The following is a 63,889-nucleotide window of genomic DNA, read 5'->3' on the forward strand; positions in this document are numbered from 1 at the left end:
CAGAGGAATACCTTGCTGATAAGTATACCCATTACTTACTTCATCAAGGAATTTTCAGTGGACTTTAATTTTAAAATGGCGACAACATCTAAATCAAGTACTTTTAACTTTGCTCCATATTCCCTGTGCATAGTCTTCAGTCTTTTTTTCAAACTACAGACTGTACTTTCTTGTCTTTTGTAGGCCCACCTCTACAGAAGCCATAGTCTGTTTTATTACTGTAATTCAAGGCAAATCCCAAATTGTTGTTATTCAGATTTATAAAAACAACATATATGTAGAATATTCTCAGAAAATTATTTGAATGATTTGAATTCACTTGTCCTTTGTTAAATTTTAAATTGAGATTGCCTTTAAAATTTCATTTAATTTTAGCCTTTCTGCAGTAATTCAGCATTAATATAATTGAATACAGCAGTTTAATGCCAACAGTGGTGAAATTTTTTTCATTTTGCAGATGATTTTCCATCCACCATCAGCTGTTGTTTTTCTTGGTAATTGTGCTAATTGAGCAGGTAGCAGCAGAAACCTGACAGTAACTCAACTGCAAAGAGCAGTATTTCTGAGAGTGAAGATCAGTGGTTTGCAGCCCTACTCTTGAGGGGTGATACGGTAGAGCTGGGCACTGAAGCGAAGGTCTGGGGGTTCTGGGACAGTTTGCTGGCTGCCCTATAGGGTCCACACAAAAGGTAGCTTAATCTGTCCTTCATCTAGTCGAGTTGTGAGCAGAATCTCTCATCTCTGCAACAGTTTTGCACCTGTTTTTCATTTGTTGCTGTTCTATTTTCCCGTCTCCTGTCCTATTGTCAGGGAACTGGACTGGTCAGTTTAATTTATTGTGTCTTTTGAATTTTCTTTCTGGTGGCAGGGGATCTTTTTTGCAAAAGCAAACTGGACATGGTGACCTCATTCATTTTTGGCAAACATGCTGCAACATATGCAATATACAGTAGATAAATGTGTCTATTTTCTATACTCTGCTCTGCTAAACCACAAACGACAAGAACAACACCAACAACAATCAGCTGCCACCATGCCTTCCAAGCCAGCTGTTACCAGAAAGTGCCACTGCTTTAAAACCCAACTCCTCTCATGTCGGCTGCTGTGGAGTGCGTTTGTTCTTGCGTGTATGCAGCTCTGTGTCAGTGTGTGTCAGAAGAGGCCTGCAAGAGCCCTGCCCGAGCATACAGCAAGCTCGTACTATGCACACCCAAGTTGTAGGGACGGATAGCAAGAAGGGGCACAGCACACGTCGCAACACCCACAGCCCAGCCGACACTCTGGTGCCATTTCGTCAGACCCCCTCCTGAACACTCGACCACCTCAGCAGCAGCTCATCGTACAGCTTCACCTCCTAGTGGACTGAGTCTGGAAACTAAGCTCCAGCAACTCAAACTGTCTGTAGTTGGAAAGACGTCGCCGCAAAAGCTCATGGCGGCTTTCAAAAAGAGACACAAAGACTTGTAAGCATTCTTGATGTCGCCCTATAAATGTAAACTCTTGGATTTCAGATTTTTGCTCTTTCATCTGTTTGCGCCGTTGACAGCACAGCAGCGCAAGTCAACCATTCAAGCATTCTCTTCTCTGTAGGATAATCAACAAAAAACAGTGAGGTACATTCATTTAAGTATAGCAAATGGATATTTACTAAGCCATAGGTTTTTCCAGGTTTTTTTTTGTTGTTGTTGCAAGGTCTTTTTCTACTAGAATGTACATTTACGAAAAACAAAAGAAAAAATTATGCGTAAAATGAACAATTTTGTCATTTCAGCTTAGCAAGCCTTAAGGGACCAACACATAAGAGTCAGGATCTGCTCTTATTTTGTTTTCTTTATTTTTGTTTTTTTCTGAAAAAAGGATAAATATATATATATATATATATATAAAATTGATTACTATGATAAAGTTAGTCATTCTATGTAAACGACAAAAAATATATATGTAGCACCTGATTTAATGGTTTGTTTCAGTCAAGTGTTTGTCCTGCCAAAATTGCCATACATCTAAACCCATTACATTTTATTTGCTTGTGTCTATCAAAAGCACTTGTCTTTTAATGCATAAGTCAAAAACAAGTTGAGAATTGGATAAATACTACATACTTACTGACAAACAGTGAATGAAGGCATCAGGTGAATTACATTTGCCAGACAGTGATTTGCACAAAGAAGTCAGAGTCTCTCGATTGTTCAGCAATAAGTGCACTTCTGTACCATTGCAGAGTTTACCTGTATGGCAATTTGGATGTTAATGACTGTCTGTCTCCATTGTTTTTCTGTATGGATACATAATGTATTGATGTGCTGCTAGTTGTCCACCTCACTTTCTGAGTGGAGGTGAGAGCTGCCGTTGGATGTAAATATCCTCAGATTGCCTGAATCTGATCGTTCTGTGCCATGATATTCTGACTCACATCCACTTCAAAATCATTTGGTAAGCAGTCCTCTCCAAGATTTGCTGAAGCATATATGAGTTGTTGTCAGCCACCATCCTTAGAAGCACAGCAGTCCACTCCAGTAGCTTGTTCCACTGATGTGTGCTCATCAGTTCAGTCAGCTGCTGTAGTGTTCTCTTTCAATGGAAGGCTGCAGCCTCTGGGCAGTGGTTGAAAACCAATGTGCCAATCTGTTGATGAGCATCATAGTTTATACCCTGTACTTTGATGTTCACATATAAAAAACACAGTTGGAAATGCAGTGACAGACATTTTCCTCAACTAGAGTCCCAAGTGTGGAGAATGAAAAGAGAGGTGCTGATTTGTTGAGTGGAAACTTTTCTTCTCCCTTGAAAATTGTCTGCAGAAGCCCTTGTAGCAACCAATAATGTAATGACAGTTAATGTCAGAATTTTCAAATGATATAAGCTGCACCTCTAGCAACATTTTTAAGTGTCCGATTCCCAGGTGATGTACCAACAGTATCAGTGCACTTCTACTGAGCAAATGACTGCCTGTCAGAGGAAGCCTGTTTCCCATAGTTTCAGACAGTACTTATGATCACAGTGCATGGTTTCTGGCAGTTCATCTTCAGTCGGTTTTTGCCTCAGTGGACTGAATTTTTAAACCAACCAAACATAAAACCTCATTAGAGTTCAGACTCACAAACAGCCACAAAATGCACTCAAACCTCCACATTCGGTCTGCTTACTCGTTTTTCCAAAGCTTTTGACCAAATCACACAATGTTCATCGGCAGTTGTAGCTCAATCAGCCGTCTCTTTTGGAATAGTTCATTATTTGAATATAGATTATTGTTACATCCCACCTCTGCGAGGATACAGGGAAGCAACATGAAGACAGTTGTTTTGAGTTTAGCAAAGTTATTTATTGCTTAGTAGCATAATTAACAAAGGATACAAAACTTTGTGAAAGAACGGGGCCAGTGGGTGTTGCTAAATCAATGAATGAAATAAAAGATGGCAGAGTGTTCTAACTTGCCATAGAAACCGTGAAAGAAAACGTAATGTCCTGCCCAAACTAAAAACATGGGCAGCAGCACCCCTGCTCAAAGTGTGTCAAGTAAAGAAATAATCAGAACAACAGATCGAAGACTGCACAAAAGCTACGAGTAACCACAAGTAAGAACACAAAGCTGAGTATGAGTAGCCACCGGCAGAAGATTACAGAACATACAAAGACAGAATAACCACTAGGAAGTAGGAATACAGAAGGGAGGTACAGAGGCCACCACCCAAACTGTCAGGTTAGGTGCACTTTTAAACTCACGTGTAGTGATTGCAGCAATCCAATCAGTAACAAGAGTGAGCCGAGATGACCAACAGGATGTGGAGAAAGTACAGGAGCCCACATCGATCAATTTACACGCATGAAACAGGGTCAGGAAAACTTCACCTTCACAGCGTTTATATTTAGCGTTTAGTCTCAAAGTAATACCAAGCTCAGCACGGCAGAGATGGGAGAGAAGACTTCCTTTTATGTAGTAGATTACATGCTCAGAATTGTCTAGCAGCAACAGGAACATTAATCTGATGTTAAAGACTATGTGCTCCACCCAAAAGCCAAAATTCAAATGAGTAAATGGACCTTCGGATTGTTAGGTGTGAGGACATTCTCACCATTCATTTTGGTCTTTTGACATATAAATACTGTTACATGTCTGAAAACCAAGACAGAATTGATGTATTTAGTTGACTGGACTAAAATAGCATTTCACCAGCAAAATCTCAGAAGCTTCTAATCTTCACAAGTCATTTTGAATGTGGCATATTTATTTTTCTTCAAAATTCCATAATCAGTTGCTACAGGCTTTTTACAGACTTTCTTGTTGTGCTTAAGGAAAGTGGAGAAAAAAGGGCAAACAAATGATGCACCTACCCATTGAGTACCACTGTTCTAAGTCATTCTTTTGAATATCGTATTCTCAGTTATGTAGAAAACAAACAGTGGCACAAGGGACATATTAAGCTGTGTATATATCTTGTGTAGTAAACAGAAGGAGGAAGCTATTCTGATATTTGAAGAAAGCAAAGTGGATTTTGCTGCTATATTAAATACAAAAACGGTGACACACTATGCTGAATTAAATGTTAATTGTGTACAAAAGCGGTAAAACTAGTAGGGCCAACTGGGGCTTGCTAGGGAAGACCAGGGCCAAGGATTCATCTTTCTAAGCCATGTGGGGGTCAGGGTTGGGGAATTGGTGGTGGTGGGGGGGTGTAGTACAGTCTAAATTTCCAGATTTTACAGTAGCCCTTTAAGTGAGCCCCGGCTTGCCCTGCTGGGCCTTTAGGTGGGACTGAGACTGTACAGTATGTGTTTTCCATTAGCAGCGTCATTCTCTGGGACATTAACAACAACAAAAGCTCAACTCAACTGCAACTCTGGTCTGCCTCTACTAGGACAACCTTCATTCTGTCTTAAAGTCACCAGCAGCCTTGTACTTTTTCTTTTCAAAACCCAAGATGACTTAACTGTAAAAAGACATGTTTGCACCCACTGTTTTTCTCTTGTGGTCTTTATACAGAAATGTTTCTGTCTTGATTCTTTGTTGCCTTTCTATCTTGTCATTCCATGTTCTCGAATTGACTTAACATCTCCTAGCTACAAGAGCCACACTTCACTGCAGCCAGTACCCGCTTTGCAGCTCCATAGCAAGTGAAGCAACTTACATCCATCCTCGCCTTTTCTTAGTGTGATCCCTGTGTACGCTCCCATTTTCATCCTGGGACGTGCTTCAAAAAGAGTTAGTGTGACTCGGTGAAATGTATGAATAGGGATAACAGTACATGACGACAGACCGTCTTGAAGGCATTCTGGGTGTTACACAGGAGAGAAATGATGCAAGTTGTTCAGTGGAGAATACTAAAAGAGTTCAAGAGAAAAGTTCAGAGTTCTACTCACGTAGAATTAAACTGAATAATCATGTCTCTGCAAGCCATTGTGAGAAAATATTGCAATTCAGGTAGTCTGAGAGCAAACTTGATTTTTGCTCGTCCTCCTGGCCCTGTTTTCAGACTGTAGAAAAATCTAACCAGTGATGATACACTTCAGCCAGTCACAGGGCTTCTCACCTTGGCTTAACCAGGATTTTTACTCAAAGCAGGATTTAAATCCTAGGTTTAGCTGGACTATCTTTGCAAGTTTGAAAACATGCTCATCTGGTGGGAGGGGCTTAGAAGAGAGAGGGAGGAGGGAGAAAGGCTAAATATACTCAGTCTTTTTTTGGTTTTCTTCAGATTTCTGCTTGATGCAGCTTTTAGATGTTGAAATTCCACATTTAACGGTGCGTTGATCTGGCATTTTTGTTAATTTCTACCAACAGTCAGTAAGTCCAATACCATGAATGTCCTCAAGGTGAGTCTGTGTGAAAATGTGCTCAGTTATTCACATTCTTAAAGTACTGCCAGGTTAAATCGCTCTTTATGTGACAGCAGTGTTTTCACCCTGTGTCTGACCATGGATGTGTCATACCGCTCTCCTTTGCCTTCACATGTCATGCTACTTTGTATGGAGCACCACTGCTATTATACAAAGGATCCCCTTTGAGTTTGCAGAGCATTGGATGTGAACCTGTAAATCCTGGTGTCACTCCTTAATTTGTGTGTTATTTGAGTTTGTGTTTGGGTATTTAAATCAGTATCAGAACCCACTGTATCTCTCTTTGAGAATCCTACCTTGCCTCTTCTCCTTGTATCTCAGATTGATGGAAGGTGGCGATACATTGTTGATATGCAGCCACTGTGCAATTTCAAACTTGAGTCCAGTGGTCAAGACAGTTGATGGTTTCTGAATGGCAGTAGCAATGTGACTCAAACCCAGTAAAGTAGATGCACTCTGTGCGGTCTAGTTGAATATGCAGCCAAGAAAGGTACACAAGAAGCATTTTTTTGTGCTGTGTGTGCAGTGATGGAGGGCCAAAACCGGGGAGCTATCAGGAACTATGCCAGCAGCTCTACAGCTTCAAACCACGCACTGACAAATTCCTACAGCTGTGAATGTATCGGCTCTCAATATCAACAGCCAACCTGCGTATTTCAGCCCAAAGGTCGTGGAGCAAGTTTGTGAGCATGCAAATACCCACCGCACGGGTCTGTCTCTTTCTCTTGTTATGCAAAGTCTGGGTCAACGTGTCTGTCCACTCAGTCCCACTGGATCACAATGGTTGAATGACCTATCTATGCTAGCAGGATCCACACACTGTGACGTTAGGGTCAAAGATTATCACGATCTCCCGTCATGATTGCCCTCCATCATCTCAGAGACCTACAGTCTGATGCTGTTGACTAAAGCATCTACAGGGAATGTGTGGAGGCTGCTGCAGCAGGTGTGGGTCACGGAAGGCCTCAGGCTTTGCTCAGCTAAGAAATCGTTCTTGTCTCGGGTCTGCAGTGAGGCCTTTATGGCAACAAGGGTAGCAGAAAGCTTTATCATATTTTATTTGGTGCCTAAGTTTGACAAGACTTCTTTTACTTTTCACCTCAAATGACAAAACTGCATGTGATTGTGTGTCTGCATTAATGTCTGCATTACCTGCTTTATAGATGTCATCCAAAAGCTGAGAATTATCTTAAAAAACATACAGTAATTAACGTATTGAAAAGGTCACTTAATCAAAAAGAAAATACCTCCTTTTAAAGACCAATGTGTTTTACCTCACTGTATATATATATTCTTGATTTGTTTACTCCAAGTTTGCAATTTATCTTTCTCTTTTGTTTCTATGAAATACTTAACGTTGAAGACGATAATTTGTTTCTTTTCCGTGGTACTTTTTGTCAGATGGCATTGTATTGTGTTTGTGTTGTGCCTGAGCAGTATACTATTCCTCTTTTACCATGCTCTGTATATGACCTGTTGGTTGTGTTCTGCGTGAGCTGTACAGTCAAAGCGCTTTACAAATGTCCAAGCCCCTTCTGAGCTCTGGTTACAAAGGCCTTGTTCAATATGTTCTTTTGTTTAACGAAAAAAAGAGTCAAAGTGAAGGTAGAGGAGGCTGGAAGTGAGGGGAGGGACTGTAAAGCAAAAACCCCTTAACAACTTTCCAGCCATCCTCACCTCACAACCCTCTTGGATTTCTAAACATATTCTAATCTTGACTTTTTTATATAGTGTGTACAGACGAATGGGAGATCAACATAGGAACTAGAGGATTGACACTTATGTTAACTTCTAACATAGCTGGAGTAGAAAATGGTGTGAATAAAGAAACAAAATTTCAGTACAATGTCTGTGTTTGTCCGTTTCATTTGGTAGCTGCATACTGGAAGTCAATAAACCTCTTAATATGTTCCAACAAAAGAATAACTAAACCCTTACAAGAGCAGTTTCTGCTTTCGAAGAAAGCTCTTCAAGCTCAGACTCCTATGACCTTAAAAAAATACAGCAAATCAAACACTTTGCTGGTACTAAATTCTAATACTGCACTAGGTAGAAATGTGAAATCTGTCCAGTATCTCTAGCTGTGACAGCTTTGTTAGAGTACGACAGTAAATAAAACTTTTGTTTTGAATGTCTTGACAAATTTAGTGTATGAAATTCTTCTGATCATATGAGAAACTTATGTCTTAATTCCATATGTTGGCAAGGTAGTTTCTTCAGACTATAACTCCATTCTTGACTTGAGGTCTCTATTATGGACCTATTTATCTAACAGACACATCACATTATTGACAGTAGTGGTCAGCTTTAACCTGTAATACATAAACCTTCTGTTTTCTGAAAATGAGTGAACCTAAAGGTAAATGAGGAACATATAACATTTTATTCGCTTACAACTGAGTTTTAAACTTAATACAATTAAATTTTACAAAAAGAAACTTCTGGCAGAACCAGCCTCTGGGAGGGCAGCGTTCCACCTCAAATAGTTGGGGTGACAGTGAAGGGGAGGGACAACTGTAGCGCAAATACCAAAGAAACAAACAATACATACCACTGACTCACTTTTTGAACTTGAACTAACCTCGAGCGGATATTTGAGGTTCTGCATAAGCTGTATATGGCACCGTTGGATGTCACTGTTTGAATAAGAAAATAAGCTGCTCAGTCTTCCTTGGTAGGGAAAGGGGTTGATGGTGGTAGAGGGTGGGTGGACAGTAGGAAGGATGGAGAGATGAGATTTGAAGACATAAAGGAGGGGTGGGTAAGGGTGGGGATGACGGAGCAGGTAGAGAGATGAGGGTGAAGGAGAAAGGATGAAGAATATGAGTTGAGGGAAATTTCACAAATTGACTCTTGACAAGGCACACTTGTTAATTCAAAACCATTCCAGGTGATTACCTCATGAAGCTGATGGAGAGAATGCCAAGAGTGTACAAAGCAGTTATCAAAGCAAAATGGGGCTACTTTAAATAGACAGTTTGCTAACAGCATGTCAGGTTGGGAGTTTTATTCTGCCCTCTAGTGGTAGCATGATTACCTCGAAGCTATATTCAAGAAAATGTATCCACAAGTATAAAAAGTATTGTGGTTCTCAAGTACAAAACACTTCCACACGCTACAATCATTATATTTGAAACATATTAGTGCGTGTTTATGTTCCTGATCAGTGTGATCCTGTGTACTAAATGAAGTCTGTTAGACACCTTGTTTTACTGAGAACAGGTAAATGCAATATTCTTCATGTCTATGTCCTGTGTCTTGTCATTCCCTGAAAACAGTTAAAAGGCAGTTTATCGATGTCAGTGCGCTGCTTCAGTAAGCTTACAGAGCAGCAGATGGGATCATTGTAAGTCCCCTAAACTTCACAAAGTTAACAGAGCAAGTGAAGGACCTGGATCTGTCATGTAAATCCTGATATGCTGTATTGTAGTCAGCTGCTTTGATGCCATATGACTGCATCTGAATAAGTAACTGAAGAGGGACTTTATAAAGCTGCATAATGATGAATTAGCAGCAATGATCTCAGAGACCCAAGTACTCCTCAAAAGGCTGCTGTCACTCATTGGAACAAGAGAGTTGTAAGGAGGGATGAAGGCTGGGTACCCTCCTCATCACTACGACAACAGCCATTTCACTCTGCCCTTGATCTTTAATTTCCAGCACGGTCGGACAGTTTAACCTCAGAACTAGTCCTGAGAGACCATAACCCAGGCTTAGTTTAGAGGTAAGATTAGGATCAGGTTTAGGCATTTAGCTGCAGTAGTTAAGAAGTTAGGTTTGGGGCAACACAAGAAAACACAACCGTACACTAAAATGTGCTACAAATAGTGGAAGCACAGCTCCTTTGTTTCTTTGTACGTGTCATCATCAGTGCTGTGAGCTCTCTGGGCCTCACTAACACATGGGGATGTTGGCATACCTGCAACACAATGGGAGACGGTCAGTTGAGGCTGTAACAGAGGATTATTACAGGGGTCAGAGGAACCGTATTGTGACCAAAAGTCTTGCATAATCAGAGAACAAAGCATTGATGTGAAACTTAATTCCACCATTGATTTCTTTGACTCTGACTAAACTAAGTCCTAATGCTGACTGAGCCTGTGGTGTAGTATTGAGGCTTATTCTGATGCAGAGGCTCCACTGATTTCAGTGACATAGTTCAACTCATTCTGATTTACAAAGTACCAAATTGGAAGTGACAGTGGAAATGGGTATTAGTCTACTGCTACTCTGACAGCACACACACACACACACAAACACACACACACACGCACACACGCACGCACACACACACACACCTCTTTCATCTTTGATGAAAGGATGAACTAAGAACCATATTTTCAGTTTTAAACAATGCCTTCTTCTTCATTTGTTATATTTTTACTTGTGTTTGCATTTTTACCTTCCTGATGCTATTTCTGTACATCTATTGCTCAGATTTTGTCACTTTTTTCCCAGTTTCTGACAAAAAACATCTTTATTTAACCTGCTTGTGAAGTACCTGAAAACAAACTCAGTTGTAGGTTGAAAGGTGATCATTTACTTTATATATGTTAATTATCTATTCATAATCACTTCTATGCTTAGAAAGATGCTTCTGCATTTTGGCTTAAAGCTAACCACTGCTTTCAGTGTGTTACATAAGTAGCGTACAAAATAGAGGGCTCAGGGGTTTAAGAAGAATGAGGAAGCTAATCTACCAACATATAGAATGTAGCCTTAGTTTCTGATATGGTTGGAAAGTATTCCATAGGTTACACTTGAAGAAACAAACCAATGGAAAATTGGGTTTTTGCATTCACTGCCGTGCTGTAAATATGCTGCCACTCCTTTACTTCTGCTAGACTAAGACAGTAATACTCATCAACCGATGGCTTCATGATCAAAGGAAATAAGCCCAAAGATGGCTTGATGGCATTGATAACCAATCTTGTTTCTTAGCAAAGACCACTGGACAACTTAAAACAAAAATATCCAACAATTCCATTCAAGGAAAGTGTGGGAAAATGAACAAGCTTTTTAAAGCGTCCAGAATACAATAGGAAGGACTGCACCCCTATACAATATCACTTAATTGTTAAATAATTTAAAACTTTATCACTTGACATTACTTGTATTACTAATAAGTAGAACTGTAGGATATTTGCTCTTTTCTAAAATTAGGTTTAGAATTATTTTATTTAAAACACAGATCCACCACTATGAATTCACCACAACAAAAGTCAGAACACTTTTCACTACTGAGAGTCAAATCATTTATTTTTACCAATACTTCAGATGTCCACCTTTATTGTTGATGACAGACTCAGTCCTAATCAGCAGGAAGAATATCAGTGTTGCGCACATTTCTGGACAGACGTTCTGCTGTTCTTCAGAGACTATTTTTTTCAGCTGCTCTTTGCTGGGAGGGTTGTGTTGCTCTATCTTTCTCTATACATACATACATGTCTCTTCTGCTAAGCCACTGCTGACTGAGTCCTGTATCCACTTTTGTGGCATTGAGTTTCTACTTCGGAATTAGGCCTGCATTTTCAATGTAGTCTGAAAAAATTATTTGTTGATAATTGTAAGAGAAAATATACCAGCTGCCAACTTAGAAAAAAATGCAGTTATTGAGAGGTGATGGAATATTGGATCATTTCACATTTAAGTCATTTTGCATGTGTGGTTTACTCCCTTCTGTTCATGTAGCTTCTGCAGAGACTCTGTGCTTATAAAGTGGAAGCTACTTAATGGAATACTTTATCGTCATTATACACACATCCATTATCTATGCACCGCTTAATCTTCATTAGGGTCACGGGGGGCTGGAGTCTATCCCAGCTGACTCAGGTGAAGGCAGGGGACACCTGGACAGGTCACCAGTCTGTCGCAGGGCCACATATACAAACAATCACACTCACACACACACCTACAGATAATTTAGAATATTCAATTAACCTCAGCATATTCTTGGACTGTGGGAGGAAGCTGGAGAACCTGGAGAAAACCCACGAATGCACAGGGAGAACATGCAAACTCCATGCAGAAAGATCCCGGGAAGGCTGGTGAAGGTGTTAACCACTACACCACTGTGCAGCCCTTATTATACACACATGTACAATGAAATTAAAAGACAACTCTTGTGGTGCAAAATACAAATAAGACAATAGATTTTTTTTTAAAGTATAAATATATATATTATATAGGAGCCAATAAGACAGTGAGAAGAACGTGACAACAAACGACAGAGATAAATATATTGCACTGAAACTATAATGTATTCAGTTCCCATATTGCACTTGGGTAAAACGTGGTGGTGAATCTGGAGGTGTGGGTCTGGATGGATCTATATCTCCTTCCTGAGGGCACCAGTGAGAACAGGCTGTGTCCTGGGTGTGAACTGTCAGAGATGATGCTTCTGGCCCTGTGCAGACATCTGGAGTTCTAGGACAGCTGTTCTCCTGTGAAGCTCTGTGCTGACTTCCTGACTCTTTCCAGAGTCTTCTTGTCAGACTAAGAGCTGCTCCTGTAGCCCACTGAGATGTTGTTGGTGAGGATGCTTTCTATAGAACATCTGTAGAAGGACAACAGCAGTTCCTGGGACAGGTTGACCTTATAAAATAGGATTACTTTTATACCATCAACTCAATAAGGGAAGAATGGTCTTTTACCTTGCTGACATGTTTCGACTGCATCTGCAGTCATCTTCAGAGCGTCATCCGACGTGCGATGGTGTGATGTCATGTCCTGCTCGCCTATGTGGGATCATGTGTTCGTTATTTGAGACAGAAGACAAACTACTTCTCTCTAATTAAGCTGTTTATTTTCTAATATCAGTGTCTCAAAAATTCTTGTACAAGGATCTCTTCTGTTTGGAACAGCTTTCCAGAAAAGGATGAAGTTTGAATGTGAACACATTTTATTCCACATGGTGCAGTGTGATTGGCTATAGGACATACACATATAATTCAAATGATGAAATATGAATGGCTAGGAGGTGGGGATGAACCATGGTTTAGACTCAGGTCTCCCTATGGTTTGTCCACAGATATGTCCGTGTCTCTTGGGACATGATTCATCCAATCCACAAGAGCCGCACCCTGTGGAAAGAACCCTCCTTTCTAACACTTCCTGCGCTCTACCTGTCATTTCTGCTCCTTTGTTAGCTGTGATGTGATGCAGCTACTGGTGGTGTCCCACAGGAAGGATTTTTATGGTTTCCCACCTGAAATAAACAGTTTCAGTGCAGCTTGCTGTTACCTTATGAGGGAATAAGAGTATACTGTGAGGCATAGCAAAACCTCTGTGTGTCTTTGGAATGTGTATGTGTAGAACCATTCCATGTTGTGTTGTGTGTATGTGTGTGTGTGAACAGCTAGGGTTAATACCTGAATCCATATCTCTGCCTTGAAAGACCAAGCACAACCCATGCATTAATTACACAATGAATGGTTATTAATATCAATATTCTAATACCCATATGTGATATCAATTTCAGTGCTAGGCTAGCAGTGCCTTTAAAAAATAACAAATCCTAACACCCACAGTTCCACAAACCGGGACGAGGGGGCCTACACCCTCTCATCTGCCTGGGATTCCATCCTCCAGAGACCACCTGGCGACGGGGGGCAGATCTGTCAGAATCTGTCAGATCGGCCACGTGATAAAAAGGACACGTCATCAGACATGGGATGACGCTCTGAAGAAGACTGCAGATGCAGTGAAACATGTCAGCAAGGTAAAAGATCATTCTTTCCTTATTGAGTTGTCAGCTTAAAAGTAACACTATTTTATAGTAAGAAACGATAAAATGAACATAATCCAACTACAGGTTGACCTTCCTCAATGAAAGTACAGATGCTGTTGTGCCTTTTTCTTTAACTGTATAATTTTAGAAATACTGAGGTCACCCTTACACAAATCCTTGGACAAACAACATCACTAGATTTATTTAGTTACTCTCACTTTATTTAAATAGAGAAAATCTTTTGAAAATCAATTACAAACTCCAAACAACTAATTAAACTAATGTAACTGTCGAAGTGCTAAATATGGAGCAATCTGCTGCTGAAAATAGATCTTAACAAGTCCTCATTTCCTGCTGAGTAGTGTTTGCTAAAAACTACAGTGATCAAATGCTAAAACAATGTGAACAGTTTTAGATTCATGTCTTCAGTAGGCTGTGTACATCAGTAGTCTCTGTATTTACCACTGAAGAAAATACAATAATTCATCATGTTGAAGGGCATGTAAAAATCCAACACATGCTTTCTTTTCAAACAATGTGTTCCTCAAACGTTTTATCAGCCTGTTTGTTTGTTTGTCTCTTTATGTGTTTTTGTTTTGTTTATAGGTTCTTTTATTTTGAGTGATCTTCTTAAATAACAAAAAGAACAAATTCAGGTAAAGGTGTAAAAAAAATAATAGAAAGTTTAACCTCAAGGTAGAAAAGTCTTTCTCATGAGTTATTACTTTAGTTCTTCTAGAACTTTTGGGGCTCTGTTGAAATAAGTTGCAATTCCTGTAAATCAAAGTCTGACCCTGTTTCTTCAGTTATGACCCTGTTTCTTCAGTTATGTGTAATGCTCGTATAGAGAACAAGAACATCAGGAACAACCGCAACTGAAAGATGGGTGAAGCAAGCAATGAGAATGAAAGGTCAATAGCAAAATGAGGAAATCGATGAAGTGAATGATGAAGCTGCTGCCTGCAGTGCAGCACTGCAATGCTCTGCCTTAGACCCACTTAGCCAAGGACTGCAGCATCACTTTTAATGTACACAGTGCAAACTCCAGTAGATCCTGAGGGGGATTCTGTATGGAACCGCACATGTATTCTGTACAGGGTGTGTGTAGTGTTGCTGAATTTGGACAGATTTCCCAGGAGAAATTGAAAACTGCTGCAGCAGGTTTCATCATGAGTGTGGTGTGTGTTTAGGTGTGCATTAGTGAAATACACCTCTGTGTACTCATGTGTACTTGTCACATTTCAGTATGTGGTGTTGCATGCACTCTTCCAATCATCTCTACTAGCTGTTTCCAGTTCCACCTCATGGATCGCTGGCTGCAGCACCAAAAACAATTCATTTGCAAGTGTTCTTATTTGAGCTGTGACACTCTGAATCATCCTCCAGGAGCTCCACGGCCTTCCTACTGTACTTTTACTGTTTCATCTGCATTGTATAGCAACAGTAAATATGCCTCAGGGAGTGGACTGAATTTTTGGTGATTTGCCCATGGAGCAGGGAGTGGTACTGTGTTTTCCTCTTCAGACTGTTCACATGGAGGTTAAGAATAGCTCACCAGGCTCTCTGCAGTGATATGTGGATGTTGGCCTGCTGCTGCTTCTGCTGCACACTGAGGAGTGCTGAGGAGCCAAGGCCTGACCTCTCCTTGCAACACATATGAAATAGAAATAAAGCATTTCTCTAATGTTCGTACAGCTAATGCATTGGTAAGTATTGTAGATGATTATTTCTTTTAATAATGGAGTCATGCACTGTCAGAAAACTGTTCCCAGAAACAATCCAATATAGTTTAGACTCTCTGGTGCCGTGGTTCAGGTGGCAGAGCAGGTTGACCAGTCATCATGAGCTTACTGGGTTGATCCCAGGCCCTCCTCATGCTAAAAGTGTCCTCGAGTGACACACTGAACCCCAAGTTGCTCTGAATGGTAGCCGAGGACATCGCATTGCAGCTCTGCCACTGCTGGCATGTGAGTGTGTGTGTGAAGCACTTTGTAACACCTAGCACACTGGAAGCAGCAATCAAGCCACATCTGTCAGCCCCAGTGACACTTTTTAGGGTTTATTACAGGATGTCTCCACTAGGGGGTGCTGCTATCGGTCACATACACACGTGGACAAAATTGTTGGTACAATCAGACATTGCTTTTGAACTGTGGTTTAACAGAATTATTTAAAAAATGAACTCATGAAACAGGCCTGGCCAAAAATGATGGTTCCCTTAACTTAATATTTTGTTGCACAACCTTTTGAGGAAATCACTGCAATCCAACCATTTGTGTAACTGTCAGTGAGACTTCTGCACCTCTCAGCAGGTATTCTGGTCCACTCCTCATCAGCAGACTGCTCCAGTTGTCTCAGGTTTGAAGGTTCCTTCTCCAGACACCATGTTTCAGCTCCTTCCACAGATGTTCAATAGGATTTAGATCAGGGCTCATAGAGGCCACTTCACAATAGTCCAATGTTTTCCTCTTAGCCATTCTTGGCTGTTTTTAGCTGTGTGTTTTGGCTCATTATCCTGTTGCAAGACCCATGACCTGTGACTGAGACCAAGCTTTCTGACACTGGGCAGCACATTTCTCTCTAGAATACCTTGATAGTCATGAGATTTCATTGTACCTGCACAGATTCCAGACACCCTGTACCAGATGCAGCAAAGCAGCCCCAGAACATAACAGAACCTCCTCCATGTTCCACAGTAGGGACAGTGTTCTTTTCTTCATATGCTTCATTTCTGTGTCTGTGAACATAGAGCTGATGTACCAAAAAGTTCCAGTTTTGTCTCGTCTGTCCGTAGGACATTCTCCCAGAAGCTTTGTGGCTTGTCAACATGCAGTTTGGTAAATTCCAGTCTGGCTTTTTTATGATTTGTTTTCAACAATGGTGTCCTCCTTGGTCGTCTCCCATGAAGTCCACTTTGGCTCAAACAACGATGGATGGTGTGATCTGACACTGATGTACCTTGACCTTGGAGTTCACCTTTAATGTCTTTAGAGGTTGTTCTGGGCTCTTTTGTTACCATTCCTATTATCTGTCTCTTCCATTTGTCATCAATTTTCCTCCTGTGGCCACGTCCAGGGAGGTTGGCTACAGTCCCATGGATCTTAAATTTCTGAATAATATGTGCAACTGTAGTCACAGGAACATCAAGCTGCTTGGAGATGGTCTTCTAGCCTTTACCTTTAACATGCTGGTCTATAATTTTCTTTCTAATCTCCTGAGACAACTCTCTCCTTGGCTTCCTCTGGTCCATGTATAGTGTGGTTCACACCATGTCACCAAACAGCACAGTGACTACTGTAACCCTATAAATAGGCCGACTGACTGATTACAAGTTTGTAGACACCTGTGATGCTAATTAGAGGACACACCTTGATTGAACATGTCCCTATGGTCACATTATTTTCAGTCTTTTCTAGGGGTACCATCATTTTTGTTCAGGCCTGTTTCATGAGTTTATTTTTTAAAATAATTCTATTGAACCACAGTTCAAAACCAATGTCTGATTTTCATTGGTTAATTTTCATAGAATTTTTATTTATAATTACTTTTGTCAGATTCAACTTATTTCTGTGACCATTGTGGGTTTTTCGTTCATTAACCGAGGGACACCAACAATTTTGTCCACGTGTGTAACTCACCACTCACTATGGTGACTGTATTTCTATTTGTACATAGTTAAGGCCAAATACTACAAAAGCTAAAGTATAGCTTACATTTCTCTGTCAAAGCTTACTGTCAGTCCCTCACCACCACACATGGCTGGAACTCTCTCAGTAATCAGCATAGATTTCTGGCACAGCGCTCCACTTAATAAAGTATGAACATGCTGTTGTTGTGCTGCACAGCTGCAGCTCCTTCTGCCACATTCAAGAGGTTCAGTTTGAATCGCTACCTGAAGTAGAGTCAGACAATTTTCTACAAACACAGGGTAAAACACTGCAGTACAGACAGATGTAGAACTGTTGGGGGCTCCCAGAGGAGAGGTTTCTGTTCTAATTAATTGTGCTGGAGGGTAATACTGGCCTAAAATGGTAAACCCTGAAGTACATAATGACACGGATAAACTATACACCAGAGACTGCACTTTTTTTTTTAGCTCTTTAACTCCTGTGAAGATGCAATTATTTACAGATAATTTATAGAACAGAGTTTAAATCACTGAGAGAAGGTTCATGTAGACTTCAGCTGAGTCCTAATCACTGACTGTATATAAAGATGGATGAATCCTGATGTCACCCGTGTGTTTTCTGAACAGCAGCCACAGCCTTAAATGTGCATAACTGGAACATTTAATACACTGTAAGTGAGTGAGCCATAAAAAAATGAATCCCCTGTACAGATTACACAGTTTATTGAAATAAATATTTATTTAAATCAGAAATGGACTGATTTACACCCTTTTTTTCAAGTTATTTTTTTGCCTTTTCGGCTTTATTCGATAGGCGCAGTGGAGACAGAGGAAACGGGGGAGAAGAGTCGGTGGAAGATGCAGCAAAGGGCCGTGAGCGGGAATCGAGCCCGGGCCGCTGCATCGGGGACCAGCCCTGTACATGGGACTGATTTACACGCTTACACATTTAAACATCCCAGCACTACTTCTGATTACGGTGGTGTGGTTTACTTGCACCTGGCTGCTTCATTCCTGCAGCACCAGACCTCCATCACAGCACCATTCGTTTTACTACTACCGATAGTGCTAAGTGGACATATCCTAGCCTGAGGGGTAATGTTGATTCATCATCATGTAACTACACAGAAATGTGTCACACTCCCATAGATGTTCTAGTATTTTTTATAATGGTAAAGAGGACACTCCTTTAAAAGAAGTTCACTTTAATGGTTTCAGTCGATTAAGCATACATGGTGTGTATTAGAATGCAGTATGAAATTTGGACGCAAAATGGGATGTTCAGTGTCACATTTTAGAATGTTAGGAGTGTTTTAACGTTAGCAGAGCGTCAGCATACAAAATAGCACCAGGACTCTGAACCCAGTGAACCTATATGGTCCATAGCCATAACTGTGAATGATTACTCCTGTGCTGAGAAAAACCCTATTTTCTTTTGTTTTCTTCCTCAGTTCTTGCCCTCATCTGTCAATGCCTGCCCCTCACCCCTCACTCCCTCTGTCCCCCGTCTTACCCCTGCTGTTTAATCACATTGGTCAGGATCAGATTAAAATGGATTGTTCTCTATTGATCCCTGGAAAGGAAATTGAGTTGCAATCTGCTCCTCCTTTCTACTCTTCATACATTTCCCTTCCTCCAACACATTCATTAAAGACAGAGTGTAAATGTAGCGCATGGTGTTGTTTTATTTCATGAACCAGGTACCAACAATTAAATTGCTGGTATTCTGATGTTACTTCAATGAAGTCAGTGGAGTAAAACAAGACAAGGTAACACAGGGATAAAAACTGGGTATTATAAAGGAAATACACACAACATTTTAAATATTTGTTAATATTTGTAGGGTTTTTGTCAATACTGGTACACATTAGGGACAAGGGTACAACATAAAATGTCATTAACAATTTCCTTACTGTGTAATTAGATAGTGAAAAAGTGAACAACGTGGTCAAGCTGAGGACTGATTTGTTCTAATTGAGTCAGCATTGGCAAAGTTCATTGTATTAGCCTGACATCTCCTGACTCCCTGCTCTGATCGAAACAAAAATACACATTAGAAACGTGGGTGGTCTCTGTGTGTGTGTGTGTGTGTGTGTGTGTGTGTGTGTGTGTGTGTGTGTGTGTGTGTGTGTGTGTGTGTGTGTGTCTGTCCCAGCCTCTTTGTCCTCGATCATTATTTTAGAATAAATGATAAGCCAGAAGCTTTTATGCAGCTCTTGTGATTCAGAACAGAATGCACTTTAATTTCATTTTGCCCAGTAAATCACCGTATTTAAAATTATTCAAACTTGGGCGGAAATTAGGTGAAAGCAGCCGTAAATAATTCTGATAATGGCAAAAACCAAAAAATACATAATTAAAAATGAAGAACAGAGAAAACTGAAAATGAAATAAAACAAAATAATATAGTTTTTACCTCAGCAATTTTATCAGTACATCTCAGTGAAAAATAGTTTAAGTGGAAAACAGGGAGGCTGAAGCATATGACTGATTTTATTAATCCTCTGCTTCTTACTGGTTTCCTGAAAATGTTATCTGAAAAAAACAGTTTCAGGTCAGAATGAGCAACTCCACGGATCACAGGCACTTGGGAGTATTTTCACACACAGTAAGTGTCTTCACCAAAATGAACATTTTTACTACCGCATATAAAACATAAATTAGAAGGTAAATAACAACCTTGTAACCTTGTCTTTGTTTTTTGCAAAAATAAGAAAAATCTTTAAAATATCCTATATTCTACTCATTCTGATCATGTGTCCAAGTCCTCAATAATATATTGTTTATCATGAATACTGAAAACTTATTTTACTGTTGGTAAAAGTCTAATCTATTTACTAAAGTCAAAATAATATTTTTTATTCTACTTATTATTTTATTAATTGTATTTAGTTTAATCTTTTAGCCATTGTGCTTTATATTTTTTCTGGCACAACATCTGGTTCTACTATTGTTGCTTTTTCATGTACTTTATAAACAAGTCTGACTTTGATTTTAAATGTAGCTTTAGTCGTGCTGTACAGACCTATGACTGTATTCTCTCTCATTTCCAGCCAGTCAGTGGACTCCCATCTTATCTACATAAAATTACAATGGATTTGCATGGATTTGCCTAAAATCAAAGTCAAACAGAGGTTACTGCATGGTAAAGCCTCTGTTTTACACATAATCTGCATTGTTAGTAAGTGACAACCATGAGGTGCTATTTGTATGGAGTATAGAGTGGAAGGCAGTAGAAAACATCAGTGTTCTCCTTACAGCTCCTATCTGCAGTAGAATTCTGCCACACAACTTGTATCAAGTTGAAATTAGCCGGCTGTAGCAATAATTACTTGACTGGAGATTTAAGAGAAAACAAACAAACAAACACAAAAAACACTTAACATAAGTATTTCAAAAATTCTGATCAGTGATGTATTAAATATGAAACCATGCTAAAGAGTGTCCAAAGTAAAATAAAATGTAGTGTATGGCAAATTATAATAAATGAATGACTCAAACTAATATGGACTGACAAAGTAATTACTTGTAAATATTTCAGTGCATACTAACAATTTCAGACTGGTGTTCAACTAATTCTGGTCACCAAATGTGTCCTGTGATGTGTGTAAGATCTGGACTGCAAGGTTTGAACATCACTTCCAGAGCCTCAGTAGTTATGTCACAATGTGCCATGATTTACAACTTTTAAAATATCCCCCTTAATGGAACAAAAGATCATCATGTGATGGAGTTTCACAACATTTCCACTGTCACCACTCATTATCCACTGCTCAGAAATCAAGGACAATACCAAGCAGAACAAAGCCACACAGAGCAAAGTGGCTAGCTGTATCAGTGCTGTTGCAGTTCCTACTGGTCACCAACAGAGGTCATAGATTGATTACAGTAGGCCTGTCTGCCTTTATTTGAGAATAGGTTTTACTTTCACAGAAGCACAGTGGTGCACTTAGACCACCTGCATCTAGAGAGAAGCCACTGGCACACTGATAGACACTGGAATGATCTGTCTTTTGCTATTAATTATGAGGGCAAAATAAAATGTTTAGTTGGTGTTATTTGAATGGTATTCTTTTTTTTTTTTTTTTAAAAGGGTGGGGGCCTGGCGATGTATGTGAATGAGAGATGGTGTAATGCTGGACACATTAGTGTTAAAGAGCGGCTCTGCACTGAGGATGTAGAATTACTGGCTATCAATCTGCATCCGTTCTATCTGCCCCAGGAATATTCACATCTATGACCATAAGTAGCTAAAGGTTGGACAAATTGCAAATGTTTTCATTCCTGCTTTATTTTGTTTCTAATGTGTGTGTAAATAGTATACTAAAAATATAGACAAATATATTTGGTGGAACAGATCCAATTTTACTGCCAAGTGCAACCATATAATTGACAGCAACCTTGAATTTTACAATCACCACAATGGGATAAGGGAGACATTTCTTTGTGTAACTTTTGATCTATTCAACATATAAATCATTGTAAACCTCTGGATGTCCTGTTTCCATTGATACCAAATATCAGCGGTTGTCCATCTGTACATCCAGTACATGCAAAGTGGCTGCCAAGCAATTATGCTTTGGATATATGTACTACATATTTCAAATAGAACATATATAGAGATTTCCTGTCCATGAAAAGCACAAAGGTCCCATACTCTACTGGCATGTGGTCAGTTTATTCAATCACAGCCTGGTCATCAGAGTCTGTCCCTGTTGCCAACATTAGGTGCGTTAGAACAGACCCCCTGCACTCTGAACACACCATGGAGCAATCTATTCCATTTTTGTGACAGGTGCACTGCATTGTCTGACATCCTGCTCTGCACTTGCATCTGATGAACTCAAGCAGAGCTTGAGGTGCTGGTAGAAGGTCTGTCAAGGGGCATCATTTTGCCTTTGCTGACTTTCCACGCCCACTGAGAAGCTAATATGTCGGGCCTATCATCCTTCCACACCTGAATCTCGTGGTATACTTGAAGGCGGTGGTACTTTGTTACACTGGTTGGTGGAAGTGTATGTGGCTGAACTGTTGTTGTACTGGACATTGTTTTGTCACAGAATCTGCACATTAAGACTTTCACCAGCCTCGCCATTCTACAGGCATACAAGAGCCTGCTCTCCTGATTCAATAACTTCCTCTTTTGATTAAGTACCTCTCATAAACACACATCCTTGTTCAAGGAAGGGCAAGTCCTTTCTGATTTTGGTCAGTGCTACTGATTTACCAATGCTCATTCCTGGGTGTTGCAACCCAGGAATGAGCATGAATGAAAAGAATGAAAAGAATATTGTCACAGACAACGTCACCAAGCAATGTTTGGGTTGCTTTGGTGTTCCAGCATCATGGTGGCCATTGGGACTGTTTCCTTGGTTCTGACCTTAAGAAGGCATTGTTACGGTGGCCGAGAGGTGCAAACCAAATTTACATAATGCAAAACAATTTTACAACCTCCAAGACAAATTTACAAGCGACAAAACACTTTTACAAGTCCAAAAACACTTTTACAAATCCAAATTTAACCGGAAAGGGAATGCCCCAACTCCGGTGTTGAACCGGAAGTGACAACGAGGAGCGGCTAATGCAACTTTTGGTTGTTGTTGATGATGAACCAAGATGGACAGCGAGCGGGTGATGTTTTGCCCGTTTTGTGGGGAACATATGAACCGATTGACGCAGTTTTGTTTTTCATGTGGTCGGTCTTTAGACAAACAAACCCGGGATAATATGTGCTACAATGTTACACTAGCATGGCTAAATTAAAGCAAAATACACAGAAGGATGTTGTGTATTGTGTAATGTGTAGCATGAAAGCACTAAGGGACAAGTGGTGAGGTGAAATGACAGTTCTATCCACTTTGTATATATATATATATATATATATATATATATATATATATATATATATATATATATATATATATATATATATATATATATATATACATATATATATATTATATATATATATATATATGTATGTGTGTGTGTGTGTGTGTATGTATGTATGTATGTGTGTATGTGTGTGTATGTATGTGTGTGTATGTATGTATGTGTGTATGTGTGTGTATGTATGTATACACACATTCTTAGTATTGATCTTGTCATGACATTTGTTGAAAATATTTCACTTTACAGCCACTGGAGAGCTGTGGACCCACAGTGCTATCAGTGCAGCCCACAGTACTGTGGGAGTGTTAGAAGTCCATGTTAATGTCAGTGTTATTAAATGTCCAGGCCTGGGGAGTGACCACAAGCCAGCGGTCAATATCTTACTCTTAGCAATCAACCCACTTTACTCCTAAGGCTGTAGAATATTACCACGAAATTCTCATGTCATGTTATCATGGTGACAGATGGGGTCATTGTTTGGATATCAGCAACAGAAGTGGTAAGCAATGCAACTATAAAATATATGAAAAACCTGCTGAAGGTGCATTTCTGAGAACCTTCACAGTTTGGAAGAGAAAGCCAATGTTGAGTGCTTAGGCCACATTCATCAGGCTATTACTGTGAAACGGCAAAGACAGCTTAGATGTAACACATAAGGCAAATCATTTAATGACAAACCAGCATTGCTTCTAGGTCCATTTAGTTGAAGTGAAATTGTTCAAATTTAAACTTCTAGTTTTTACTGAGTACTTTCAGGACGAGTCAGTTCTGCTCATTTCTTACTGTGAGATGCTGTATGTGCTCATATACAGTTTGGGTAATGGTAGCACATACATTACAGGCCATATCTTGTGTTGAACCTATGTATTGTATATTATTTTTATACTGACAGATCTGTGAGAGATCCTTTCATTTAGTACAAAGCAGTAGGTGACTGAAGGAAAAACTAAAATTTGCTTTTGATTTGGGGCTTTCTACTTAGTAGACTGCACAGTGGCTTGGTGGTTAGCACTGTTGCCTTGCAGCTAGAAGATCCCTTGTTTGTGTCCAGTCTGGGCTGCCTGGGATCTTTCTGCATGGAGTTTGTATGTTCTCAATGTGCATGTGTGGGTTTTCTCTGGGTTCTCCAGCTTCCTCCCACAGGCCAAAAACATGCTGAGATTAACTGCCAATTCTAAACTGTTTGTAGGTTAAGTGTGCTTGTTTGTCTAGCTGCCTGACAGTAACATAATCAAGAAAAGAAACACTTGAAAATTAATTTTGCATATTTTCTGCTGGAACGTCACAGCCTGCCTTCTCTTGGGTAACAATGTTTAGTGTTATTGAAAAAGTCTGAGTTGATAAATAGAATGACTGGGGAGCTTCATTACCCTCAGGCTGACTCTGCTCTGTGCTGATGTTGAATGACTAACCTACCAGTCACCACAGACCAGGCTCCAGTGTGTTATCATCCTGGAAACTTAGGGGCCATGCATCTGCTCTCCGGGTACAGTACACACTGGTTCAAACCCATTCTCATCATTTCAGGCTCTCAGTGATCTTTGCTTTACAGTATGGTGGGAGCAGTCTGTCATCATCTCAGTCTGTGTTGCTGAGATGGATCATGTAAGAGATTGCTGCAGCTGATAGGACTCCCACAAATGCATGGCATTATCGCAGCATTTTAATGCTTTGGTCTCCGTCTCCAAGGGATTAGAACATTATTACTGGCCTTCATGATTTCATAAAAAAAAATCTCACACTGAGCACAGGATCAAAAGGGAGAAAATGCTATGCAGAACAAAGTGATTAGACAGTAGCACTTTGCTTATAGCTGGATATGAACACTGTATAAATTCATCAAGTGAACCATGTTAATTGCTCAACCAGCATATGTTCCAGAGATGTGACAAGCTCTCTTGACCCCTTCATCATGCTCCTTGGGCTAAATACAATAGTTTAACCTACATTTCAGTTCTTCTTCCAGTGTCTAATGTGAAGCATGCAAATGTGAATCCCAGCTGGGCTCTTACAGACTGTCCTCAAGAACAAAACAGCATTGAGTAAGTTTGGAAATTGAACAATTGCAACAGCGTTCTTTGTGGTTCATCCTCAAAAGTCCTCAATAAACTCCAGTATATCCAGAACTCTGCTGCCTGCCTCCTCACCCACTCCCGCTCCTGTGACCACATCACCCCTGTCCTCCAAACCCTCCACTGGCTCTCCATCCTCCTGCTGACCCACAAAGCCCTCCATAACCCCCCATACCTCAGAGACCTGCTCCACCGCCACACTCCCTCCCCCAGCCTTCGTTCATCTACTGCAAACCTTCTCTCCCTCCACTCAGAACCAAGCACTGAACCCGGGGGGGGGGGGGGGGGGGGGGGGGGGGGGGGAGAGACCATTCTCCATATCTGCCCCTTCACTCTGGAACTCCCTGCCACAACACATCCATGACTGCACAGACCTGACCACCTTCAAATCACTCCCCAAAACACACCTGTTCTAAACTGCTTTTAACACATAATATCAACTTATTTTTAGGATGTATTTTATGACTTGTTTTATTTTTAATGTTTGATGATTTTTATGTAAAGCGTCTTTGAGTGTTTTGAAAAGCGCTATACAAATAAAATGTATTATTATTATTATTATTAAAGCAAGTCAGATATGACCTCAGTTCAGGTTTGTTTAGGTGTGAAAGAGCTTCTGGACAACAATGAAACAAAGTCTCGCTCAGACCTCCATTTGGTCACAGGGAGGTGGTGCTGCACTGAAAAAGGTTTGGAAAAAAAACATGAATGAGTTAGTATAAGGTACACACAAAATGGATGGGTTTATATGTGTTAATCGTGGTGAAATATATCACTCGTGCTCACTAAATTAATTCAGGGGTCATTCATTTCCTCTAATGGAGAGTGATGTGACAGAAACACTAGAACAGATAAGAGATGGAACGCTTTACTGGAAGTCAGACTACTGCAGCTTCTGCTGTGTGGGACTGGAGCACAGCAGTGTTCTCTGGAGACAGAGGCTTTAAGACCAAATGTCGATGGAAAATAGTTGAATCACAGGGCCATCAGTGCTCTGGCCTTGCAAACTGCAGGTGGTCAGTGCTTTTGAAAAGAGGAAATCAAGATAGGATTAATGTAAAGTGCTTTTGGAAATGATTGCTGAGATGAAGCTGGGACGTGTTCCTTTGTGAAAATGATGAAAGCAACAGTTAAGTTCTACACTGAGTGTGTTAAACTGCAAGGAGGGACCATCGTTCAGTGCTCACGATCCATTTCAGGGTGTATTTGCAATGAAGATGCTCATTGAGGCAGGGAGAGAAAGCGACAGAAAGGCACAGGAGGATGATGAAAGAGGGGGAGGTGGTGGTATGTGTGGAATGAGTGGGGTGTGTGGATTTGTTTGCTATAATCCAAGCAGCACAGCATCACACAGCAACACCATCTGTTACCATTCACATTTGGAGTCATCTGCCCCGCTGGACTGACGGGTGCTGGGTTTCAGGGCGGGTACTGGCGGGGAAAGCTGGGAGGTGGCTCGGACACCTCCTGCATCCCGTTGGGCTGTGTGTGGAGCTGGGGCGGAGGGGCAGCGGGTATTTCTGATTTACCGAACAGCATCAGCAGCATTCCGATGGCTCTGTCCGCTCAGTGAGGAGAGGAGAGGAGAGGAGAGGATGCAAAAGAGGGAGAGGCGCAGACAGACACGGTGATGCGCTGACACATGGCCGCCTGCACCGCCTGCACCGCCTGCACGCTCTGACTGCGGCTCCCGCTTCATTCACCGGGAACAGGGAGGCTCCAGCTGGCATGCTGAGAGACGCTGCTCGGAGGCTGCAAGCTGCCGCAACCACCCATCACCATCAAGCACTTACAAACGAGCTGTGATCAGACCGGGAAGCTGAGCCTGCTGATCGGATAGCTTGATCATCATACAGCCTTTCGGTAAGCCCGATCCTGCTCCACCTGTCATCACCTGCAGCGTTTCGTGGGTGCAGCTCATATAATGACCTGCTGTATATTACACAGCGAAGCAGTTTGTTCACTCGGGCATTTGGATCTATTGTTCTCACTTTTCCTTCACATTTTGTTCCGAGCCAAAACAAAGGGCTGCTAAACAAAGGCGTTTTAAAGATAAATAAGTATAACAAGTGGAATTGCAATTAAAATGATAAACGATTGACGGGCCTTGGGTTTGGAAACCTTAGCCTACTCAAGGTGACATTCATTAACCAAAGTTTTTTTTCTCCTCATAAACTTAATGCCAACTTTATTTATTGATTGGTTGATGGATTTTACGGATTAGATATACATTTAAGTAAAGAACACAGTTTTAAATATAAATATGTAGCACTCAGCCTAAATGATTAATTGTTAAAATAAAATACACTAATAAATACAACTTGGACCAAAATCATTTGAAAGGTTTTTGTGCTTTTGGCCTGAAGTACCCTGATTATAGAAAGGAAACAAACAGGATTTTATCTATATCTGCACTTTTAAACGTATAACCAAAGACCTGGTAATTTGGCCTACCATAAAGCTATATGAACGAAACTGAGAAAATGTTTGTTAAAATAAAGGCGCTTTTGCATACTGCTTGAACGAAATTATTTAGTTTATTTCACCGTGTCGCTCTATTTTTTCTGCATAATAATAGGTATAAGAGACATAGCTTGTCTTTGGGATACGTTGTGGCAGAATGAACATGAAAATATTTTTATTTTCCTACCATTCGTAACGTGTGGTTTTCCTAAAAAACACGACCGTTTCTGGAACGCGATTGCTTAATTCCACCATTTGGCCCTACAGCGAGCCTGAGGACTTTTGTTCCTGCCGAGCCGCCGTAGCGATGGGAGACAACATGTCCAAGCGGCTGAAGCTCATCTCGGCTACCGAGGCGGAGATGGAGGAGCGCTCTTTCCCAAACCCCTACCCTGACTGGGACCAAGGAGTCCTCACCTCCAACTCCGTGGAAGATGAACACATCAATGAGCCGTTTGATGCAGAAGGAAAGGTGAGAAATGTGGCTTTTGCAGCGTTTTTGTAATATTATCTTCTCATATGCTAATAGGAAATAGAGCTGTTAGGCCAAACCTGCACTTGTGCTGTAATTAATTAGCCCGTCAGTGTTTGTTGTCTACTTAGCGGCAGTTACTAATGTGGGTAGACGTGGCTTTTGAACAAGATCTACACAGACGCCAGTTTGTGTCCGTCGTGCATACATTCAGGTCACGGCGCTAAACGTAGTTTTTATCGTCATGGTAGTCAAAAATGGGATAGTTAACAGAACAGGCAGATAATTTCTACTTCGATCAGCAGTAGTTGATAACGTTGGAACAGATCTGAATGGCATTTTGTTTATGGCGCATAGCTCCTCTGAACTCCACGCAGTATCAAGGTGTTCAAACAATCACATTCACACCTATGGGCAATTTAGAATGATCAATTAACCTCAGCATATTTTTGGACTGTGGGAGGAAGCCGGAGTACCCGGAGAAAACCCACGCATGCACAGGGAGAACATGCAAACTCCATGCAGAAAGATCCCAGGAAAGCCGGGACGCGAACCAGGGATCTTCTAGCTGCAAGGCGAAAGTGCTAACCACTACACTACTGTGCAGCCCCTGTCTTAATCATAAAAAAGTGAAAATTGAATTGAGCATATTGGTCATATTGGTCCAGCCCAGCAGTTATCAGACATCTGCCCTCATGAGGATTTTGAAGTGAATGTGAACTGCGGGTGGAAATGTGTATTTTGCTTTTGGAGGCTATACTCTGTTGCGCTGTTAAGAGATAGTTTTTGAGATAATTCATGCTGCTGATATTAATTTGGAGGACAAAATATTAAAGCACCATGTTGTGTAACAGTCCAATTCAAACGTTAATTATGATAACCTTCATAAAGGTAAAATTTATTGCAGGACTTTTGTACTACAATTAAGGATGTCCGATATTGACTTTTTTGCCAATAACTGATATGCCAATATTGTCCAACTCTCAATTTCAAATTCCGATATCAAACGATACTGATATATGTGGACTTTGAAATAATTCCAAACCACAGACATATTGTTAATCAGGCACAGCAAGCTTGTTACTGCAGCCACATTGGCAGGACTTAAAGTGAAAAATAATCCACAATCTGAACCTTTTTGCTTTTGGGTTTGGGTCGGGGTACAGTCTAGCCTACTAATACGAAATTAAGATATCTGCATTCAGAAACTCAGAATGCAGATTATAGTAATACTAAAAAGGTCAGTAGGTGGTGGTAGGTATTCCATCTGACTACAACATGGTGCAAATATATTGTTTAGCAACCAATCAGTGAAAGACATGGAAAAAGGACATTAATTCATCTTTGGACAATATGTGCACTATTTGCACTATTTATTCTGAAATCCAACTATGTAAACAGTTACAGTGGGAAAAAAAATACAGTTTATAACAACAAACTATAGTTCAGTTGAAATAATAACAAAAAACACTAAAGTGCTCTAAGAACTGGTAACTTAAATAATCAGAAATAAATAAGAAGAAAATAGAAAATAAACAAATACAGTTTACTACAGACAACTACAGTTCAGTTTAATTAAAAAAAACATTTAAGGTACAAGAACTGGGAAGCTGAATCTTTATTTTTTACTATCTGTTTCTTCTTTCTTTCTGACATCTTTTACTTCTTCCACAAGTGTTGAGGCATTGGCTATGTTCACTTTTCTGTTTGCCAGATGTTGAGTTCCTCTGGCCTAATCATCATCAGATAAACGATCAAGCACATGAAGAATTTTGTCCATGCTCTGGCTAGTGGCTTCGTCGATATTCATTGAAAACACATTTTTTTGAGATTTTCAGAAAGGCTTTTCTTAAATGCTGGTACTATGTCATGTGTATTTATGGAACCAGCATGCTGATTGACACGGACAGTTTTGACAAAGCATTTTTATCTTCAGCACAGATTAACGAGTGGCTGAGATCTGGTGAACGACAAGTCGTGTTCTGCAATGAACGAGCACAAGCGTGTTTTTAAATCACAAACCTGGTCAGTCATTAATGTCGGTACCTCAGCGGTGGATGTTGCTCCCATCAAATGAGTTGTGAGTTTCAGAGCTGACAGCCGCTCTATGGGTCTGACTCTTGATGTGGTACAGAAGCAAGGACCCAGCTGCTTCATTTGCACCAGCAACCAAAGGGCTTTCCATCTCTGTTTAACTTCCAACCACACAAGGCGCCATTTATTTTTACTCCGCAGAGGAACGCGGCAGAGTTATGTGATGATCGGCATACGTTTATCCTTCCGTCGCACTGTCATTAAAATGAATGAGAAGGTGCTTTTTTCTGCTGTTGCCTGTCCTAACATGATCTTATATTTTTTTGGCCAGCTAAGGACCTAAGAATAATGAAACTGTCAGTGTGTATTTGGTTCCAATCAACAGTCTAGTATAGTGTATATTTGTGTATGAAATATGGTACTAATGAACTGTGATTTGTATAAATTCTGCCTAGTATTGTGTTGTGTAGTACTGTGGCTCCTGGCAGAGCTTTAGGCTTTAAGCATTGTGTCACATTTTTTGTCATGCACTTGTTCTCTTCTTTGGGTTTTCTGAACATCCCATTGTTATGCCAAACAGTAGCATTTATTCTTGTCTGTCACTTTGCCTCTGCTTTGTTTGCTTCCTTCACCATCGATCCTCTCATCCATGTATGAATGTAGCAGTGATTCAGAGCAGAGAGAACAGACAGGCTTGGTTTTAATCCTCCCTTTTTGAGGACAGAGGGCACACACTGGTCAAGCTCTTTAGGTTTAGCCTTTAGGACTGTCTGTTCTGTCAGAGCTGAACTGGGGAAAATAAGGATTTTGTGACCGATAAACCACTGATTTGAGGCAGCATGCAAACTATGGGCAGACTAGAGGATGCACTGTGTGTTTATTTATGGTTGTATTCGTGAAGCTTCACCATCCGGGGCAATAAAAGTATAGCCAGTGAGTATGGCACTGAAAATAACCTATGTGGTGAACAGAACAAATTCCAGCTGTCTCCAAGTCAGCATCAGACACATGGTTGCGTCTTCTTACGTTGTTCTCCATGCAGAACCTCCTGACTCTCATTATAGAACAATGTGGAGCTCCATGATTTCTGCGTGGGTTTTCCACTCTTAAAGAGAATTAAATAGGAAAAGGGCTCGAGGACAGCCGTTCTTGATGTGTTCACGGTCCAGACCAGCTCTAAACTGTGCTTCCTCGGCGACTTCCGGTGTTGCTACAAAATAAAACAACAGCCGTATTTTGTATTTCGGGTTTAAAAAGACCAACACTGTGCTTTTTTCATTAGTTAAATAATACATTTCTACATTTAGGTTTTAAAAACAGAAGAACCAAAAAACAACGCGGTTTATTGTTTTTTTTAGATTTTATTTTGAAACGGAAAACGAAGGAGCGAACCATACACGGATTTGCCAGCTGTAAAGAGCAGAGGTATCATTATGGGTGACATCAGCTCCTGTTTACCAATCTGTCTGGCTCATGATGCTCCACACAACCCTCTCTCACAAAAGACATATCTCACAGTTAAAAATTTGTGGTATTTAGAATCAAAATGATTGAATTCCGTTTCGCTCCTTCAGTATCATAGTTCAGGCACTATGCATGCTGACTCACTGTGATTGCTTAGTGGGATTCATTGTTTCAGCTTCAGCCAGCTTGAGTACTTTGTTGAGGCTGACTTAAAAATTCAAATCTTCCACTTTTGAGTAGGGTTGCACAATCTGTTGTTTCAGCACTGACACTGCAATGTGCACATTCACAATATTCACATCACAGGAAATGCATCTGTCTGAGCTGCTGCACTGCATTAACTGAGTGGATACTAGAGTCTTTGTGCACAACCACCCAGTTAGCTTCTACCATAGCCTGCCTGTAACACATTTAGGGAACAGTGGTAAATTGTAGTGTCTGTCAATAAGATGTTCAGCAAATGTTGCGTTTTGGGGACAGTTTTATTTATATTTTGTCACTAAGAGATGCTATGTATTTAGGTAAGGACGAGCCTTACTTTAACTCTTTAAGCAGTGTTGTGGTTTATTGCACAGTGAAAGTGCAATACAAAATATTTTGTCTCTAAAATATATGAATAATTCTGACAAACAGCGGAAATGAGAGGGTGGGAACATAGTGACAATGAAGGAGGGTGCAGGGGAGGAAAGTGATTGAGTGTCAGCTTGTACCTTCAGTAGATAATCAAGTTGAATGGGGTTTTTAAATGTGTTATCTTTCCTACACAGGTTACTGCAGCATTCCAGAGGAAGGTCCAAAATAAGATCAAAGATCTCCTCCAGCAGATGGAGGAGGGCTTAAAGACCGCTGACCCCCATGACTTCTCCACTTACACCGGCTGGACAGGTCTGTCTCCATCCACTATGAAACAGCCAATTTACTGATCTATCAGCACATCTCTAGTGTCTACTATGAATGTTGTCTTTTTTGTTATAGGCATTGCCTTGCTGTACCTTCAGCTGCACAGGGCCTCCCACGACGCCTCCCACTTGCAACGGGCACTAGACTATGTGAAGAGGGCCATGAGGATACTGAATGGTCGCAAAGTGACTTTTCTGTGCGGGGATGCAGGGCCACTGGCCGTGGGTGCTGTGGTGCACTACAAACTGAATAACACTGCTGACAGCAAAGACTGCCTTTCCAGGTGAGTTGCTTGGACAGGATACTGGTATCCAGCATGTTCTATCTGACATGGGCCACACTGTCACCTGTTATGGTACTGCTGCGTGTATTGCAGACTTCACACAATTTATTATTATTTTTTATTTTAGTAGTTTGGATTTGATCTGTTGTTTATTGTTGTCTGACTCCTGTATTGATTTTCAGATACCCACTTAATCTTTATAGCCCTGGTGATATGTATGTATGTATGTATGTATGTATGTATGTTAGTGTCTCATTGTACTCTGAAATGAAAGCATAGAACAAATAAACAAATTAAGTTAAAAAAGATCTGAGGGGGGGGCGTGAAGCTTTTTCTGCTCTGAGGCTGTGATGTTATAAAAAATAGATTTTTACATTCTGGATAAAATCAGAGTAACAAACTCGCTGTGTCATCACAAGTCTACTTATAAAACATTTTAAAACACCTTTATTTGGTCTTTCTTCAGGTTGGCTCTAGTTCATCCCGATTCATTAGTTTGTGTGCAGTTAGAAAATTACTGACTGAAACGGTGTCTGAAAAACGCAAAACGGGTGAAGATTCATCAGTACCTAAAAACTCCAGCTATACTTCGAGAGTTACCTTAAATTTGGTTTTATTAAAGGACAAGACAGAATTATGTTATTTGTGGTGAAATGCTCGCAAATGACAGCATGAAACCAGCGAATTACAGCGACGTCAGGAAATAAAACACAGTTCGGTAAAGTCGGAAAGGACTTCCGGCATCAATAACTCATTAAATATACGTTGTCTAAATATAAACAATGCCTCTTTTCCATCGTTGTAAGGTAGACAATATGCTACAAGCCCAGTTTAATCAAAAGTAGCTGTCTTTCGAGCTGCAGAAATAACATTGGTGTCTATGAGCAGCTGGCTGTGCCACGAGTGAACAGGGACCGTCTGCAAAATGCAAAACTGCTGCAAACAGCAAAGAGACACAAATATTCAACAAATTTACTGCAGCCAGCAACTGACACCTGCTGCTCATACTATAACTCTTGGTTTGATATAAAATATTTTTTTGTAATTTTAGGGAATTTTCTATTAGTAATACAATTCAATACTTCCCTCTTATGTTTTGTAGTGTACTTATGTGGTGGTGGGGGGGCGCTGGGGCTGGGGTGCAGCTTATAGGGGGGGCTCCAAGCCAAACAGGTTGGGAACCACTGCCTTAAAGGACCCTTAAGTTCAGCATTTCAGATTGCAGTGTTGGGCCACCTTCTCAGATTTTGTTCAGTGTTTACTTATTATTTACTTATTTGTCAGTTGGTATCAAAACAAAGTTCTCTTTGTTTTGATACCACCGCTGACAGTTTTGGCCGAATTTTGAGAATCTCATGTTTTGTATTTCATCTGAAAAAAGTCTTGCCTGGGAAGCAATTTTAATGTGTTTTTCTTTCAGGCTTCTTCAACTGCAGCGGTCCGTGCTGAGTCCAGACTCTGAGATGCCAGATGAGCTGCTGTATGGCCGAGCCGGCTACCTTTTCGCTCTGCTCTACATTAACAAAGAGATAGGAGCTGATACTGTGGATGAGAGCACTATTACAAAGGTGAGACACACCCACCAATGCCAGTCGCTGTCCCTCTTCTATTCAGATTTTTACAGGTCAACCTAGTGGAAGCAACTTATGAGCATGAACCTATTTATGAGCATATTACTGATTTATCCAGAGACTTCCATTAGAGACACAACTCTCTGTTATGGTGCCAAACAGAATACTCAGACTCTTTTATGATAATGAATTCCTATGGCTAACAAAAACAGATCAATTGATAACTCATTTACCATAGGGAATCCACCTGACACAAAGACATTCTGATACCTGTTTTTAAAGGTTTCTCAACAGGTTGTTGAGTTAACCTGTCTTGTCATTATTTCCCAAATAGAATTTGAATCTCGTGTTTTAAATGTCCTGTTGTTTACATGACAGATGTTGCTTTCAGTCTGTCAGAGCTCACTGCTGCAGGCAATTCACTGCACTCACTGCAAACACAAGTAATCTATCATTAATGACAAGGTATGAGCAACTGAAGATACCTTAACCCTTCTATTACCAGTCAGGGGCTTTTGTTTTTAACGGTTTTGTTAGTGGGTGACCACATTGACCAGACATGACATTTTATTAGCTAACCCTCTGAACCCAAAACAGTGTCTCTGTGTGTTTTGCTCTTGTCATGTTTTTCTGAAGTGTGGGTTCATTTAAAGTCCTGTGTCTCTGTGGAGACGGCACAATCATGGCTAGAAGTACAGAGAATTACGAGAAATCTCCTTTGATAAATCACAAAAACAGAAATGTAGAAGTTGAAATTCCAGAGCCGTACAGGCTGTTTTAGATGTTTGTTTTTTGTTGGCAAACTCTAATCTGGCCTTCCTGTTTTTGATGCTCACCAATGGTTTACATCTTGTGGTGAAACCTCTGCATTCACTCTGGTCAAGTCTTCTCTTAATTGTTCACTTTGACACAGATATGTTTATCTCCTAGAGAGTGTTCTTTATCTGGCCAAGCATGACAGTGACCAGAAGCACACAAGCAAGTCCACATCTGAGTGGCTCAAGATGAACAAAATCAAGGTTTCGGACTGACCGAGTCAAAGTCTGGACTTGAGTCTAATTGAGATGCTGTGGCAAGATCTTTGAGGGGCAGTTCATGCTCGAAAATCATCTAATGTGGGTGAATTAAAAGTATTCTGCAGAGAAGAGTGGGCCAGAATTCCTACATGGTGATGTTAAAGACTGATCTCAAGCAATTATAAGCTAACACTAAACGGCAGTTGTTGCTTCCAAGGGTGGACCAGCCGGTTATTAGGTTCAGGAGGGCAATTACCTTTTCACAGGGGTGATAGAGGTTTTCAATAAATCTTCAGTAAATCATCATTTAAAAACAGCATTTTGTGTTTTGTGGGTTATCTCTGTCTAATATTAAACAAATATAAATGTTATTTTGATGATCTGAAACATTTACCATATCAGAAAGATGCAAAAATAGAAGACATCAGAGAACGTTGTATATATTGGCATGCTAATACATGCATAGAAAATCTGTGACATTCACCTTTGCCCTCTTTATAAAGTAGAGGAGGTGAAGCTTCTATGGAGTAGTTAGTGGGCCAAATTACAAAAATAAATCTATAAAAGAATAAGCAAAAAAAAATGGAAATATGAAGATGGATAAATAAAACAAATAAGGCAGAAAAATAAATCATGTTGCTATATAAAGACATATTCATCAAAAAATGAATCTGTAAAAGAAAAGGCTAATAAAAGCAGAAGTATAAAGACAAATAGATAAAATAATTTAAAAAATAAGAAGTGTGCTTATAAATAAATAATAAATAATGTGGAAATATAAAGCAATATTAATCAGAAAATGAATCCATAAAAGATGAGGCTAATAAAAGTAAAACTATAAAGACAAATAAATAAGAAATTTGCTTTTCCTTTGCTTTTAAAGCAACATTAAATGTCGCCTTAAAAGTAAAGGAAATATGTGCAGAAAAATGTGCACAGTATGAATGTTGTCGTGTGCAGGCGCAGAAGGAATCCCGATCGAGGAGAAACATGGCGGTGGTAAATTTGACGAGAGAGCTTTTAAGATTTGCTGAAGTTAAAGAATAAGATGAATACGATTCAGAATATGTTTTGAGGACGGTAGTTACGAGTCAAGCGGCTTCACAATTGGCTGTCTTTTTACACATGACTTTTGCTGCTCTTCTGCCGGGAGAGATTTGTATCTGAAACGTCAGGATTTCTGGTATGTTTTATGTAGCAATATTATTTATTTTTTGTTTTGTTTATTCATCTTTATATTTCCACTTTTGTTTTTTTTATAGAGTTATTTTTGTAATTTGGTACTCATTACTCCATAAAATTTATACTCTTACTGAGCATCTTCATGACAGCAAAATTATTCTTAGGAAGGAGGTTGTAGTAACCAGCTGTTAGATACAGAGCAGGGACAACAATGGACTACTACCAGGGCACAGAGGACCCAAACACACACACACACGGTGACTATTAATCCCTCCACACTATATTTTGATTATTTATTTAAGCACGCACACATTCATGGCAGAATCTGCATGACCAGCTGTCCCCTCTGGTATGATGCCAGACCAAAACACATACTCTAACACACATCGACAGAAGGTCTGAGAGAAGAGGCAGCAGTGGTCTCATAGATGCTACTGTTGGTCATCAGAAGTACTTAGAGGTATTATTGGTTTTCAGTGAAGGAATACACGTTTGAAGCTTTAAAATTCTGATTTCTTTCATCACTTCTCTGTGTTCATATACCTGTTACCAGCACACACAGCATAGCAGCAATCTGCAAGCTTTACAAACAGTGGCCCTGCTCCTGCTCTATATTTTATATTATTTAGACATTTCTCTCTAAAGCATTGTAAGACTTTGACTATTTCATGTCAAGAATTTTTTTCTCTCCTGTTTCATTGTCCTCGTCCTACAGCATTGATGTGTGTCTGTTTGGGTGCTACCTTTAAAATTCCTGTTTGGGCAGGTTATGAGTGTTTTTTATCGCGTCTACGTGCATGCGTTGTGTGTGTGCGTGTGTGTGGGCGTTTCACAGTCAATGTCAGCCTACAAGCTCTGTGCTTGATTACATCAAATCTCCTGTGATTTTCAGATGAAATTTCATGGACAAGATCAGACTAAAACCCTGGTAGATTATTGGCACACACACTTCCACCATTAGTGGGATAAAAAGATGCAACTAGATGAGAGGTTGTGTCCAAAATAGGAAGGGCTTCTCCTCTGCATCAGCATTCTTCGTGAATCTCATGGCAATTACCAGTTAGATACAAAATTTTCCTTGTGTCCTTGTGTGGGTATGCATGTTAAAGTGAGGTGACATCAAATGAAAACATAATTTCAGCCTGGGCCAGGTTCACTCTCTGACCCTTGCTGGAAAATCCGTGGAGTTCCTACTAGCGATGCTAAAATCGTGGCTAGGTGTTTTGCAGTGTTGTAGGTGACAGTTGATGCTGCTGCTGATGGGTCTGAGTAGTCCTCGTTCCTTGTGTATTTTCGGATGACCATACATATATGGTATGTCTTCTCCAGATGAAAGTCTGTAGCGTTGAAGCATGAAGAGGCAGGGATAGCTGTATAGATGTGTATAGATGCATGGGGGTGTACAGATGTGTAAATGAGCAGAGCTGAATGTAAATCTGCTCTGTCATGAGGAGACAGTGCTGCTGCTGCAGAACTGTTTTTCTTTCTTTTTCATCCACTCTGTCTTGCATGGGGACAGAGTAAAATGCTGACTCAGGTCCCTGGGCCTCGCACCCCCCATTTATAGTGTGTGTGTGTGTGTGTGTGTGTGTGCTGTGTGTGCTGTGTGTGTGTGCTGTGTGTAAAATGAGCACCACAACCAAGCAACAAAAATGGCAGAAATGCACAGTATGCCTTTGCAAAGACAGGCCACCAGCCTAACTGAACCCTGCTGCATCATCTTAAAAACAATGTGGGAGGTTTTGAATACAGGTCTTCTAATGAAATGTTGCTGCTGCTTTTCTCAGGTTTCATAAGGCGTTGTTTCATTGTTTGTTAGCTTAGCAGCAGCTAACTGGCTAGCAAACAATAGTTCAACGCCAACCTCTGATCAATGATACTGTGCCCGTAACACGTTAGCTGGCATAACATTAATAATATTGATGTGGAACTATTGTGGCTAGCGTATTCATAGTAGGCTAGCAGCAGGGTGTTGGAGAAATAAAATTTCCTAGGTTGAGGATCAGTGGTCTGCATGGCAGAATGCATCAACTCCAGCATGGCTGTGGCAGAGTTCAGAGCCCCGGTTGGAATCATGAATAGCAGCAGGTCAAAATGGGGATTCTTTTGGTTAGCCATTGCTGCATCCCCAGGAGAATGTCTTTATATTTTAGGCTGATTTCAAAATAAAACTCAATAAAACCCTCGGACGGGTGGCTGTCCTCCTTTGTCGTTTCTCCATACTGCCAAAAAGATCCAGAACTATATATACCTACAGTTTTGCGAGATCTCACAAAAGTTATTGTGAGATCCCAAGAAAGTTTTGCGAGATCCCGAGAAATTTTTGTGAGATCTCTTTCTTGGGATTCTTCCTATTTTTTTTTATTTTTCCATGTCCCTTCCGGGGCTCCGTAGTATTGCACACTGGGATGTGCATGTATTTTTTTTTTTTTTTTTAATCTTTTCTGTATGACTATCTTTCGACCTTGTGTTGGTTCTAAAATAGTAGCATATTTGGGTTTGTTACTAAAATACTAAGGTGGAACAGGGACTGAAAAACTCACTGCAGCAAGTACTTTTTCATGTGCAAATCAAACATTATGATGGTGTAATCAGTGCATCATCATTGCAAATCATATTGCAATGCTTTTTTCTCCCAAAGAGCTGTACGCCCTTGAGGCATCTGCCATCACACTCCCATAAATTGATGAGACAGATGGGAGGACCACCACACTGTCACTGGTATGTCCGGTAGAGTGGATAAAGGCAGTGACAGTAGTAGGCAGGCTGTGGCTGCTGTGAAGATGTCCAGTGTGGGGCTGTCATTTTGTATATTTCATGTTATGTCTTAAACTATTGTGGAACTACTGTGACGCAGAAATAGTTAGGTGAGATGCAGCGACTCAGATCTATTTCTGCCTCAACAGCACTTACTCAACATTATTCTATTCTGTTCAAAGGAGGATCGGGTAAACATGAAATGTTTCTCTTTACAGCATTCGAAGAAATAAGTTTAATATTCTAAGTAAGGTCGTCACTACTGAAACCAAAATCAAAAACATTAAAACATGACACCAACATCAGTATGTCCAAACAGCAAACCACAAAGCTGTGATTTTGTTGTTGCTGTACGTCAACAAGTATAGTCAATAAAGCACCATGATATATCGTCTCAGCATTGATATTACACTGTGTGCATCACTGTGTTTTAACTTGGGTACTCTGACATTAGAGTGTCTTATTTGACTAATTTTGAAACTCATATTTGGTTTCAGACCCATCTGAGATACTGTGCATCCATGGAGACTAGGTGCTTCACTGTGCACAGATGCTTCACTAACTTTACTATAGCCTGCATGCAAGGCATTTGTAAATTGTAGTGTCTCTTGAAAAGCAGATGTGACAGTGAGGTGTTTTGGGATTAATTTTATTTATTTAAATGTTCATCTGCATGTTTGATGCAGATTTGGACATTGGCATAACATGGAAGTGAAAGTAATGCTCTGCTTATTTAAATGTAATAGTGAAATTAAAACTTTTTGTCTGTAAAATCAATGAATATGATAAATAGGCTAATCGTGAGCTAAAAAAGAGTGATCAACACTTTGACCATAATTATGCAACCCTAGTCAGCTGTATGGAAATAGTCCAGTTACAGAAAAGATGATGCGACCAAAAACAAGTTCTCTGACAGCAGTGTCTTGCAATTGTAGTCACTACATGACTATTTTGTTTTGACAATTTAAATGTGACAGTCCAAAGCTCTGTATGATTAGTGGAAAGCCACACTGAATGTCATCCAAAGCAAAAAAACTGTTTTGGATTCTTTTGCTGGTGTTACACCATTTGAGTTCAAAACAGTTAGTATTCAAGCCATCTGCTGAAGAATTCCTCCCTTTTTTCAATAATATATATCACAGAGAAACAAAATATTGTAATGTCTTTTTGTCCCCAGTGTTGCACAAGCATACCATCTGCACAATTGTTTAAGTTTTTTTCAAATACATCATAGAGTTCCATCAACGGGGAGCTCTTTGCAAGAAACACAACCAGTTCCCCAGAATTAAATTCCCTGGAATTAGAAGATCTAACTTTCTCCCAGGTTACAAACAGACCCGTTGCTTACTTTTTCCAACTCTTTCTCTCGCTCTCTAAACTGTAGGTGGCGACAGCGATTGTGGAGTCGGGCAAGAACATGTCAGCAGAGCAGAAGAAGACCGATCGCTGTCCTCTGCTCTATGAATGGCACAAGAAGCAGTACATCGGCGCTGCCCACGGTCTGGCTGGCATCTATTGCATGCTCATGCAGGTAGGAGGGGACAAGAGACAGAGTGGGTACCAGCTTGGTCACCAAAGAGTTTCTTTGCTTTAACTTCCTAAAGCCATGCAACATTGCTAATGTGCTTGCAAAGGTGTTTTGGGGACAGAGAATGAAGCTGTGCAAAATTGTGACATGTTTAACAGTCTGATCCTGCACTCCACTGCAACCACAGCCAATGACAAACTTTCACAAGCCAGTCATTTAACCATAACCTTTAGGCTTGTTCTGTTTACGTTTCACCTGAACTGCAGAACTGATTATAGTGTAATAAACAGAAGTAAAACACTGCTTCAATACTTAAAGCTTTAGTAGAGTTTCTCATTAACCCTGTTGCAATAATGATAATCTACCTTAGCCAGAGGTTCAGTTATGGTAGTTGCTTAAAATGCTTTGATGGTTATATATTGGCCTCATAGCCCCACGATCATAAAATTCTCTGGTGATTCCTCTTCATTATTTGGTAAGAGAACCATCTGTTAATGAATGGACCCCTGCCATTGCACGCCGCATCAAGAATTGTCTCTGTTCATGCCTGCCAGTGTTTAAATTCTGGCTTGTCTGGTGTTTGGAACATCTTTCTGTCCTGGGCTAAAAGCCAGTGGAGGAGCTGCTAACTCCTACAATCACACATCACATAAGCGTTGCTGGCTCCTGAGTTAAATTGCTTCATTTGTGAAGTGCTATCAAACTGTGGCCTGAAAATAAGTATGAAATAGATCCCAGTCAGCTTATAGTTCAGGATAATGCAGGTGTTTTTGGAAATATTATTAACAGCTGTAAATAGTACTCGCTGGCGGTTACAGTGTCATTCTGCCATTTAATTATCTCTTGACCCTACCAAGCGTCAGAGTGCAAATTCAAAGCAAAGTCAAAAGCAGATATGAAATAGATGTTATGAAGTACTTAATTTATTGTTTTCGTTGTATCTGTGTTTTTTAGTTGGAGATATCCTTGAAAAAGATTTGTGTAGTAGTACAGTACAGTACTGGTAAGATAACACAAATTTAAGCCACTGCATCTGATTTAGGTTTGCACAATGTGTTTGGATCATTGAACTCAATCCACTGAGTTGACTCTGCTGTGTCTTTGTTCTAGTTCACTTATGTTCTCATTAACACACCAGCCTGCTATTTGCTAGGAATTCAGTCTTACATCTATCTGAGTGTTTGTGGTTGAGTCGTTTTAGACCAGTTAAAAATCATCTTTGTTTTTAATATGTATGTCAGACTGGTTTCATGCCAGTAAGGGCAGAGCACCTTGTGCTTGAAGAGCACAAGTAATGTATTTTTTAAATGACTAATGGGCATGTCCTTATCTGATCTCAAAACTCAGGATTTGGGCCAATTAATGTGTTTTCTGATCGGTATCAGTTCAATCATCTGTTTATACCTACTGTCACACAGGTGTTATGAAGGGAGAGCAGCACATTAGGGATGCAAGTAGATAACACAAATTGACAGTGGACATCTGTTCTATGCTGATGTTACTGTTTTAGTCAACAGACACATGATTTGGGGCCATAAAGTTAGCTCTGTTACATATGCCACTGGGATCAATCAAATCAATTAAAGTTTATTTTTGTATCCCTTTACAACAACCCAAAGGGTGACCAAAGTGCTTCACAGAGAAAAAAAATAAAATAAAAACAATACAGTTACTTAAAACAGGACAAACAATCGCACTTGCATTCACACCTACGGGCAAATTTAGAATAATCAATTAACCTCAGCATATTTTTGGACTGTGGGTGTAAACTAGAGTACCAGGAGGAAACCCACACATCCACAGGGACAACATGCAAACTCCATGCAGAAAGATCCCGGGAAAGCCGGGACGCGAACCAGGGATCTTCTAGCTGCATGGCAAAAGTGCTAACCACCATGCCACTGTCCATCCATCCATTTTCTTCTGCTTACACGGGACTGAGTCGCGGAGGCAGCAGGCAAAACAAGTCGTTCCAGACGTCCCTCCCCCCAGCAACGCTTTCCAGCTCATCCTGGGTCACAACTAGAACCATCAGTCTCTGTGGTTAAAGTGCCAAGAAGAAAAACAAAATAAAAAAGGAGCAGGGATATAACTGGTGCACTTATGTCAATATGAATCCTCTTTGTAGAGAAAGACAAGTTCTCTAAACTAATTAAAGAGCTACACTTGCAGTGGTAACTCCTAGGAGGAAACTGCACAAACTGTCGTTCAAAAGCAAAGTTTTTGTTGCTAATTATCATTACATAATGGGTATTGTTTTAGTTTCCCTATTCACTCAAGTGTGATTTAGGGCCCTGTTTTCTGGCTTAGGCTCATTAATGTTGTGTATCACAGCCTCTTCTTCAAGTTTAAAAGAAATCAGTTCTTGTTTCATTCTAAAAATGCATCACAAAGTAAGCATTTCTGTGTCATATAGATGTGGCCATTCACAGGGTAAATCACAGTCAAAACTGTCACTGAATTAGCGCTGGACGGCTGTGGTCAATTTCTTTTGCTGACAATTTTTATTGTCATCTTGAATGAGAAGAAACAAACGGTCTGTGTGGCAATCTTATGAAAGGTCTTTTTTTGAAAGCACATTTATTAATCACCTTCAACCAACCTTTTTGCACATCACTTGGAGTTGCTCATACAGTTTGTGAACCTAAGGCCTCCCGCTCTGCACGTGGTATGGCTGCTGCACAATTCAAAGTGTCAAAGTACTTGTACTGCAGGTAATTTGAAGCACTGAAGCACTTCCAGCTTAAAGTACCACATTAATGCGACGCATGCGTTAGTCTGGGATTCTAACATGAACCCGTAAAGGTGTTTTATGAAGTGCATATATATTCTCTTCTTTCTTGAGTGTGTTTGCGCATGCAAAATGAGATGCAATTAATATAGATTAAAAAAGAATGATATCTAATTGTGATTAATCAAAATCACTCCACAGCAGCCCTGTGATTAATCTGATTAGAAATCGTTAATCGTTTGACAGCACTACTTTTATGTTATTACTGGGTCAGTGTATCATTGCAGGACTTTTAACATAGTTGACAGGTATCATAGTTGATATTTTTGCTGTTTTCAGGCCCAAAATCAACATGGCCGCCTATAACCAAATACCACATGACATTTTAGAGAATTATTCTTCTAAAATGTTATATATACAGTTGAGTAAAATTGAAATTGAAAGTTATTTATGAAGATATTGTAGTAAACCTGTTGACATGCAATAAATCCACACTTGAGTCACACACCACTTTATATTAAATAAGTCAGAAATCCTTGGAGTCTTTCCAGTCTTTTCTTCAGGAGGAAATGACATCATGTGGAGCAGGTCATGTGATCTGGAATTAACACACTTCCTGGAGAGGTGTTTTTGTAATGGGGAACTTAGATGAAAGTGATTTCTCAGACACAGATACAATTTGTTATTTTCCATATAGAATTTAATATATTGCCAAACAAGAAATATCTGTCATGATTATCTCAACTTAATAAAAAGAGCACAATCAAAAAAATGTTTGAATAAGCTCATTTTATTATTGTTTAGCTAATTAGAAGGTGGTTGTTATTAAATTCGGACAGTTACTTAGTTGACATTTTAGTGATATCCAGCCATTTTTATTAACAAGTGATTTTTTCCATAATAAAGAATTATTATGGAATTTGTAAAGACATGATCATAATTAACATAGAAAACATTTCTTTTTTTGCTTTTAATAAATGTGTATGCAAGATATACCCCAATGGACTTCAAAAGTCCTGCAATTATATATTGACCTTACTATATTAAATAATAGATTTCATTTTGCCATCTCTTACATATATCACGACATGCTTTTCCTGATTGTTGACAAAATCTGTGGGAGAAGGAGGGCTGCAGTGAACTTCTGCTACAGTATGCAGTTTATAAAATGTATTGTGAAAATTAGATGGTTTATTATGTACATTATTTTAAAAGACCAAATGTCCAAAGACAGAGTATCTTTTACAAGATCAGTCAAAAATGTATTATTTTGACTTATAAAAGTGTCAGTGATACTACTTGGAATAGGAGGGATGGAAGGAATGAAATACGTCTGCTGAAGATTTCAGAGAACATTTGAACTGCTCCTCTCACATTTTTGTGCCTTCATATTGTGGGTGTCCGTTCTGACCATTTACTAAACCTACCAAAACAGATGATCCACCTTTGGAAGCCACTTTAAGTGAGGACTGGCCAGCAATGTCGAGGCTTTGTACTAATCTGTGTAGCTCTCAAATTCTTCGTTTTTTACTCCATTAGTCATCACATATTTCACGTGAACAACACAATGCAACATTACCAGTGTCTCCTTGGATAGTCTGACAGTGTGTGACATTCTTCCTGCTGAATGTTACACCTTCCTCCTCTCTATGATGCTTGGCTTTTCACTCGGCCTTCCACTATAGTCATTCAGAATATCTACAAATACACAGCAAAGCCGTTTGACGTGAAGTTTACTAATGTGACAGTAATGCTACTGCATTACATTGTGAATCTCTACTGTCACTACCAGCTGTAAAACTCATTTTCCACAATTCTTGTTCTCCTCCTCCCCAGTGTTGCCCAATTGGGACAGTATTTGCTGTCCTGATTTAAGTAGAATATTGTAGCATATTAGAAATTAAATCAAGCTGTGTCTCTGTCTCTCTTTAGCCTGCAGCAAAGGTCCATCCAGACATGCTTTCAGAGCTGGTTCGTCCCAGCATCGACTATGTCCGCCACAAGAAGTTTCGTTCGGGGAACTTTCCATCATCCCTGAGCAACGAGAGTGACAGGCTGGTTCACTGGTGCCATGGAGCTCCTGGTGTCATCCATATGCTTATTATGGCCCATAAGGTGAGAATGATCTGTGTTTGTGTGTGACGTTAAGTTTAGCCATTTCATGTGTGAGAGCAGAGATTACAGCTCAAACAGCCACCCGTCAGTCTTAACCACAACACTGGCACCTTGTGGCATGTCTCTGCACTGCATGGACGTATACAGTATATACTGGTATACATGACAGAATGTAGCATGGTGCCATTTTCATGAGAACAATTGTAAAACTGTTTGATATAGTTTATTGAATACACAAATTACCATTTCACTGATGCAAATTTGAGCAGTTTTTTGATAAATCTGAGGTGTGAATATTGTAAATCAGACTAAATGCCAATTTCCCTTCCCTGGCAGTGCATACACACATACACACACATACTGCAGTAGTGTTCCGGAGGCTAACTTGTTCTTTTCTTGCTCCATTAGGGAGCCAGTTGGCAGCTCTTGTGCTGCCACTCTGACGTGCACATTCCTCTCACTAATGCAGTGACTCTTTGGCACAGCACACAGAACAAAGCACAATGGGAGACTCGATTGCTTATCTCACTGTCCCACTACTAACAGAAGACACAACAAATCTGCCATTTATTGTTGCAGAAAGACTATTTGAACAACTAGCTATTTTTTCAGTGGAAGATTTTAGGTCAGCTGCACACTGTATTCCTTGTGGCTGTTGTAATTGTATTTTTTACAGTAAACTGGAGGTTGGATAATGTTTTCAGAAAACTAATTAATTAAAAGACTTTTAAATGTAATGTTAGAAGAAGATACTTAGTGTTAAAGTTGACCAGGACCAGTTGTAGACAGCCAAAAGAATGCAAATAGTGTCACATTTGGAACAAATGAAGTAAACACCAGCTACTCAAAAACTAGATGTAGACTGCATGAATAAGCCTGCCACTGACTGCGCATTTCATGCGGATTTCTCCTTCCCTGCCACTATCTCAAATATCGAATTATATATATTTTTTTCAAAATCCACTTCACTATGGCAACAACAAAAGCAGCCTACACAGTAAAAATTCAAAATTTACCAAGGATTTGGATCGTTCAGTAAAGCAGCAGTGCTAGTATTTTCCATGAATTAGTCATTGTAATACCAGGCTCACCTCCCTGAATGTAAAAGTTCAAACAATCCTCCATCAGTATTTTGAGGGGGCGCTATCTGAGCTGCTGGATGGTCTGGCAAGACTACTCAACAACAGACATCCAGATCTGAACACAAAATTAAAACGGAAATAGCGCCTCAGTTCTCAGTACTTTTGCAGTGGTATTCAAACAGGTGTTGAGAATTGTAGACTTTAACGGTATTGGTTGAGACACTTATGAGTAAACCAATTTATTCTGATTTGAACCCCTCAGTTAAACTCATTCATGCAGATATCTGATCTGATCATTCAGTGTTCTCTTAGGAGTGCCCATTTCCGACAAACTTTAAAGTTGTTTTCAAACACTCAGTTGTTGCCACTTCCTTAACCAGTTGCACTCATTTCAGCTTGTAATTGCAGCTTGCTGTGGCAATTCCAGAAATAACTCTGATGAAACTAATGCAGGAGTTCATTTTACTGATCTTGGAGTGCCATTAATTATTCACCACTTACCAATTAACCAAAATGGCTATGGAGCTTTAAGCGAGCTAAACAATTCTCTTAATAGATGTTCACTGTTTTAAGCTTGCTGACTGTTTTCTCTGTATGATGAGATTAGAGTCATTATGTCAGAATCAAGGTTTTAATACAACTGGACGTAGGTGGTAGCCACAATAGTTGAATAGTGCCCTACTGCCTTCCAGTCAAAATACATAGCACTGCCACATCCGATCTGAAAATAACACGGCATATAACAGAGAGTTGATGGTTCTTCTGCATATGGAGGATTCTGAAACTAAGGATGCAGCATTATGACTCCTTTGTGAAAACACAGCACCCTCTTATAAAATTGTCTAGTTCAAAGTGTACTCTGTTGTAAACAGCAGATGTGTCACAGTAAACTGTTCAAGCACAGATTTGTAGGACTGAAGGCTTTTCTCTGTTCTCAATGACTGGGAGAAGACAAGCTTTCATCAACAGAGGTTTCTATGTTACAGCCAAAAAGTGGAGATGGTGGAGAGACAAGGTGGAACCTGGATACACTTTGTTGCCTGTCTTTTGTTTTGCTGCATTACACAGCAGCTCTGCTGGAGCATGTACACAGGAACACAGGACACTGCTTTTCAAAGGCTTGTTTCCTGCTTGAAGCTGCTTGGGACATCACACAGATGTAGGAGACTGCTTTATATAATCACATCTAATCAAGCAAACTGTCAGGTTCCCACTGTGTTTACAATGTGTCTCATTAGCTTCATATATGTCTGATAGATCATCCATCAGCTGGGTTATGAAATGCAGTAGCATCACTGTAGACTGTATTAGATTTATTACCTACTAATGAGACCTGGGCATGTGGGAGCATTTAGTCCTTAATGTAGGCTCAACTCTTATCTCTTCTCCAAGGAGAGATGGAACACACCAACCAGCCTGTCAGGAAGACATTTTCTGTGTTATATAGCTGAAAAGGTACGTGGAGGTTAGCACTGTTGCCTCACAGCTAGCAGATCCCTGGTTTGTGCCCCAGCCTGGGGTCTGTCTTCGTGGAATTTGCAGTTCTCCCTGACCGGGTTCTCTGGCTTTTTCCCACAGTCCAAAGACATGCTAAGGTTAACTGGTGATTCCAAATTGTCTCTAGGTGTGAAAGTGAGTGTGCTGGTTGTCTGTGTCTCTGTGTAGTCCTAAATCAGCTGGGGCACTGCAGCCCCCCAGATACCCTACAGAGGATAAAGTGATATATAGATAATGGATGGATGGATGACACAGGGATTATATTGTCATTCTGATTGGTTGCTTTGGGTTGGGCTGACATTCAGTGTCAGCCCTGAGAATATAAAGACACTGCCTACATAGTCACATTATTACAAATACATTATTATTGATACTATCATCTATGACCTTAGCAGTTATTTCACATTCACAAGAATTTTCAGAGTCCCGATGCCTGTCATGAATTTGAATTGATAGTTGTCCACAAGCTATCTTGCCTTCTTAAAAGTGGCTCTTCGGAGCTACCTGGTCCCAAGATTGACCACTGATGTGACTTCATCCGTGTCTTTAAAGGTGTTTAAAGAGGAGAAGTACTTGAAGGAGGCTGCAGAATGTGCTGAGGTGATCTGGCAGCGGGGCCTGCTCAGAAAAGGTTATGGTATCTGCCATGGCACTGCTGGCAACGGTTACGCCTTCTTGTCCCTTTACAAGCTCACCCAAGAGAAGAAATACCTGTACCGCGCCTGCAAGGTAAAACCAAGGTTCACCAGAAGAAAAAAAGCCCTGAAACTTGTTGAAGGTGCAAAATATGAATATGGCAGAGGTGGCTCCTGAAATAAAATAAATACATGCTGAATCCAGCAAAATTTTTGCACAAGCTTCAGGGTTAGATAGCAGTTGAATTTAGTGATGTTACCCCACCATAAATATGACAAGTTTTGATAAGGAATTTGTTGTCAAAGGGGGATTTAGTATTTTGTTAATGTGGTCACATGGTCTACTGGTATTGGTAGTGTTTTACAGCATGACTCATCCAGTTCTTATGTCTATATTACAGGACCCATCCCACAAATATAAACAATAAATCTGTATAACACAGATTAGAGAGTGCAGATGCTTCTGTCGTTACACAAGGGACTGTTGCACTGGAACATCCATCCAACCTTTATTTAGTGAGCAGTGATCATCTCCATGGAGCATCAGTAGTCATAGCAACCAATGGCCTTAATGATCTGCCATCTAGCATAGCATCATATTTCATACAAGTCCTCACTAAAATTTCAGCCGTAGAGCAGGTGAGTGTCAAGTTACATTAGAAACAATATTAAAAAATGGTTAAAGCAAGCCCTCGGCTTTCAAGAGAAATCATGTTTTATGTTCACTGAATGTGCTGCTTAGTGGCAATGATGTAATCATGTTTATACTTGATGTCTTTTTTTTCCTCTTGCCTTTAATCTTGCACTCTTCAGATAACTGGTATATGAATGGCTTTTGACATAACTTTGTTATTACCGTCCTCCAGTTTGCTGAGTGGTGCTTGGACTATGGGACCCATGGCTGTCGTATCCCAGACAGACCATATTCTCTTTTCGAAGGTATGAAATATTTGTTTATTCAGCTTATCTCCGAACTGACTAAGTTAATTCAAACACAAGACACTTGTGCTCCAAACAAGAAAGATGCCACTCAATGAAGGACCTAGGATCCTGACCCATCACTATACACACCAGTGAGCAGTGATTCTTAGCACATCTCTGGGGCTCATCAGGTGGAAACCTCCCTTCAATGGTGTTTCGCCTATTTAGTCCGACAACACCTCCAGGAGGCTAGGTGGTGAACTCAGGCGTCCCACATTCACCCCCCCAGTGCTAGTTCACACTGTTCCTACACAATCCAAACAGCACTGCTATGTTCAACTGACCCAGGCCTGTTTAGGAGATGCTCCAAGTAGTGACTAGTACTGATGCTACCATTTAGCTAGTACAAGCTAGCTGCTCATTGCTAATGCTACCAATCCAAACAGCACTGCTATGTTCAACTGACCCAGGCCCGTTTAGGAGATGCTCCAGGTAGTGACTAGTGCCGATGCTAACAGTTAGCTAGTGCAAGATGCTGAATACCTTGTGCCAACTGCTAAAGAGTGACAAAGAAACTACACATACAGACTCTTCAAACCAGCTAGTGCTAACTCTAAATGCTAATGCTAGCTGTAAGACTACTTACAATGTCCAAAACAAACTTACCACTGACAAAAAAACTGTACAAACCAGCTCACCAAACTTGCTAGTGCTACATGCTAATGCTAACCGCTGATTTCTAAAATACTTCACGACTTCAGCCAAGCTCACCACAGACAGAGACGATACAGGCAGACTTCCAACTAAAAAATGTCTCTAGTATTCATCCTTCCTTTGCAGAACCACATCTTCTCAATCAATGTAATAACAGACCTGAGAATTGTGTTTGTGAGCATTTAATCTACTGCCTCTTCTATCATCACAGGCTAATTATACAGCAGCTTCAGTATTTCTGTCTATATGAAATTAGAGTGGCCTTTCGCTCAGCTGTCATTAAAGAATTAGGGACACGGCTGGCAGCACAGCACAGCAGAAAAGCTTCTCAGAGTAGAAATGAATCTCGGCACAGAGGCAAGCGGTATAAACTCAGACAGACGATATAAGAATGTTTATAGAGATCCAAAATACTACTTATATGTTGATTTTTTAAAAAGATCAATACCTCCATTTAATGCAAGGAGCTGCATACGCACAAATAGGAAGTCTCATTAACATCAACTGCTGTGTTCAGGCTTCATTGTCAGAAGCTACTAACATCCAGTCATAATATAGACACCTTTTCTAACCTGACATGTCTCACTACTCTGCTGCTGCACTCATATGAACACCATTCATTGCCTGAAACTCTCACCTCTTCGGTCTCCCTCACAAATCCCTCCATAATCTTCAACTGGTTCAGAACCAAAATCCACCTGCTCAAGACTGCCTACTCTCTCTAAATGCCCTTTTCCTTTATATCTACTTGTATGTATTTGTTCTGTTGTATTTGTTTTTCTTTGTAAAGTGTCCTTGGGTGCCAAGAAAAGTGATTATAAATAAAATGTATTATTATTATTATTATTATTATTATTATTATTATTATTATTATTATTATTATTATCACTATTATATATATGCTACTGGTCAAACATTTTAGAATACCCCAATTTTTTCAGTTTTTTATTCAAAATTATGCATGTTAATGTCTTATTGTACTCTGAAATGAAAGCATAGAACAAATAAACAAATGAAATTTAAAAAAAAGTCAATTTAGAAACTAAAATGTGTTCTAAACTTTTGACTCATCAAAGTACCACCTTTGGCAGATATAACAGCTGAACACACTCGTGGAATTCTTTCCACAATGGAAATCAAATATTCTTCAGAAAGTTCTTCCCATCTCTGTTGCAGAAGTTCCCATAAATGTGTAGCTCTTGTAGGTTGCTTTGCTTTCACTCTTCTGTTCAGTTCATCCCAAACCAGCTCCGTGGTGTTTAAGTCTGGAGACTGTGCTGCCACTGCATGTTTTCAAGCTCACCTTCTTGTTCTACAGCGTTTACTGCACACCTGCAAGGAGAAGATGATGTAAATGACAGAGCCAAAGGCAGTTGTTGCTTTGTGATTTTTCCACAAAATACATCTATATACAGTTTCTTTTAGTAACCAAGTTACTGACCCTACAAATATTTACTGTAGTCATTAGAAACGCTCGTTAATTATTCATGAATGATGCAAATTAGACAAACTTCTATTTGTTTAGTATATTTTTAAAAAATCTCAATAAAATATAGATATTCACATATATACCGCCTCTAAAGTATGACGATCAATGACTGACGTAACAGAGGTAAACAGCAATTTAGTTATATCCATGTCTGTGTGCTTGGCAGATAAAGACATACTCATCCAACTCAAGTACAGCACCTTCAACAAGAACACGCCTGTCATTACAAAACAAAGCGAACCAACACTAATGCTAACCTGGCTGTCTCTGTCCTGTCTGGGGACAAACTCAGAGAACAAATGCTCATTTCTTGGTCTATGACCTGTGAGCTTCATAGCTCACTCAGTTACAAATATGAAACCAAAACGAAGGTGCAAAGTTAGCATGGTCTGTACATTGAAATAATTCTTATTCAACTATAATTACCTTGCCTGTGTAAATGAATTCTCTCTCCAGTCTGTGCACCTGCTATGTAGAGTTTGCTCAAAGGTAATCCTTCTTCTTATGTTATAATTCTGGAAGATACCGAAGATGTTGTGAATTGGTGCTTTATAAATGAAGCTGAACTGTCTTATGTTCTTCGTCTATAAATGTTTTTACAACAGTTTATCTCTTATAAGGTCTCTGGTTCCTTGAGATAGCAGAAAACAACAATTTTGAAAGCAACAGACAGTCAAATGTGTAATTGTCAGCAACGAATGTTCCTCTTCTCAGGCATGGCCGGGACCATCCACTACCTGTCAGAGATGGCAAAGCCTGAAGCCTCCTGTTTCCCTGCTTTTGAACTCTGACCTGTCAACAGAAGATACTGAAGGTGATGAAGGGGGATGAAGGGGGATGAAGGGGAAGAACAGTATTTCCAAGTCAACTTGACTGGAACATTGAAGAAGGATGTACTTTGATACAACTTTCAGCGTCGGTCATAAGCAGTGACTGAATATTTGTTGGGTTAAATACCTTGTTTGATTTTTAAGCTTGAAAACATTAAAAAGGGAAAGATAAGTTTGGCCAAAACCACAGGCTGATTTAAGGTAGTTTGAAGAGGACCGTTTGAAGAGGACCGTCTTGATGGGTCTTTCTCATGTTGAAGATGAACACTTGTCCTGTGGGACCTGTCAGATCTTCCCTCAGCTCTGAGGTGTCCTCTGGTGTGTAAAGGTGAAGACATGGACTCCAGCCTCCCTTCTCACCCAGCTGAATTTATTGCCAGCTGGTGTGGACACAGAAGAACGCTCCATAAGCCCTCAGCCTTTCAAATTGTAGCACTTAGGCCGGCAGAGGTGTGTGTGTGTGTGTGTGTGTGTGCGTGCGTGTGTGTGTTTGACGTGAATTAAAGCTGTTTTGGTATTTCTATGCCTCTGCATGCTCACTGTTATTGGCTCTTTGTGCCTCATTTCGTGTCACTATAGTGATTCTTCTTCCTATATTTTGATGTGTTGTTTAAGTTCTCTAAGTACTTGTCACATAGTGAGAGAAATATCTCTATCATCTTTTTTTTCATCACAGTGTTTTCCCCTAGGGTGACTGCTTTGGGGGGACGATGATGTGGGGGAGTACTGCAGTACTCTTTTTTCCTCCTCTGTTTACTGGTGAAGCTCCCCATTCAAAATCCCTTGTTTGTATAATTCTACAATTTCATTTAGTAGATGCTTTTATCCAAATATCTGTACACGGCACTGGCTCAGTAAATAGGAAACAAAGCTGCCTGGACCGATCCACAAACTGCATTTTTGGGCTTGTACACAAGACGGGAAGAAAGGGAAGGAGATGAAAGAAGGGGGGGAAAAGGAACAGTGAGAGCGAGAGGAATTGTAAAGCTGGCGCACGTGCTCTAAATATGCTAATTAGCTAAATGTTCACTGTTGGAGGGGTCAGGCTACCAAACCAAGGCAGTACTAGAGGAAACACTGCATTAACAAGTATCAACTAGCATAGTGTTAGTTTTGTTTACTGACTAACATATCTGCTGTAAAGTCAAACTTCAAATTCAGTGCTCTTTAGTTGTTGTGTGAGGAAATTCATGCTCTAATGATACTGCAGTGGGAACAAGTTTCCCATGGCAGTGGTAGATGTACATCTGACAAGTCTTGCTAAGAGAGTCAGCTTCCATGCTGTGCCTCAGACCAGAGGTTGCACTGACCTTATGTAACCCACCCTTTTCTTATTTGTTGCATTTCCTGTTTGTCATCTGGTTAATGTTATGTTCACTTCCAGTCCAAACTCTGGGTCCTAATCAGGTCACACAGAACCTACGTCCATATTCATGAAGAGGTCTTATGTTCTAACACCACCACGTTCACTATACAGCTTGTTGCTCTTTCATGGATTCAGTTGTGGAGACTGTGTCCAGACTGTCAAAACCAAGTCTCCAAGAACGGCGCTTGGCTTTGAATTAATATCGATGTAGTGGCCAAATTGCTTTACAATATTTTCAGTGTTCATCGCATGATGCCCAGTGGCACTAAAAGCAATTTCACCACAATCTTGACCATTACAAACCACACATAATGACCTTTTATGACCAGACACTGGAGTCAGCTCTCTACCAACACAACTCTGACAAGATCAGGGGCTAAGTTTTGGTAATATCTGCTGAAACCCGTTCAGGCCTGCTTGTTAGCTCGCCTCTAGCATGTACTTGTTTCAGCTGAAGCATAAATGAAGTTGTACATATCACACATGGATGTGGGCATAATATATTATGTGACACATTATTGTTTCAGTAATTTAGGGGAGACCAGAACAAAACTAGGATGAGTTTGTTGTCTGAGTACACAGCTGTTGGTTGTGGCATTCAACCTTCCCTACCACATGTACATTGTTGTTTTATTTCCCAGCTTCAGCATGGTTCCTCCCCTCATCTAAACCTACACCTGCTACTACTTCTTGAAAAAGGCATAAAACAGGTCCCTTTGTAACTGACAGACTTAAGTGTGAATTGGAAATCTGCCTGCATAACAAAAATCGTATGTATTGCCCAATAAACAGTGAACAAAAATAGAAATGCAGCATGCGTGGGTTCTTTTCTAACTTAGAGAAAACGGGTCCTCACACACCCACGACGTCAGGACATGGTGCACGCCAAGGTGTGGCGTACGGTGGGGTTGTGACACAAAAATGAAGGTGTGGAGACATAGCTGACTAATTTCAAGGATTATATTAAATCACAAACTTTGTATAACTGGTGCGTGCCAACATAGAGTTTTTTCAAAGTTACAATGTGCTTTATAAGGAGGCAAAATGACACAGACAAGTCTTAGAAAAATACTAAAGCTCAAATTGGTGTTTATAAAAGAGGACAAAATATAGAGTGTCCCAGAAAATTTGACATCATTTCATCACCTAATAATAGAGCTTATCTTAATGAGAGTCTTTTAAATAAGTCACTTTTACTAATTTCAGTTAAAGAATGTGTTAATTACTGCTCAAGATTAAAATAGTTTGTAAAAGAGATTTATTTTTTGCTCTCTGCAAATCATATTTAGTTTTTTACCGCCCACTTTGAATGGATATACACATTGAGTATTACCATGACAAAACCACTATTCATAATGCAGGGTAGGATGTCGTCCTGCTAGGCATGGAGTCAGTTTCGTGAAATATTTTGTTTAGCGATGTATGAACCACTATTCATTCACTCTGTATGTTACACAGCTACCATCTGCAAAACTCGGTAATATTTTTTTCAGATTATACATTTACGCAATTGGCAACATTGCTACACAACTGAATAGCCTGCTAGCCACTTAGTTTTTCCAACTTCTTGGCAATTCAAAATTAAAATTTTTAAGAATCTACACTAAAACATTTTCATAAAAACTGTACAGTTTCCCAGCAAAAATGAGAATAAAAATATTGAATATATTGAAAAAATATAAATAAGAGCATGGCTCATTGTTGAAGTAAAAATTGAGATTAAACACGTTGGAGATCATGGCAGTTCCCTACAGTAATGAGTGGACATTCAGCTGACTAGTGAATGTACACAGAGTTATGTAGAGACTAGATGTATCATCGGGCTGAGAGCCTAAAATCTCTGGTTTGGTATAGCTTGTCCCATAATACGCCACACAGTGAATTGTGTATTCTTTATGCAACTGTATGTACCTAAGTGTAATGTCTGTACCATGTTTCAGAACATATACCATTACACTCCCAGTTTCACTTTTTAGTTCTCAATAAAAATCTTGTCTTTTAAGTGATTAATTGAGCATCATGGTCCCAGCATTTTTCAAAATCCGACTCCTCACAGTTGATGGGTTTAGGTCACGGCCTGTGTGGTGCAGACATGGACTTCTAATGATACCTGTACAGTTCTATCCCGACAGCACATGAATGCACATGTAATGCCTAATTCCTTAGCAGAGCTCTCATAATGAATGTCATTGCATGAGGATAATGTCACATGTAAAAATGTCTGTGTTTGTCTGTCCACGTGTTTCCAGATTCAGTGGTCCCAATTTGTTTGATGGTGATTTGTATCCTGAGGACTCTGGGTGTTAGAGAAGACGTGTTTAATGTTTGACATTTGTTCCTGTGTATACATTTGGTTTGCCCTCAAACTTACTGGTATTGAAAAAGTAGTGTGTGTTTCTTTTTCGTCATTAAACTTGTGGGCTTCATTGATGGAGCAGTGACATGTAAGGTGTCTTATGTGTGATTAACCTGCTGTAAGTGGTTTCAAAATGGTAAAATTCATGCAAGTTTTGGTATTCCTCAAATAAAAATGATAATTGAGCTCCTATAATACTTGTTCAATTTTATGATCATTGTTTCACATAAAATGATTTCATGTATTCTATTTTCTACTAGGGCTATACTGTAGCTTGGTGGGTACTTTTGCCTTGCAGCTCCCTGGTTCGCATCCCCCCTTTCCAGGATCTTTATTTGCATGTTCTCCCTGTTCATGTGTGGGTTTTCTCTGGGTTCTCTGGTTTCCTCCCACAGTCCAAAAACATGCTCAGGTTAATTGGTAACTCTAAATTGTCCACAGGTGTGAATGTGAGTGTGATTATGTATATACAATGGTGGAAAAAAGTTTTCGGACACCCTTAAAATGTTACACAATCTCAAATATTATCATGAAATATTTGTGTGAAATTTTTGTGTATCAAAAGCTGTGACTGCATTAGACAGACACAAACAAATACAAATTATATTTTTTGTTTATTTACAAGAAAAACTAACAAAACTAAATTCTTGACAGTTTCAACATGTCAGTTCTCAACATTGTCGGTATCAAAGTCAACAAATAACAATGTGTTCAAAACTGAACAAAAAATAAAGCATCACATTATCAAATTAATATTTAGTAGTCCTGCCATTAGCAGCAGTAGAGCTTTAATCCTGGCTGGCATGTTGCCCATGAACCTTTCACACTGTTGAGGGATAATCTTGTCCTGTTCTTATTGAATTACTGCTTTTAATTCTTCTAAATTCTTTGGTTTACACTTGGAAACAGACCTTTTGACAACCCACCACAGATTTTCAAGCTGGAAACTGGACCCATCTGACCACAGAATCTTCTTCCAATCCCAACAACGCCGGGCCAACCTGTGTCTCATTGATCAGGGGCTTCTTGACAGCCTTGTAGGACCTTGGTTTTATTGGATGGTTTTATGAATGAATGTTTTATATGAATGTTTTTATATTGATAGTCTTACATGTTTTTTTTGTTTATTTTTTTATGTTATTTATTTTATTCATTATGCACTTTAAGGGTCTGTGTATATTTTGGCAATTGGATTTTCCGTTCTGAAACAGGTATTAAAAACAAAAAACGAGTGGTTATTTGATTTTCGTTTTAAATCCACACTGTCCATTTTTTCCCTCTGGACTCGCATCGGGTCCCGGCTCCGATTTCCTCTGGCTGGCTCCCGGTGGTAGCCTGCTTTGTGCTGGGCTGGTTGCCATCCCTTCAGTGGGCTGCTCGGCCCCTGTGTCTGGCTTCCTGGATGCGTGGGGCTGTTGGCCTCCGAGGGGGAGGGGGAGGGGGTGGGCAGGGTGGTGGGGTGGGGGGTTCTGGTGGGGACTGGGGTGGGCGGGGTTGGGGTTTGGGTGGCGAGTGGGTCCTCATGCCCCGGGCCACCTGGGTCGGTCTTGGCGCGCTGGGGGTGTCGGTAGCTGATCCCTCTTTTTCTCTGGGTCCACGTGGTTCACGGTGGCCCCGGTGGCTCTCTGGGGCACCGCACTGTGGCTCCTACGGCCCGGAGGGAGGGGTGCCCTGTTGGCTTGGCCCTGCCTTGCCGTGATAGCTGTTCTGGGCTTCGGGGTCCTCCACACTTGCATGTTCGATCAGGTTTCGCCAGCTACTGCCGAGTCCCATTGACAGCGAATGATGGGACCCGCCAGAATGTGCTGAGAATCTCTCCAGAGTCTCTACCCTAAACTCATTCTCTTTTTCACTACTATCCTCTTCCGGCCTATTCTATTCTATACTGTCAAGACATCCACAATTATGGTGCTCAGTACCGTTTGTTTAATTATTTATTTATTGAGTCTCTTTTTTTTTGTTGTTTTTTTCTGTTTTATTGATGGGCACTTAGTAGGTGGGGATAACACACCACCTCACACTCTTTAATTGTAATAGCACCGCCTGTTAGTTTCTATCTCTGTTCTTCCTGTTCGTCCTGTTCGTCCTGTCCAGTCTTTGTTTCCCTGCACATCACTGAGGTGTAGCACTGCCCTCCCTGGCTCATAATAGGGAATTCTAATAAAGAATATCTGCTTAGCTTTCAGGGAGGGCTGGTGATGGTCACACACATGCACTAAATATTAAAATATTTGGCTGCAAGACTAAAATCTGCATGAATCTCATACAATGTTGACACCTCTTTTGTGGAGTTAAACAATGAGAATAAATGCCGACAAAAAAAAAAGAAAAAAAATACAAAAATTGAAATTGAAATACAAGGCGTTTTTCCTTTTCATGATCAAAAGGGGATATGCGAAATTTTAAAAATGCTTTGATTTTCATTTTATATTTAGAATAACAAAAAAGTAAAATCAGTAAGAGACAGAAACGAAAAAAGGTCCGTTTTTTCATTTTCTGAGACCGGAAGTGGTCATCAGCAAGTGTGGAGCCAAACGACAAGATTCTCAGAGGGCGGAGCCAGAGAGCAGTGATTGGTCAGACTTACTGAGAGCCAGAGAGCAGTGATTGGTCAGACTAACAGAGCGAGAGAGCAGTGATTGGTCAGACGACTCTCTGTCCTGCCCTCATTTACCGGCTTCTGCTGTTTACCCATAGACATATACGTGTATATGTCTGTGTGTTTATCAACGCTGCTGCTAACGACGTTAGCCTCCAAAAGTGAAGATAAACTCTACAGGTAAGTCATCTTTGTAACTAGTTGTACTCTTCTCCACATCTGGACAACATCACATATAAAGCAGTGAAGTTACTGTAAGTTACATCGTGTTTTAAAATTGTTCTGTAAATCTGAGATTACGTTTCCTCATTTAGTGCTAACGCTGATGCTAAATCAGGTTAGGCAGTGTCATAAACTAGTTAACTGTTAGCTGTAGCTAAGTTTCCTGCAGATCACAGCTGATCAATCATAACGGATCGGTAACTGCTGTTTTAATTATCAGCAGATATAAATAAATCTACGTTAATGTTCCTGCACAGACCTCTGTTACTGATGAATGTTAATCTCTCAGCTAATTTCTGAGTTACGTTAATGTTGTAGTTGTCAGTAATCAGCTTTAATTTGACACTAAAACAGACTCTGACAGACAGGTGCTCTGCTTTGGAGTGTGACGATGTCGTCGGTGATGTGGAAAGTGATTGAAGGTGATCTGGTCTAATATAACAGCTCAAAAGTATATCCTGACTTCATGAATGTTTCAATTGAGTTTCACAGAGGTGATGATTCTATTAAGTGATTATGTAGGACAGTGGTTCCCAACCTGTTTGGCTTGGAGCCCCCCCTATAAGCTGCACCCCAGCACCCCCCCAGCGCGGCGCCTACCCCCCCTCAAACCACCCCAAACCACCCCATAAGTACACTACAAAACATAAGAGGGAAGTTATTGAATTGTATTGCTAATAGAAAATTCCCTAAAATTATAAAAAATTATATATATATTTTATATCAAACCAAGAGTTGTACTATGACGAGGAGGAGAGAGTTTATGGCTGCAGTAAATTTGTTGACACTACAATGCATAAGAGATAAGTTATTCGTTTTTTTTTAACGAAAAAAATCCTTAAAATTATGAAAAAAAAGTTTAATATCAAACCAAGAGTTATAGTATGAGCAGCAGGAGTCAGTTGCTGGCTGCAGTAAATTTGTTGAATATTTGTGTCTTCTGTTTGCAGCAGTTTTGCATTTTGCAGACGGTCCCTGTTCACTCGTCACACAGCCAGCTGCTCATAGACAACAATGTTATTTCTGCAGCTTGAAAGACAGATACTTCTGATTAAACTGGGCTTGTAGCATATTGTCTACCTTACAACGATGGAAAAGAGGCATCGTTTATGTTTAGACAGCGTATATTTAATGAGTTATTGATGCCGGAAGTCCTTTCCGACTTTACCGAACTGTGTTTTATTTCCTGACGTCGACGTAATTCGCTGGTTTCATGCTGTCATTTGCGAGCATTTCACCACAAATAACATAATTCTGTCTTGTCCTTTAATAAAACCAAATTTAAGGTAACTCTCGAGGTCTAGCTGGAGTTCTTAGGTACTGATGAATCTTCACCCGTTTTGCGTTTTTCAGACACCGTTTCTGTCAGTAATTTTCTAACTGCACACAAACTAATGAATCGGGATGAACTAGAGGCAACCTGAAGAAAGCGTGGAGAGAAGTTGAAAGGTCAAGGAGGTGTGGCCATCGAAGCAGCAAAGGATTTTTGAAGAAAGACCAAATAAATGTGTTTTAAAATGTTTTATAAGTAGACTTGTGATGACACAGTGAGTCTGTTACTCTGATTTTATCCAGAATGTAAAAATCTATTTTTTATAACATCACAGCCTCAGAGCAGACAAAGCTTCATGCGGGTGGTGAAGGTGCTGAAGCTTAGAAAGTCTGAGATGTTTGTTCAAAATACGCTCATTCTCAAGTCTGATCTGAACTGTCCTCTTTTGTTTGAACTTTCCCTAAACTTAGGAGTTAATGACAGAGCAGCACATCCAGACTCAGTCTCATTTATGTAGAGATTAAACTTAAGTGTCATTCATTGATGTTAAAATGCAGTTTTTCAAATGTTTGTTGCACATGCTCCCGACCAAAGCAGTCCAGGTGGAAGACGATGTGAAGAGAAAGCTCCAGAGGATGAATATCACACATTTACGTTGGAAATAAATGTCCTTTAATTAGACATTGTCATGCAAAAGTTGGGTTTCCCTTTAATGATGTTCAAATCTTTGTTGAGTGTTTTCTTGATGTTGGTTTCTAAATGTTTTTTGACACAGCCCCAAAGATTAAAACCTTCTACGGCTCACAAGCTGCAACAATTCACACATTATCAACTATCTTTCTGACTAAACTAAGATAAAAAGTGAAAAACTGCCTGATTCTTGCAACATGAATGTAAATCTTTTTGGTTCTTATGACAGTAAACTGAATATATTTGGGTTTGACATTTTAGAAACCAAAACAAGAATTGAGTTAGTGTAGAAAACAGTCAACATTTTAATGTAGTTTATTTCTTTAATCTTTTTTTATGTCAAGATTTTAAGCCCAACCTTAAAAATGAAACAAACCCTTAAATCACAATGAAAATACTTCTGTTGTCACAATCATGAGTTAGTCAATTATTCAGTTTATCAATTCACCTTTATTTGTTTAGCACCTTTCACACAGATGACAAAACTAAACAAGCAAAGAGAAAAAACTATGCTAAAATTATGATTAAAACTCAAAAACATATTTAAAAAAAGATATAACATCGTAATAAAATATGTTGTGTCCAGGGGATGGAGGGAGTTTATTGAAGTCTTCTTGGGCTCACATGGGAAATCATTTAAAATATAAACTTGATATTCAGTCTAAGGAAACTGCAGAGTGACAGAAGAACCAACAATATCTCCTGTTTTCTCCTTTAATGAGTCGATTCTTGTGCTTTCAGACCAAAGAACTACAGACTCTTCACAACCTGCTCAAACTCTTGGTACAGGACCTCACCACATGGATCAAGAAGGTTTCCTTCTCATTTCTACTCTGAAGATCACCTTCTCCTGCTCAAACTGCTGACAAATGTTTCTGCTGCTCTAAAGTCTGGTCTCCAGAACTTCCTAAAAACTCTCAAAGTCTCTTCTGCTGCAGGTTGCTTTGTAGAACTGTTCCAGAAAACCTCACTAAACCACATGGAGGGGCCTCAAGATAGTCGTCCAAATGAAACTGTACAAAAACCAAACTAGCACAACCCAAACTCTAAAGTCTCCTGCAGCCTACCAGAGAACCTCTGAGAACAGAGAATCAGGACAGGAACTCTTACCTTCTGGACAACCAACACTGGTTCACAAACAAGAACACAGAATGTGTCTGACCAGAAACCTCTAAAGACTCACTACAGCCAAGATAAAGACACAACTCAGCAGTACCAAATCCACTAATCACTGCACACATTAGCACCATGTGCTAACTGTGGCTAAAGAACCACCTTTACCAAGACAACTATCCAGTACAAAGCCCTAAAACACACCAAGAAACACATTAAAGATGATTTTACTGCTGGAAGCTGCAAGCCAACGCCTAAAGAACAAACTAAAGCAATGGAGCCAAACCCAGTTCACTGGTGAAGAGAAGCAGAGGAAATGTTTGTCTGCAGCTAAATAAAGCAGGAAGACACTGAGCTGCTCAGGTGTTCCTGATAACACCAAGCAGCCACCTGGACAGCCAATAGGAACAACAGCCACCTGGACAGCCAATAGGAACACAGCTTCCTGGAAGTCCAGAGGGCTGGGTTAGTGAAGGAAATTTAGTTTAAAGTTGAAGCAGAAAGTTAACAAAGAAAGTTGAAAACCACCTTCTGATCCCTGAAATCTCTGAGTTTTCACACAAAGAACACCTGAACATGTCAAACTGGTTCCATAGTAGAACCATCATTGTAAAAACGTCATAGTATGGTGTGTTGCTCAAAAAACATTAGGACCCGGCTGTCTAGGGTCGCCGAGGAGCAACACAAAAACAGGACAAACGCTGGTTTCCAGGGGGTTAGGAGGATATTTATTTGAAAGAGGAGGTTTACAACAACACAACATGTGAGCAGAAAAATCACAAAGTCTGTCTTTAGTTCAGCTGAAAATATTAGTTTTTCTCTTTTTTATTGACCAAACTTTTCAGGAAGTAGATGAAGGATAATTAAAGCACTCATGTAGAAGTCCAACTTATTTTGGATCCTTGTGGAGAGTTTAATCTTAGAGTTTGTAAAGCTGTTGAGTTTTTAGAGTCACATGGATTGTTTTGAAATTTAATAACCGAGTCCTGAAATAAAATTACAGTTGTGGATTTCTGTCATTTAGTCTGGACTAAACAAATAACAGCAGCATAAATCTCAAACGTCATTACGAGGAGTCTGGATTGAGGTTTCTCACTTGATAATGATCAAAACATGAAGTTTAGGTTGTTTTAAAGGAATATTCCACCTTAAATCTTTGAATGTTGACCTAAAAGGTTGTAGAGTATAGCATGTTGTCCATAAAACGTCATAGTTTAGTATGTCGTTCAAAATGTCAAAAAAAGGTCATAGTTTAGTATGTCGTCCAAACTGTGAGAAAAATGTCATAGTTTAGTATGGATACTATGGCGTTTTTTTGCGCCAAAATTCATGATGATTTTTTTTCAAAGAGAACCTTTCTGGAGTGTTTTTCACGGCCTGCTTTACATTATTTCATCATATGGCACGTTTTTACAACATGTTGAAAAATC

General features: G+C 39.9%; 2 protein-coding genes across 2 annotated transcripts in view; both read left to right on the forward strand.

Annotated features, from left to right (window-relative positions):
• Nucleotides 1-7,681, forward strand: part of tgfbr1b (transforming growth factor, beta receptor 1 b) — a 61,530-nt gene extending 53,849 nt beyond the window's left edge. The window contains exon 9 of the mRNA XM_023271778.3: nt 1-7,681. This exon is cut by the window's left edge and continues 1,064 nt beyond it. The gene's annotated coding sequence lies outside the window, so the exon portion shown is untranslated.
• An 18,814-nt stretch (nt 7,682-26,495) lies between these two features.
• lancl2 (LanC lantibiotic synthetase component C-like 2 (bacterial)) lies at nt 26,496-56,757 on the forward strand. The gene is made up of 10 exons (XM_023271775.3): nt 26,496-27,019; nt 27,887-28,091; nt 32,357-32,474; nt 32,565-32,772; nt 34,193-34,340; nt 40,683-40,829; nt 45,490-45,672; nt 48,804-48,980; nt 49,753-49,825; nt 52,725-56,757. Exons 2-10 carry the CDS (start codon nt 27,927-27,929, stop codon nt 52,799-52,801), a joined length of 1,296 nt encoding a protein of 431 aa, XP_023127543.1. The 5' UTR covers nt 26,496-27,019; nt 27,887-27,926; the 3' UTR covers nt 52,802-56,757.
• The last annotated feature ends 7,132 nt before the right edge of the window (nt 56,758-63,889 follow it).

The sequence above is a fragment of the Amphiprion ocellaris genome, chromosome 22, assembly GCF_022539595.1.
Source record: "Amphiprion ocellaris isolate individual 3 ecotype Okinawa chromosome 22, ASM2253959v1, whole genome shotgun sequence".
Lineage (NCBI taxonomy): Eukaryota > Metazoa > Chordata > Actinopteri > Pomacentridae > Amphiprion > Amphiprion ocellaris.

Bases quoted from the DNA above. Each gene is read 5' to 3' on its own strand.
- lancl2 (XM_023271775.3), top strand. From the start codon at position 27,927: ATGGGAGACAACATGTCCAAGCGGCTGAAGCTCATCTCGGCTACCGAG. The intron at 32,475-32,564 runs GTCTGTCTCCAT...TTTTTGTTATAG, and splicing joins CACTTACACCGGCTGGACAG to GCATTGCCTTGCTGTACCTT. The intron at 40,830-45,489 runs GTAGGAGGGGAC...GTCTCTCTTTAG, and splicing joins TCTATTGCATGCTCATGCAG to CCTGCAGCAAAGGTCCATCC.